The sequence below is a fragment of the Pinus tabuliformis genome, chromosome 9, assembly GCF_031772625.1.
Source record: "Pinus tabuliformis cultivar Carrire ecotype Pingquan chromosome 9, CPIR1, whole genome shotgun sequence".
Classification (NCBI taxonomy): domain Eukaryota; kingdom Viridiplantae; phylum Streptophyta; class Pinopsida; order Pinales; family Pinaceae; genus Pinus; species Pinus tabuliformis.
The window spans coordinates 356,604,726-356,676,814 of NC_142307.1; the positions used below are offsets into that span (position 1 = coordinate 356,604,726).

Here is a 72,089-nt window from a genome sequence, read left to right on the forward strand (position 1 = left end):
TAGTTGTTGCTCCTTAAGAGGAACAACACAAAATTTTAGCACAGAAGATCGTTGTTCCTTAAGAGGAACGGCTACTATTCCTTAAGAGGAATAGCAGCTGTTCCTTAAAAGGAACAACACGAAAAAATAAATCTTCTGCTGCTCCTTAAATGGAATAGCTATTGTTCCTTAAGAGGAACAACAGTAAAAATCTATACAAAAAACCAGTTTATACAAGAAAAAATAAAGAGAAAAATTTATGTACAAAATTTAGAAACAAATGAATTGTTCAGTAAATTAATGCTAAAGGGGGGTATCTTCCTCAGCAATAATCTACATAGTGGAATCTTCCCGTAATTGTTGGTAAAACGATTCCCGAGTAAGCGGTTTGTGATAAAGTTGCACTCGATGACCGTTTGCTTTGAAAGAATGTCCAAAACCATCAATGGTAGTCAATGTAATGGTGCCATTGTAATGCACCTTCTGTATCTCATAAGGTCCAAGCCATCGTGTCTAGAGTTTTCTGGGGAAATCCTGAAACATGGAATCTTATAAGAGTGCCCAATCTCCTTCGTGGAAGATTTTGTTTTTAATAAGTGTGTCATGCCATTTTGCTCTCTGCTGTTGAATTAATGCAGTGCGTTGAAGAGTTGAGAGCCTAACTTCATCTAACTCATTGATTTGCGGTAATATATTAGTTTGGGCCTCGTTTAAGTTCAAACCCACCTTCTGCGTTGTTCTTAATTTTTGAATTTCGAATTCGCTTGGAAAGATGGGTTCTTTTCCAAATACTAATTGATATGGTGAATACCCGGTGGTGTTTCTCCACATTGTTCGGTATGCCCACAAGGCTTCCGGCAATCTTGCAGCCCAGTCATGTCTATGTGATGCAACTGTTTTTGTAAGTATTGCCTCAATTACCTTATTAGTGCTTTCTACTTGGCCATTTCCATACGGGTGGTATGTAGTTGTAATTTTGTGCCGAATGTTGCAATTTTTTAATGTTGCAGTGATTTTATTACCTAAAAATTGTGATCCTCCATTTGTAATTATGTCCCTTGGGAGGCCATATTGCACAAATAATTGGAAAAGAAAATGTATTACAGAATCCTCTGTAGCTCTTGGCAATGCCTCTGCTTCAACCCATTTGGTAACATACTCTATTGCAACCAGTATGTATGTTTTCTGATTTGATGATGGGTTAATAGGACCAATAAAATCGAGTGCCCATCGCTCAAATGGCTTGATTACTAACTATGGGTTCAGAGGAATTTCATCAGATTGTCCAGGGCGTCCCGCCCTCTGGAAACTATCATAGGCTTGAACAAACTTTTTAGCATCTTTAAAAATAGTGGGCCAGTAATAGCCTGTTTGTAAAACCTTGTGACCGGTCCTACGGTCTGCAAAATGTCTGCCACATGGCCCATCATGGCATGCTTTCAGAATGTCAAATATTTCATCTTCTCGGATGCATCTTCTGATGTGCATATCTGCCCCTGTATGAAATAAGTAGCCCCCAATCCACGAGAATCGAGTACTGCGCTGCACTATCTGTTTTCATTCATTAGGCGTTAAATGCTTAGGTAATTTTCCTATTGCTAAGTAATTTGCAACCTCGGCATACCATGGTGTTCTGACAGTAACAGAAAACGAATGTTCATCCGGAAATTGATCTTCGACTGCTGCTGCGTCCGCTGGGTTTAGCATTCGTGAGAGAAAATCAGCTATAGGATTCTCTTTTCCAAGTCGATCCTTAATTATGATGTCAATTCCTGCAAGAGAATCAACCATCTTGTCACTCTTCCATTTGTAACCAATTTATTTGCTAAATATTTTATGGCAGATTGATCTGTATATAAAACTACAGGATACCTAGTTATATAATGTTTAAATTTATTTACAGCATGTATTTCAGCTAAAAATTCTTTTTCAGTCACAATATAGTTTAATTCAGCAGGAGATAGATTCTTGCTAATATAATAAATTGCATATGGCTTTTTATCTTCTTCCTACCTAAGAACTGCTCTAATTGTTGTGTCTAAAGCATCAGATGGAATTTGGAATGGCAAATACCAATTTGGGCACCTTAGCATTGGGGCTGTCGATACAAGCTTTTTCAGATCCTCAAAAGCACGGTCACACTTATCTGTCCAAATGAAATCAACATTCACTGTTAGTGCATATAAAGGTGCGACAATTTGAGAAAAATGCTCTATAAATCTTCTTTAGTAACCAGAAAATCCAAGAAAACTGTGTACCTATGTTTGTGTGGTAGGAGTAGGTATTAACAAAATTATCTGAATTTTAGCCGGATCTACGTGTATTCCAGCTGCTAAGATATAATGACCTAATATTAATCCCTCGGTCATCATCATATGACACTTTTCATGGCTCAAGCAGAGCTTGGTGGCAATACATCTTTGCAGCACCTTTTCCAATGTTTGTAATGCTAGCTCAAAATCATCTCCATAAGGTGTGAAGTCATCCATATATACTTCGAGCCCTTCATTATTAAATCTAAAAAAATGTTGAGGATGGCCCTCTAAAATGTATGTGGCAGGGGAATTTCATAACCCAAAGGGTAAGACTCTGTAAGCAAATGTTCCCCAAGGATAGGTAAAAGTAGTTTTATCTTGGTCTTCAGGAGCAATCTGAATCTGATTGTATCCACTGAAGCCATCTAGGAAAGAAAGAATTTATTTCCTGCTAATGTGTCTAATACCTGATCAATGAATGGAAGGGGGAAGTGGTCTTTCTAGGTTGCTTTGTTTAATTCTCTATAGTCTACACATATGCACCACTTCCGATTCTTCTTTGGCACCACTACGCGTGGAGAGACCCACTTGCTGTCAGATATTGGGTAAATAAAGTTTACATCTAAAAATTTTTGTAATTTAGCTTTCACAATATCCTTAAGATGAGGGTTTAATCTCCATTGGGGTTGGCGAACAGGTCTAGCATCCTTTTCTGTATAAATGTGGTGCGTACACAACTGGGGATCAATTCCTTTCATGTCTGGGTAATCCCATGCAAAAGCTTCCTTATATTTTCTCAGTAGTTGGACCAGCTTTTCTTCTTGTTCAGCAGTTAGATTTTTGTTAATGTTCAAAGTTTTTCCTGGCTCAATTTCTATAGTTTTGTTGTTGTAAACAGAGGTGGTAGGTATTGATTGATCATGAGTGTCTTTTAGTGGATCTTCTTCTACATCATTATCAAATGTTGCCTCAATCATGTGACATTGTAAATGGGATCTGGTTTTTGGTTGGTTAATGAAGCTATTAATGATGTCGACCTCTGTTTGGTCTTTAAATTCGAGGGCATCTTCTATGGTTAGTAGTGATCTAATGTTTTCTGTCAGGTATGATATAGGTTGTTTCTTTGTTTTGATTATTGTTAAAATTGGCTGGGCTGGAGGGTATAAGGCTAAATTCTTGACATTACTCCCTCTTGCTATAGTCATGTTGCCTTGTCGACAGCTAATGTAAGCATCAGCAGTTGCTATCCAAGGCCTACCTAGAATTAAAGGGTGTCCATCTAGTCGGTTTTGGGGATTAATAATTAGAAAGTTTGCAGGGTATTCCCAGGAGTCTACTGTTATAGACATATTTGGGAACTTCAACCCCAATCTTATATGTCGAAAAACTAGGGCTCTTTAACCCCTAAAAGAGTTGTTTCATACCCTAAAAGAACATGGTCATCTGATTACATCATTCCCCAAAAGTTCCACCTAAAAAACCATCTAGAAATGGCCTAAACTGAACCATACTAACTGCTACATTGGCCAGGTGTGATGCATACTGAGTGATACACTGCTTAGGTGCGATGCATACTGTTTGGGCCTTCTATAGGGTGCGATGAGCAAGGATGGATAAATGTCCGGGACAATTTTCTAAGTGGATGCTCATAGAAACTTCTAGAAACTTCCTCTCTGACACTTGCCTCTTTGAAATCACCCAAGGATGAGTAAGAGATCTAAACCTCAGTTATCTCCCCTCTTGTGGAACCAAATGTAACAAGTGGAATGACACTAATCAAACCCCAAAGATGACTCACACCCTTGCACACATCTATAAATGGATCCCTCATCTAAGAGATCCAGAGGTTGGAATATTGTGAATTGCAAGTAGATGTTGATAGTTTGTATTTGAGAAAGAGCATTGTATTGTTGGGTGCTCTTGCTATTTCATGAGGTGAAGAGGGCTTTGGTGCTGGGAGGATGATGCTGGATCAGACAACTAGGTCGTAATTCTCCCTTCTATATAATAAAGTTCTTCAAGTTTTCTTCCATATAACTGTGCAATTGTGAATGTTATTATTCGTGAATGCCATTGTATGTTCATTATATTTCTGATCCCGTAATAATTATGATATAATAGATCAAGATGCTTTGACGATTCTTTGTTACTATGTTCCTACAAGTACCCTCCAAGCGAGATAAGTACGGAGAGGAGTTGCAAGTTCTATCAAGGGGGAGAGAGATCAAGCAAGGAGTTAAGCGGAAGATCCAAGTTGGTTCCTTTGTCTTTCTCTTATCTATTATTCATAGAAGAAATCACGAATTGCTTTAAATTGTTGTTTCTAGGGTAGCTGCCAAACCTAGAGGGCTAGTCGATCGAAAAGACACTAGTTTTCCCAGAAACATCTACAGATACCATTACATCATGTAGTGTGCCTTCTGGTCTGACTACTGATCGATTAGCCAACTCCAATAAGGTTGTGGTTGGATCTAATGATGTAATGCCAAGCTTTTGACAAGTGGTGGTTGTTAAAATATTGATTGCTGCTTCTAAATCGACGAAGGCATTTGGGAAGGAGCATCAAATGATTTGCACTGTAACTATAGGATTCCCTGGGTCCTCATATTTTACAGGTGCTTCTCTTCCTGATAGTAAGTCAGATAGGGTGCCAACTACTTGGACAGTTGGGTTAGTTGTTATTCTCCTCTTTGGCTTTTTTATACATAATTCTTTGATGGTTTTTGCATAAATTGGGATATCTTGGATAGCTTGGAGGAGTGGAATTTTTATACACAAATTTTTTAGTTCTCCCAGAAGATCAAAATTAGGATGTTCTATTGGGTGAGGTATGATTAGTCATTCTGGGAATGGAGGAGAAGAGGTGGTTGCTTGTTCATGATTTTGTTGTCTAACCAAATTCTCTTCCTGTAGTGTTTGTTCTAAAGGTAACGAATTTTCAACTTGAGCATTTTTGTCTTCCTCTATTTCTATTATGCGCCCAGATCTTAATTGAATGTCATTACACTCCCTTAACTCGGTTTCTAGTTCTGGTCCTTCGATTGTTTGAACAGATTGAACCGGTTTATTGTTGGGGTTTGGGTTGGGTTGGGCTGGGAGTTGCAGTCTTAGGTTGGTCTGGGGATTTTGTTGCAATGTATAAGCTGCTGGCAGTGTAGGTTAAGGGAGAGGAATCATTCCAGCTGGCTAATTCATAGATCTTTACCAGTTCGACTTCCAGTTTTGACTCTGCGAGGTGGAAGGTGACCATTGTGTTGGATATGCATTGTTTTTCCAAAATGGTTGAGAGTAAGGAAATTTCATCCAATTGGTTTGATTTGTTTGATTTGGCCATGATGATATGGGAAATGGCTGTTATGACCAGCTAGGGAAAGGTGGTTGATTCTGCCACATTCCAATATATTGTTGAGCATTATATTGAAGAGACTGAAAAGAAGAGGATGGATCAATGGGCATATCTGTTTGTCATGGCTGCCACTGGCGGCACTGATTGAGTAGGTAAACTAGTTCTATTTCTTCTTCTACCTCTTTGTAAACTACTTTCAATCCTGGGAGTGAGGGACAGCTTTCTGTGGAGTGATCTTTCGTGCAGATGGCATAGACTTGGACTGTATCCAGCGGGCACTCTTTGTGGCTATGTTTCTTTCTGCATCTAGGGCAAAATATTGCCAAATTTTGCTATGCTTTTGCTTGCTTTTGTTTAGCTTGCATGATGTTGAATTACGTTGTCAGAGTCCCTAGTATATCAGTTTTGAAATATTCTAGTAGATCGTCGATTTCTGTGCGGGTTATACCTCCACCCGGGACCTTGCTATCCCTTGTGATCATGTCACGTTCTGCTGGTTTTGGTCTTGTGCTACCTCTCGAACTCTTGATACATAAATCAATGATGTCAACAAAATTTTCCTGACATATGTCACCGTTGCCCATAATTTTTAATGTTTCAACCCATTGTTCCTTCATCCCTTTAATTAATGTAGTTTTTAACACATTGTCAAGCAAGGGTAAAGATGCATAAGGAGATCTCTGAAGACTGTATTGAAAGCATTCTACATATTCCTCCAATGTTTCATTAGGTCTTGCTATCATTTGAAATATTTCATCCTTTAATTCTCTGTACCTATAATAATCCTGATATTTCTTTAGAAAAGCACCTTTCATCTGATCCCAGTCATTTATAACACCTCCACCTAACCCCATAAACCATCGTAAAGCCGCTCCTTCTAATGTGGAGGGGAATAGTTTTAGTTTTTAGGGATCGTGGTATAGTCATACCCCCGGCATAATACATCAAATTCAAATAGAAATGCATCTGGATCTTCTGATGTTAGGCCATGGAATGTAGGAATATGCTGGAGAGGAATGGCCTTCATAGGTGCATTAACTGCAGTGTCCACAATGGGATATTGCAGTGTAGAGGTTTGAGGTGTTTGTTGGTTCTGGGCCATTTGATCAAATATGTGCCAATATCCTTCTGGGATTTCTAGGGAGTTATTCCTAGGTTGACTAGAAGGAGTAGGAATGACCTTGACAACACTTCCTTGGTCTGGGATAATGAGTGGTCCTTGCTGAACTATTATCTAGGGGGATCTTGGCTCTTCAGGTTCTTCTGCTTTGTTTTGGATGATCTTGACAGCACTCCCCTTATCTGGGCTGCTGAGTGTCTAAACTATTTTGAGAGGGGATTTTGGCTCTTCTATTTCCCCTGTTTCTCCTCCTCCTTCGTGGAGATTACTAGAGTTCCCTTCTTGAAAAATAATTGGGCGCGAATTCTCAATCTCTTGAAAATCTTGCTCAGTCTCTTTTGTTTTGTTGTGCACCTCAGCAAAGGCTACAAATGGTGAACCTGTGGCCCGAAGGAAGCCAATAGGTTGTCTAGAAGAAACTTTTCTAGGGCCCACTGATGGTTGAAATTCGGCTTACTTAATGATATCATCTATGAAGGTTGATCGACCAAGGGTCATCGGTCTCTTGGCTTTGTCAGGTTTGGGTAGCAATTTTGGAGTATTTTCAAGTTTTTTCTTCTTAGTCATACACACAACTCAAATGTTTATTTCTACCCCAAAAAAAATTAACAAATCTGCTGGAAAGTGGGCGAGGGAGCAGGGTTTTTACATGCTCTGTACGCAGGTTCTTACCTTCCATTTTTAATACCCAATTCTCTCCTAGCAGGCACTCATCAGATGCACACTACTCTTTGAAAGAAAAAAAAAATGGCTACACTCTCCCTGGCAACGGCGCCAAAATGTTGAGGTATAAAAGGTGTCTTTTTAACTCCTATTTATCCTACATTAATTATCAATCCAGGTATGATTTTTTATTTCAAGAGTGTACTTAGTCTAAGGCCGCAATTTAATCCAAGAGTAATGTTTTCTAATTTGCAGTACAATGCTTCAAATTCAAGAGTAAACGGATGCTTGAAATAAAACCTACTTGCAATTAAAAGAAACTCAATGCTCTAAAACTGAATCATTCACTCAGGAATTTAACAATAGTTATCAGTCAAGGATGCAGTAGAAATAACTCTTTCCTTTCTCAACTGATGTAAATGAAATCAAACATAAACAAGATCCTCAATCTGAGAACTCTGACAGTAATAGCCAATGTTCTTTACAGTTGTTGATCTCACACTCCACACTAAAGCAACTGATTAGAAATGACAAGGAATTAAATCAACAATGCTACTAATAGAGAATGGAATAAATTCGCTAACTATAATGATGCTAAAAGGCAAAACCAAATACTTGCAGAAAAGAAATGAACAGCAATGTTATTCAGTAGAAATGAACAGCAATCTGCAATGAACAGCAAAGTCAGTTTACTGGAATGAACAGTGAAGCTTTATAATTGAAATGAACAGCATAACAATATAGTTTGCAAAGGGTAGTAATCTTATTATGATGAAAAGAAACGGCAACGCGATTCGATTACAAAATACACAATAAAACAATTCATAAACTCTGGAAACAAGGAACAGTAAAGAAATGCGATTCAAATAAACAGAAATCAAACCAAACCATCACACGACTACGATTGAAAGTAATGGTACAGATAGCAAGTGGATCCACCAGGGTCGGGCCCTTAGCCGCTAGTGAAGCACCGTCAGACTACTTCAGTATAAAAGAATGGAACAACAACTAACTTATGTATTAATCATATGCAAAAATGTTACAGGTAATCGTACTATGTTTTAACCAACGAGATTCGATGATCAAAGTGGAAATACAACAACAAGTTCTGAATAAAAATAATCGATGATTGACCCCTAATCTTTACAAGCACTATCCCTTTTATAATGGCCAGGCGGTAAAACAAGAAATAACATATAGACTATAAAACAACGATCCCTCAGGATCAAGAGATCCTGAGGGATACGCTCCATCTTCTAACTCCAGTCAACCCTTTGTCTTCTTGCATTGATGCTGCGATTTTTCGTTCTTATCCTTAACTATGCACTCCAATCTTGATCTGCTTGTCTGGATATGGCTTCCTAGTGAAGAAACAGCAGTTACTCTGTTTTGTCTTTTCCTTCAAAATGGGAGTTTTCCATTTATTTTATTTCCTGCATGGAAAAAGACAATAATTAACTAATTTTCAATAATCAATAACTACCTAGTTTTCGCTATAATTCTTTGATATATTACTATCTTAGAATATAGAGTTATGATTAAAGAAAAAGATAAGGAAATAAATGGCAAATTCATACCTTTTCCATAGCTCAACAAAGTTGTTCTTCGAATGCAGCTTCAGGGGAGTAATCATACGGTTGTCCGACCATTTTGTCACCCTAGTGTACAGGTTGATATTTGAATAGGATCCACCCTGCATGACAAAGGAAGCAATGGATACATTGTTAGGCATTGCAGATTGGTATGCCTCACCATCTGGCACTTTCATCTGAATGTTCAGTGTGGAGAAGCCTCTGCATGTTTTGCCAAATTTTGCCTTGGACGTACTTTTCATGCAGGAAGTAGCGTACCATATATCAACAGGATTGACAGCTAGACTGCAGCGGAAGAAGAAAGTACCTTAGCCTACTCTTCGGTTATGGATTGGGTTATATGAGATCTGGAGTATCAAGCGAGAGGATGTCAAAGCAGAATATATGAAGAAGTACCCGTTCGACCTCCAAATCTTCAACCCGTATGACCCACATTGCATTGTGAAGGATCACTACATGATAGTTCAGTTCAACTGGACCAATGGCGCATTTCATTGGGCCGAGGAAGACTCATGGAGGTATTGCTACAATTCTTCCAGACCCAATGGACAGGTCAGCTTTGTCGTAGAGTGGTTAGCAAAGCAGAATGAAGTAGCATCACGAAGAGCACCAACAGTAGGATCAGTATCATCAGCAGAGGCAGCAAAGCCAAGCATACCTGTGCGCGATAAAGGGAAGAGGAGAAAAGCTACAAGTTTTGAGCAGATCCACTTGTAGAAAAATAATCTATGCAAATTCAGGCAAAGAGGCAGCAGCACGACAAGAAAATCGCGCGAAGGTAGAGGGATAGGAAGAGAATGGAAGAAGGAGAGAAGGAGTTGCATGAGCTGAGGGAGAAACTCTGGAAAGAACAAGAGCTGCACTAAGAGGAGAAGGAAGCACAGCAGCAGCAGGCATATCACGTGCAGATAGATGAAGTAGCACCCGTACAAGTAGTTGATTCATCTGAATAGCTGGCATCAGGCGAACAGGGTGAACCATCGTAGGGGCAAGACTTTTCTCATGAGATAGAACAAGCGCTTGAACAGTTGGATGCAGACATGGAGCAGCAGGAGTTGGAACAGGACACCGACCTCATGCCTCACCACAAAGAGGTCGATTCACCCGCTTCTTCGCATCCATATGATGAGAAAGTCTCAAATGGCCAAGGAGGCACTAAGATCCTTGGTGGTTGTTCGGATCTCCTTTGATGAATATCATCATAGAGTTGTGCATTCTCAAAAAGTAACGAATCCAAAGGAACAAACATCCCCTGCACAAGTTGAAGAACAAGTGATCGTGACTGATGTGCACAAGGATCCAGCTACTTTGGCCGATGCAACTAGAGTGTATGCTAAAGCCACCATCTCAAGCGTTTGTTTCCTCATAGCCAAGAATGAGCGAATGGTGAAGGAACTACAGGTGGAAAATTAAGGAGGATACTTTGTGACAATGTCCGCCCGAGATGAATTGAAGAAGGAAATACTAGATGAAGTATTGTTCCTTGATACAATTATTTGAGCATTGTATTCCAAGTTCGGTGTCATGCACCAAGCAGTCGTCCATCTCCACGGATGGCAGTAGCGATGTGAGAGAAGAGCACACATCTTAAAGAGCATACATGTTGATGTTGACAACATGCAAGCATGGACGATGAAGTACAAGGGAGCCTCGCTTCACTTGCCAAAGATGATGAGGGCTAATGCGGTCGAGTAGCAAGCACGTATGCGGAGTTAGATCCAAAACTATGAAGACCTACCGCAACTCATCACTAGCATATAGGCTTCCCATGCATGAGTATTCAAGAGCATGGATGTTATAGTGTGCACTCATGTAATCCCATCACTTGGGACTCTCACCCAAGCTAAGACAAAGAAGCAGGTCCAACAGGAGCTTGACTCCTACTTCGACGAGTTGATGTGCACCGCCACTAGCCCAGACTTTCCTATAAGTGCAGACATCATAAAGGAGGAGAATATCAAATCGCTAGGTATGAAAGTAATGAATATCTTATGAAGAGTTAGATCAAAAGCAAATATGTGTGGTATGGGTTTCTGATGCTTTCCCTGATCTAGACTAAGTATGCACCTGATTGTTTGATGATGGATGAGATATAATGATGGATCGGGATCATAAGACTTGAAATGACTTATCATTATGTGATCCGATAATGGATAGGCTATATCTGAGTGTTAACAAATGGTTTTTCCTTTAAATGCTATGATATGGGTATATCTGAAGTCTAGAATAGCTGCGAAGTTATAAGTTATTATTTGCAAATCTATACATTGGTTCACCTTGGTGAAGGCATGTATACACATTGTTTCGACTCTTCCAATTAACATATGTAGAAGAAATTTTTTTTGTTTAGAGATGACTGATCTATCTAATCAGTGTTGTTGTTTTACTATTGTTTGTCAATGATGTCTTCTTTGGATTTGAAAGTAAAACTGATTGTATAAGGAGATTGAGTTTGGTTGATTTATTGATTAAGTTAGAAGGGTGATCTTTGCTGCTATCTATTTAGAACTCTGTAACATGATAGTATATCTTTAGAATGTCTTTGGGCAGTATAGTTTATGGTTCATAAGTTTTATGATTTAGTATCTTTAGAGGTATACACAGGTTGGGTTACAGAAAGTAGTGTATACATGCAGGTTGGCTTCATTGCAGTAGCGTATGCATTCTGACATGTGATTTTTGAGTTTGCAGTTGGTTCTAGTTGTTGATGTAGTGTTCTGGGTTTAGATATGTGTACTGGTTACAGTAATATGTATGGTCCAGTTAATTGGTTGAATTTTGATTAAGTGTCAATTGATTGATTTTTCAGTGATTGATTGATTCAGTTGTGGTTGATTCAGTTATGTCATAGGTTTCAGTGATTGATTGATTCAGCTGTGGTTGATTCAAAGATTCATGATTGGGTCTTAGTTATATCATAGATTTATGATTACGTTTCAGTAATTGGTTGATATAGATGTATTTGATGGTTGTATTACAGTGGTGATTGATTTTGAGCTTCAATGTTACTGATGGGTCCAGTACGAAAATTTGATGAAAGGTGGCCTACATATTGTGTTGATGTGTACCAGTAGTATCCAGTTTGAAAATTTATGAAACGTGGTTCGTGGAGGAAGAGTGAATGTGGTAGACTTCTGTAGGTCAGCTTCTACGTACTAGTAAACATATCAGCCAGTACAAGAGCTAGGGTGTTGGAGCTCCCTTCTAGTAGCAGTTGGGGAATGAGCAAAGCTAGTAGCCTTCTGTAGGTCGGTGCCTACATATTGGTAAACATATCATCCAGTACAAGATCTAGGAGGTTGTATATCCCTTCCAGTAGAAGTTGGAGAACGTGAGAAGGTTGTAGCCTTCTACAAGTGGGTTGCTACATACTGGTATGAGTCTGCACTAGTACAAGATTGTAAACATCTTTTTAATATTAAAGAAGACAGAGACAACAACAGCAGGTGGTTTTCTCCTGCATTGGGTTTCCACCTTAAATATTGGTGTTCATGTGTGTTGCTTATGTGTGATGGTTTATTTATTACAGCACATTGTCAATGTTTATCTAAAAGTTAATAAATTACTAATGCACAAGCTCAAGACAAACATATGATTGATTAACTGAATTCTAAGTTCAATGGATATACACTTATAGTCTTAAGCACAGTGACGTAGACATGCAGGTTCCATTCAGTAAAGTTGCGTATAGAAATCTGAAAATGAAAAGTAAAAAGTTATTGATTTGTAAATACTGATTCACCCCCCATCCTCTCTGTATTTTTCCTAACAAGTTGTTTGTCCCATAAAATCTAAGATTATCACCAATGTGAAGTGGAAAGAGGAATGAAATACCTTGGTTCCATGCTCAAGCCAAATGATTATCAAAAAAATGTCGACAATTTTTAATCACAAAGGTTGAGTAAAAATTGAATTTAGTGTATTCATTGGTTTTCTAGAGTAGGCTAGTCTTAGTAAAATAAATTTTAAAGGCCATTCTAGTGTACTTCAAGTCCTTATCCGAGATAGCTAGAGTTTTGGAAATAATTAGAAGGTCATGCTACATATTTATTTGGTCAAGTTGTAAAGATAGGAAATATATTCCACTCACTAGTAGAAGATATTTGCAATGCCAAAAGCAAAAGGGAGCTAGGGTATCAAGAATATATTTTTATTCTATAAAGTTTTCACTGCAAAGAGTGCTTGGATATTAATTCAAGGTAATGGATTATTGTCTCATGTGGTCAAGGAGAAACATATTTCCATTAAAACAATGAAATCCTCTATATGGGATTCTATCAAGAGTTTAAATAATGTATCCATCATTTAGAAAGTAATGGTTTTAGCCTTCGCATTAGTGGTAACCCACTAGCTTGTATTGTGCATGGGTAGGGAAACTATTGTAGCATCTAAAACAACACCCAAAATTCTAGCTTTTACGCCTAAATTTTGGCCCCCCCTTTATCTTTTCAAGATTTTAAAGGATATTTCTTGTTGTATCACTTTCCTAGCTATCCCCAAAGGCTAGGGTCTATCATGATTTTATTAAGATATGCATGCTACTCCTCGTCCTTGCCCTCATCTTACATAAATTCATTATGGTCTAAAACTCATAATCAAGCAAATTTACAAAATATTTAGCCTTGCTCTGGTTTTGGTTTCACATGGATTAACTTCTCTTGATCTGCCTCCACTGATATTCATTACGGTTTTTACCTATCTTGTAGGTATGGATGATGAAGTTATGTTAATCTAGCCTTATTGTATTATCAAAAATTATTTGTATATGAGTGTGCAAGTGTAAATAGCAACTTTGAGATTGCAACATCAAATAAGAAAGGGAACCACGATCAAGCGCCAAGGATGCCCAGTGGCATGAGAAAAGGATAAAGGAAGGATGATGGTTGTGAGCTAAAAGGGTATTTGAAGCAAAAGAACATGACATTCATTACATACCCAAAAGAAAAGAGAGAACTTCCTGCTAAGAAGCCATGCAAGATTCACTAATGTGTATGTGCAATTTGAGATACCAGACTTTAGTGTTCCATAAGATTGGGAAAATGAAGTTTTCATTATCATCAATAGCATTTAAGGGATCTTTGTCCCAGGAAATAGTTGTAGCCAAGACTTGGAGGAAACTTTTGCTAGTATATATTGGAGATCCCTGTGAGTATTTTTTTCATCTTGAGTAGTCCACACTCCAAGATTCAGAGGTGGTGAAGTTGTTGTAGGAATATTGTGTTGTCCTACATCTTCTAGAAGGAAGTATATATGTTGTTCATTTTTTAGCTTTCTTCCCACATGAATCTGCTCCATCTTTGTGAGCTAATGGATATGATGGAAGCCTATTATGGTAGTATGAAGGTTATATCAGTACTAATGAAAGCAATAATTGAGAAAGAAAAGGAAAATCTTGATTTTGGGTAAGTTTTATCAAATTTGGCCTCATCCTAGCATGAAGGTAATCTAAATACACTTGAACCATATCCTCATGCTGAAATTCATATTCAACAATCATCAATAAGCCAAAAAATGGTTGAATCCTATTGGGGAACTGAAGAAGCAGCAAAAAATATGATTTTCTCTAGAGATGATGGACAAGAGGATAGGGCTTCCACTAGCATTATATACGCATCAGCCACTAAACTCATCAACTTCATTGGTTGAAAATCCTAGAAACTTGGAATTTGGTGATAAATAAATATATATATATATATATATATATATATATATATATATATATATATATATATATATATTACCAATCCTGCATGTACATTAGTGCAAAGTAAAGAGTCTATGGATTCCTCACTATCTAACCTGGCAGGAAACAATTCTCAAGGAAGAAATACAATTAGCTCCAATGATACTAACAACAAGGGGCAAATTTGTGAAGCTTGCGATCAATTATTTAAAGAGAAAATGAGTAATGTTACTAGTTTAGGCACTAAAAAACCAACTACAAAAATCGCTCCTAAGATTGGGGAAGCAGTCATGTTATGGATGATCAATCCACAAGGATATTCCCAACTAAGGATTCAAGTTCTATTTACTTATAAATTTGTTTTTTAAATGGTTCAAGTATTCAAGCCAAGTTTCAAGTTATTGATACTTTGACAAGAGTGAAATATTAAGTCAATGAGAACCATAAAGACGGAAATAAAACCTTCTCTCTTGCATTTTTTTGTCCTCGAAAAATTTATGGTGAAGAAGATATGGAGAAAGTGCTTTCATAGCATAACCAGGGTACAAGGGTAGCAATGATACATGTGCCCTTTGAATCTATGAGGATTCATTCTATATGGCATTCAGAAGTTTTATGGTTTAGTATATTTAGAGGTATTCGTAGGTTGGATTACAGTGTATACATGCAGGTTGGCTTCATTGAAGTAGCGTATGCATTCTAAAATATGATTTTTGAGGTTGCAGTTGGTTCTGGTTGTTGATGTAGTGTTTTGGGTTCAAATCTATGTACTGGTTACAGTGATCTATCTGTTCCAGTTGATTGGTTGAATTTTGATTAAGTGTCGGTTGATTGAGTTTTCAGTGATTGATTGATTCAGTTGTGGTTGATTCAAAAATTGATGATTGGGTGATTTAGTTATGTTAGAGGTTTCAGTGATTGATTGATTCAATTGTGGTTGATTCAGAGATTGATGATTGGGTTTCAGTGATTGATTGATGCAGATGTATTTGATGGTTGTATTGCAGTGGTGATTGATTTTGAGCTTCAATGTTACTGATGGGTCCAGTATGAAAATTTGATGAAATGTGGCCTACATATTGTGTTGATGTGTACCAGGAGTATCCAGTTTGAAAATTTATGAAACGTGATCCCTGGAGGAAGAGTGAAGGTGGTAGCCTTTTGTAGGCCAACGCTTATCTACTCGTAAACATATTAGCCAGCACAGGAGCTAGGGGGTTGGAGCTCCCTTCCAGTAGTAGTTGGAGAACAAGCGAAGGTAGTAGTCTTCTGTAGGTCAGTGCCTACATACTAGTAAACATATCAGCTAGTACAAGAGCTAGGGGGTTATAGCTCCCTTCCAATAGAAGCTGGAGAACATGAGAAGGTTGTAGCCTTCTACAGGTGGGTGCTTGCGTACTGGTATGATTTTGCACCAATACAAGATTGTAAAGAACTTTTTTATATTAAAGAAGACAGAGACAACAGCAGCAAGTGGTTTTCTTCTGCATTGGGTTTTCACCTTAAATCTTGGTGTTCATGTGTGTTGTTTATGTGTGATGGTTTATTTATTACAACACATGGTTAATGTTTATCTAATGGTTAATAAAGTACTAATGCAAAATTTGAAGACAAACATATGATGGATTAACTGAATTGTAAGTTCATTGGATATACGCTTATAGTCTTAAGAACAATTGTGTACACATGCAGGTTCCATTCAGTAAAGTCACGTATAGAAATCTAAAAATGAAAGGTAAAAAGTTATTGATTTGTAAATACTGATTCACCCCCCCCCCTTTCAATATTTTTCCCAACAATTGGTATCAGAGCAGGTCCTTTGGCAGAAGCTTGATCACTTGAAGGAGATCTGTCGAGACAATGGGAAAGAAGTAAAAGAATAAAGCACCTCAGAAGAAGAAGACATCTCAAAGGAACAGTGAGAGTAGGAGAGACAATTGGCTATTAGGTGGAAGCAAACATTCATATTCAGAATCACTGCATATTGAAGATAAACAAGAAAAAGAAGTATTAGGTACTAATTTTTGGTTTTTTGGTGATACATTTCTCTGTTCATGCAATATTGAAGATAATGAAAGTGATAGTGGAACAACTGAATTTGCTCTTATGGGTGAAAGTGAAAGAAATCTAATAGAGATAGAATTTAAAAGACTCACATACAAAATTAGAGATCAACAAGATCTATTTGACAAAAGGGAGTGTACCTTCAAAGAAGAAGTTACCAGGTTAAAAGCTCAGTTGGAGGAAGGAAACAAAGTAAGGAAGCAGTACAAGGAAAAGGAAGATCAATGTCAAAGGTTGCAGGATGAAGTGACATCATTGAGAAATGAAGTAAATGAAAAGGATACAACAATCAAGAAACTTAAAGATAGATCCAATTACTATGAAAGTCTTGAAGCTGAGGTCGTCTCTCTAAAAGAAGATCTTGAAAATTCAGATAAGAAAATTGAAAAACTACCTCACGCAGATGAAGAAAAAGAAAATGAGATTCTCAAATTAAAACAACAAGTGGAAGAAGGAAGAAAATTTAATAAATCATGAAGAATCAGTATCTAGAAAAGGAAGAGAAATATCAGGTTGAGGTAAATATCCTAAAAGGTAAATTAGAAGAAAAGGATAAACTTTTACGATTTCAAGATAGTACAAAGATTTTGGATAATATTATTAGTAGTCAAAGGTCTCCTGCCATCAAATCTGGTCTTGGTTTTCATGAAACTATTAAAGGTGAATCTAGCTCACAAATTGAAGCAAGGAACTCTAATGAAAAAACTGAAATGCTCAACAAGGAGATAAGAGGTCAATCCCATCAACAACCAAGGAAAGAAAGTCTTCAAAGAAAATCATTTACTGATAACTATGGAAGTGTTAATCAATTCTTTCCTCTGATGAATAATGTTGAATGTTTTATATGTCATAATTTTGGACATGTTGTAGCCAAATATAGAAGTAGAATGATTCAAGCTAATAACAATCTCACAGAAATATCATCAACTTCCAGGTACTTTAAGGGATGTTGTTTTTCTTGCAAAATGTTTGGTCACAAAGCCATTGATTGCTATAGAAGAAATATGAAACATATAAGATGTAATGCTTGTAACAAGTTTGGGAATATAACAAAATAATGGAGGGACAAGTCTATGGATTGTCGTAGACAATATGGTAAGGAATCAAATAAGTAGATTTATATCAGAAAATCTGAAAAAGATGAATCCATCAAGAATCAAGAAAAGGAAGATCAGATAAGGTGTGATCTTGCTCTCTGCTCATTCGAGGACAAAGATGATAGTGGATGTGCTCATCACAAGACTGAAGACAAAAGAAAAATGGATTTTCTGATAAAGAACCATCATGATAATGATATTCTTGGAACTAATGCTTCAGCAAAATTTCTAGGACCAGGTACAGTCAGAACAGACTCAGGAGGAACTGAAAGTATGAAATTTCAGTGTTTTAATTCTCATACGCATATATCATGAAGACAAGTATCATATATATGCTAGTTTGAAACCTCACAGTATCGTATATGTTGTTTTGATGAAGAGCTAGTGGGATAGACTCAGAAAAAGGGTTTGATATGGTTCAGACAATTATCAATTGTCTTTTCCAGTTTGATGTTTGATGACAACAGCCTTTGGATGTTATTTAGAAGTGATTTTGACCCTCATAAGTTGTTTATGACTTGATGTATAACTAGTTGATGATGATACCTTGATGATTCTTACTGATATTTACAATGATCATATCTGACAGTGAACAGTTGGCACAGGTTCAGGGGGAGAATATGCTATGCTTCTAATAATGCATTGTTGGCATTATGTTTACAAGTCTTTGGTACATAATGATTCTTATCAATGATGAGGATGCTTATGTTGATTGAAATGTTTAAATGGTACATCATGCTATGTTGCGATCATGGGTTGCCTATGATGAAATCTCAGATGATACTTATATTGCTTAAGCCACATAGTTGTTATTCAAATCAGATTTGTGGATGACACTTTTGATTATGCATATAGTTATGTTGCTTACATGGTGATATTCATAAGTTCAAGGAGAAGAACAAAGCTTGAGTACACATATTCATTATTTGATGATGTAAAAGTATGTTGTTGTCATCATGCCTTCAAAGATGCATAAATTTCATATGGTGCAGTTATGGATGAGGATTCCTATAGTTCTTGGATCTCACATGGTATATTGGTTAAGGATTATTAATCTTGATGATATCAAGAAATTTTAACTGTGAGATCATGATTTGATTTTCTCATTGATGAGAAGCTAGATACACATTATGTTGGATACATGGATGATTACTTAAGTTGCATATTGGTAAATATTGTTGGTTGGCCAAGAGAATGGTGTTATTGCAGGTTTCATGAAGACATAGCTATTTGAAGACATGGATATTCGGAGACATGGCTTACTTAGTCACATAATGATGATGACTTCTTACTTTATGATGATAGGTTTGATTCTCACATATGTTGATTATCATGGTTGATGCTTATCAAAAGTGGGATTTGGAAAAATCCCTAATGGAGATTCATGGTTGATATATTGAGGGTTCTTGTGGAAAGATCATGCAGTTCTTGCTACGATGATGATGTTATGGTCATAGATGATGACTATGGTAGTTTCACATACATATGATATGATGTGAATGGTTTTGTATTACTGCTTGGAGATATGACATATGCTTAGTTGATTCATGGAAGGCTATGTTAAGGATTTTTCTACTAAGGAAACAGAGCAAGTTGATATTGATAAGATCAAGAGGATGAGTTGATATCTATATGTGGCATACTTTGTCACAGGTTGATGATATTAAAGGTACATTGTCTTATCTTGCAAACTGATGATGGACATATACAGGTTGTTGTTTTGGATGTTGCTGACAGATGCTTATGGTGCAGATCATATATGATGTATCATGGTCTTGTTTAGATCTTTGGTATTTGTTATAAATGTCATGTATATGTTATAGCTCCAAATCTCACTCTTATGGTTTATGATGCTGTACTCATGGCCTAGGGCAACCCCTCCTTCCAGACCTGGTCCTAAAATTTAAAAAACAGTGTTTTATCCCTTATACGCGACATTGCCTTGAGTTAAACGCGTGTATACGTGGGTCTATGTATATCCAACCCGCGTGTATGTATTAAAACACTTAAAAAAATATAAAACTCCTTATTTTCGGGCGGAGATCACGGGTTTTACCTGCTGATCACCTGTTAGTGCCCGTGGCCCAACTGTTCCCAACCAACTCCTAACTAAAAAACTACTTTGGGAGTGGTATAAAAAGACCTCAAAGGGAAGGCCTAAAGGAGGAGAGAAGAGAGAAAAAGGTTATTATGCTGAGGTTTTTCCCTTGACCAAGTCTGAAGTCCCTTGTGCCTTCTACACTTCCCCTATTTTGCACAGGAAACCTTTGTTTCCTTGTGTGTTGATGTTCATCGACCATTTATGACATCATGGAGAGAGTCATGGAAGGAGTTTGTTAGAGGCTTGAGGCTGGAACGGATCTGGAAGGAAGCTTTGCTTGGAGCCTGCTAAAGGTGACTCAAGTGAAAATATTCCTTTTTATGTACTTTATTTGTCTATAATAAAAGAAACACATGTCTTGGTTCCCGAAATGAATCTTCTTTATGTTAATGATATTCATGTTTAGAATTCATATGTAAATGGTTGTTTGGATTTCATAACTAACTGCCTTTCTTTATAACATGAAGATGGTTTCTTTATAAGTTTTTTTCCATGTACTACTATGTTCTTTGAATTGATTGTTTTGCAGGACAAAAGAGAAGAAGGGAACTCCAAGAAGGGTTTGGACCCTAAGGGCCTTCTCAGACGTAGGACCAAAGGTACGTACCCTTATCATAGAATTTGCTTATAATAGCATAATGGTTGTGTGAATGCATGTTTCTTTGAATAGATAACTTTCAGTTTGCTAGGGTTTCAACCCAAAAAGCCCTAGGGGAACATTTCCCTCTATCAGAATTGGCGACTCCACTGGGGACAACACTCTTGTTGTTCCTAGTTTGGGTGTTTTTCAAGCCAATCAGGGCTCAGCTGCCTTGTCTGCTTGCTGTTACTGTCTGGTCTGTTCTTGAACTTTAAGCCTTGCCAGTTTCTTCAGTTTGTTTTTTTTTTTTTTTTTTTTCTTGAAGCTTTTCATATACGCTGTTTTTCTTAGTTACAGAAGCGTATATACGCTTGTTTCTTTGAGTAAACCCGCGTATACGTAGGTTTCCTCAGATACAGTCGCATATACATGCAATCTGTACATCAGTACAGTCACGTATATATTGCAATTTTCAAGATTTATAAATCTTTTTGTCTCTGGAGGTTTGTCTGGTGGTTTGATTTGGTCTGAAACAGTCACTGTCCAGTATCAGTTATTTGTTTTACAGCGAGCATCTTGTTCTGAATTCTCTCTGATTATAAGGAGTATTGGTCTTGTTTTTTGTTGATTGCAAGCGTCATCATTTTTGCTAAAGCACGCAAGATTTCTTGCTAGGAATCTTGGCTGCTCTGATTCATCAGAGTAGGGAGATTGATCACAATCTTTGTGTTAATCTCGCTTTTGGTGACTTTTTGTTTGCTTGAAAAAATCGCTTTTTGTGACCATCCACTTCTTTGTTTCATGAAAGTTGTTGATTCACACTTTCTTGGAATTTGTCTTTTTGATCTTTTTGGTTTTCATTGCCAAAGCTTTCATTGCTGCTTTTGATTGTTAAGAGCGATTTTAAACACATTTATTTTTGTTGGGTTTTCATCCATTGAGTGGTGTCGATTCGCAAAAGTGTTTAATTGCCTATTCTTCAATCACAAGTTTCAATGTTGTTGAGAGCATTTTTTGAAAAGACTTTTTTTTGCTTGTTACTTTTGAAGAAAATCTTTTGAAAATCTTAGTTTTTCTTTCTTGAACTTGCTTTTCATTTGGTTTCCTTTTAGTGAGTGAAAGTGCTTTATGTTTGTCTTAGAACTTGTTTTTAGTGTTTAGACGAAATGAATGGTAGCATCTCATATTCCATCTAGACATTGTAAGTGGCAAGATAAAGTTTGATAAGCAAGCAACTTTCATTTTTGGTTTTTAGAGTAGTTTTAAATCTTGCATCCGCATATATTTGTTGCATTAGGATAGATTTGCATCCCCTTTTAGGCATACATAGCTTTGTTAGCTTTTGTGAGTGTGAAGTGTGAATTAACGAAAAGAAAAGAAAAAATTGTTTTATTAGAAGTACCTCTGAACCCTATAGAAATTGCTCTTCATCGAAAAACAAAAAAGTGCATGTGCATGTAGTTAAGTTTTTATTAATTTCTTTTGCGTCAAAAACACCACTAGTTTCACTTCCATTACCTTGTGACTTAAAGAACAGCCTAATTTAAAATCAAGCGCTAACTAAAATTCACCAGAACTTTTTGTTTTAGTCAGTTACACCAACAAGATTAGGATTTTAGGGCCTTGGATTAGGCGAGTGGAGAGTTAACTCTCCAAGGCCATATAAACGTCAAACGTAGGAGTTTGAATAACGAGAGAAAATCCAATAGTGTTAGGAAGACCAGGAAAGCTCCGGATCTGGGAGTTAAGCACGAGGGTCTGTGAAGATAGGGAAGAGAGACACCCCCTCTCCTACTTGTCCGAACTTACCTCACGACTGTTCCGCCTGGCTTCTGTGACGAGTTGGTATCCATAGTTGCTACTCCTAGGGAATTACACAGGTGGCTGTGGAGGGGAATCCCGTGGCACCTGAGGTTGACGTTGTATCACTCTCGACAGTACTACTGGAGGGCACCCTTGCAAAGCTTGGGGGCTTGCACCGGCGCAGGCTATTGTTAGGAGGTCAACGTAACTTCCTCTGATACCTTTGCTAATAGGACTGGGCCCTCATCATCCCAGACTATCTTCGGAAGGCCCCTTAATTCACTTTCTCGTATTTTGGCGTCCGGCCTTAATCACCCGATGCGGAAATACTTGGAAGTTGTTTGACTGGTTGTATCTTTAGGGACTTTATAATGTGTGCTTTGTGCTCTTAGTTGGCCTAGCTTTCAATTTTTTGAGTCTTTAGTTAGATCATAACAAAAAATTCAAAGTGGTTGACCGATCTCCTAGACGGTCTCGAAGACTTCGTGGTCTTTCGCCACCAAGTTTAGAGCCTTCTCCTAGAACGCACAGAGGCAATACTACCGGTGGGTTTCGTCCCACGCTGGTTGACGCATCGGGGATTGATCCTCCTCTCGAGGGCATTAGCGGCCAAGCAAGGCCTAGCAATTCTAAACAAGAGAGGGACACTCCAGTCCTTTCTCGAGTTCTCTTTCAAGCGGAGAATAACATAGAGGTAGAAGAACTCTCAGAGTCGTTAGCAGCTCCGAATTCTCCACTGCCATCTAGTCATCCAAACGTATTACAATACGTTGGGACTCCGACGCATAGACCGTCAAGTCCAGGTTACGCTACGCGCTTACCATTGATGACCACTACTAGAAGCATGGCTTCTACAAGTGCTACGACTATGCAAACTCCAACATCGGTGCAAGGGGGAGGAACGATTTCCATCTCCTCTGCTTCCTTGTTCGGATCTTTTGCTAGCACATCTTTAGTTGGGTCTACCTCCATTCCGTCCATGAGTGGAAATGCCCAAACCAATGATTTTGGTACTGGATTCTTCCCATTTGGCACCCACTCACAGGGTATTCCATCGGTCCCGTTTAGTGCCGCTACGTCCATGATGGGCGGATCGGCTTCATTCCAGGGTTTTCCTTTTGGAAGTGGTCATATACCACATTCCAACCCGACGGTAGGATCCATGCCTTTTTCTTCTATAGGACAAAGCAGTAATCCTTTCCAAGGTTGGACTAACCCTGGGGTTAGTAGCGCGGGAACTGGGAATCCGTTTATCGGCCAACAAGGGAATAGGCCGTACTCCACGGTTAGTTCGTTTCAAAGTATTCCTCCCCTAGCTTCGGCTTGGAATCCGTATCAGGGGTTATCAACTCCTTACCATCCTTTAGGAGGAAACTTTGCTGGTTATGGAGGCTATACGGCCGGAGTTGGTCAAACTCTGAATTTTGCTGGATCACAAGGCTTGCCTTTTGGTTCAGCTGGTTCTACTAGTTACTTCGGGCAGCCTGGTGCCTCCCAAATTCCAGGACAATCTTTTCAAAACTTTGGGAGTTCTGCCCAGTCTAGGTGGAATCCCCAAGTTCCTCCTAGGCTTCTGTTTCTGGCAACGTTGAACTTGCCAGATCTCACTAAGTTAACAAATGACCCAATCAAGTACAATCCGGCCTGGCCTCCGGTCCCAACCAAACTCCCTTCGGACATTCCAAAATTCGAAGGGAAGAGTGGTGAAGACCCAGGCGACCATGTAACCACATTCCATTTGTGGTGCTCATCTAACTGCCTTATCGATGACTCAATTAGGTTGAGACTCTTTCAGCGCACCTTGACTGGTAATGCGGCCAAATGGTATATAGAATTGCCAGGGGGCAGCTTTACATCTTTCGCTGACTTAGCTAATATTTTCTTAAATCATTTCCAGTTGCCTATCCGCTATGATGCCGGAACTGAACTTCTGGCCACCTTTTGTCAGGATAAAGCAACCCACATTTCTGACCATATTCAGGAATGGAGACGGAGAAAGAGGCTCATTAAAGCCGAAATCCCTCCGGAGTACCGTCTCGAGTGGTTTTTGAAGTCTTTACAACCCGAGATCTCCAAGGATGTCTCCATGTCTGGGGTCTATTCTGAGGAGCAAGCCATTTTTAGGGCCCAGCAATTAGAATTGATCTACTCTCAGTCTGGGATCCTACAAAAGTACTTACCAGATGCTCCTGGATCTAAGGTTGACGTAGCTAAGTCGAATCTAGGTCCGCACGCGGATGGTATCGTTGGGTCAGTAGACACAACTACAGTGAACTTGTTAAATCAATTGCAGCAGTTGTCCTTACAAACTGCTTCTAACAACCAAGTCACATCGTCTAATCCCCCCGCTTCCCAAACTTCTTCAATTAATGCCGTCCAATCTGATAACCCCAAAGGAAATCAAAATTCCAATGGGAAAAAGAAAGGATGAGGTAAGAAAAAGAACCAGGATGGGAAGCCTAATGCAAATAAATCCGGCAACAACGCTGGTGGGGGTAGAAATGAGTCGAGAAAGAAAGTCAAGTTTCCATGCAAGTTGTACAGTGGAGACCATCTAACTCATCTCTGCCCTAAGATTGAAGACGCTCAGTGCTTGTTAGGATAGCAAGGGACTTCTAGTTCTCAAGCTGTGTTAACCAACCCGTTTCCCCAAGGGCAGCAACTTCTTGCTGGCGCGAGTTCAAACCCTGGAACCTCCGCAGGGGGCAACCAGGAAGGGGAAAAATCGTCAAATGTTTTCATGATGGGTTCTAACGTCCATGTGGCTACTCGGTCACATGATTATGGTGAAGCCGAAACTTCCAAGGACAAGACTGTTCCCAGAAGTACAGACCTTCATATTGAGCGACCCCCTATCGAGACTATACCATGGATACAGAAAGGTTCCGCTAAACGTGTGACTATTAATCCTAATAATAGGGACGCCCAGAATTACTCCATTGTGGAGGATTTGGCTCAGAGTCCATGTGCCATGTCCGCTTTAGAGGTTCTCCAGTCGTGTCCGGCTCAGAGAAGTGCTTTACTCTCCGCGATTGGAGCAGTCGATCCAGCTAACTCTTTAGTGCTCACTTTTGACATGTTAAATGTCAAAAAGCGACTCCCTCATCATATGGCTTTCCAAATAAAGTCTACATACCGAAAAATCAATATTTTTCACACCGTTATAGATGAAGGAGCTTCCACATGCGTCATGTCGATGTCATGCTGGAAGGCTATTGGATCGCCTTCGGTTGTTCCTTCACCCACTGTCTTGACTGCATTTGATGGTCATTCTCATAAGCCGCATGGGATTATCCCGGCCTTTCCTATATGTGTTGGGGGGAAGGTCGTCAATATCGAAGTAGAAGTCATAGATGCTAACCTAGACTATAATCTCCTATTAGGAAGGAACTGGGTATATGAAATGGACGTCGTTGTTTCGACTCTATTTCGTGTCATTTGCTTTCCTCATGAGGGGAAAATCGTTAAGGTTGATCAATTGGACTATTGTCCAGTCGATCCTCAAGCAAACTCTGACTCTATTGTCCCTTTAGTGGATAACCCTCGCCCGCCGACTGAGAATTTAGGAGTAGGGATGTATTCCTCATTGATGGGTACATTTGATTTTCCCTCTCCTTTCGCTAAAATCAATGCTATTTCATCATCTAAGGAGTCTCCTCGAGAAGAGTTCTTTCGAACTCGTTATTTTTCAGACCCTTGGACCTTGCCTTCACCTACAACCACATTAGTTGAAGGAGAAGTAAATGGAATGGCATTCCCTATATCTGCAGCTGAGCTTAGATATCAGTCTATCGTAGACTTTGCAGACAACCACTCTACTCCTTTTTTCGAAGAGGAGTTAGATGGGCATGTGGCCCCGGCTTGGAGCCTTGATTCTACCTCTGCCTTGGACTGCTTAGATTCAGTTTTACCTTCTGAAGAAGCAATCCTCGAAGTAATGATGGGTATAGATCGACCTTGGGAAGACTTACACCATCGTTCATACTTTCTTCCTCCATTGCAGGAAGTAGAATCTAGATTCTCCGAGCTCCTCACTAGTGATGTTTGTACGGTGTCAAACCCTTTGGCTCCAGCACACATTCGTGCCGAAGGTAATATGTCGGTAATTTCAAAAACGATACCTATAAACATCTCTAGGGACCCTAATGTCATCGAGAATATCTTCATCGGAATTGAGTGTTCCCCTGAAGAAATTCAAATTTACACCGACCTATTTAAGGAATTTCGTGATGTATTTGCTTGGTCTTATGAAGAAATGCCTGGCATTGATCCTTCTATAGTTCAACATGAGATCAAGACGTATGAAAACGCGAAACCAGTTCGTCAAAGGCTTCGGCCGGTTAACCCTAGGAAAGCAGCAACTATCAAAGCTGAGGTTGAGAAGCTGCTAAGGGCGGGTTTTATATACCCTGTTCCTCTTACTGATTGGGTTTCTAATCCAGTCCTTGTGGATAAAAAGCAAGGAACAATCCGAGTATGCATCGATTTTAGGGACCTAAACAAGGCTTGTCCGAAAGATAATTACCCCACGCCATTCATTGATCAAATTATTGACGAGTGTGCAGGTAATGAAATTTTTTCCTTCATGGATGGTTTTTCGGGTTATAATCAAATTTCTATCCGTCTTGAAGATCAACATAAGACAGCCTTTATATGTCCCTGGGTTACCTTTGCATATAGAAAGATGCCTTTTGGTCTTAAAAATGCTGGAGCCACTTTTCAGCGGGCCATGTCATATGCTTTCCACGACATCAAACATGTCATCAAGGCATACTTGGATGATCTCGCTGCTCGTTCTCGAAAGAGAACTGATCATCCTAGTCATCTTCGATTGGTTTTTGAACGATGTCGTTTTTATAAAATCCGGTTGAATCCCAACAAGTGCGTTTTCGCGGTTACGTCCGGTCAGTTGTTAGGGTTCATCGTGTCCAATGAAGGGATTCGGGTTGATCCCTTCAAGGTTGAGGCAATAGTTCAATTGCCTCCCCTGTCCTCAATTCGACAACTTCAAAGTCTCCAAGGGAAGGCTAATTTCTTAAGACGATTTATAGCAAACTATGCCGAGATCACTAAAGGGTTCATGTGTTTGCTACGGAAAGGAGTTCCATTTGTGTGGGACGACTTTGCATAGCGGTTGTTTGATGCTTTGAAAAAAGCATTAGTCTCTGCCCCGCTTTTGAGTCCACCGGATTATGGTAGAGCCTTCCTTTTATATCTCACGGCAGCAGAATCAACCATTGGTATGGTTCTCGTTCAGGAAGACGATGCTCTCGCCGAGCATGTGATTTATTATTTGAGTCAAGGCTTAATAGGTCCTAAACTTCGCTATTCTTCGGTTGAGAAGTTGGCCTTGGCAGCTGTCCATGCTGTCCATGCTGTCCAACGGCTCCGTCATTATATTCTGCTACGCAAAAATTTTGTCTTAGCGGTGGTCAATCCATTCCAATTTTGCCCTCAGTAGGCGAGTGATTGGGGGCAAATATAATCGATGGATAGTCATTTTGCAAGAATTCGATCTCGAGTTCTTGTCTGCCAAGTCTAAGAAATCCATGGTTTTTGCGGAGCTAATTTCTGAGCTACCTTGTGGAGAGGATACTATTTATAAGGAAAGTTTTCCCGACGAACATTTATTCCTCATCTCTTCACTCGACCCTTGGTATGGTGATATCATTGTCTATCTCCAGACTTCGAAGTTTCCCTCTACTTTCTCCAAGGATGAACGTCGAAAATTACGTCACCTGGCTGAAAACTATGTTATCATTGGTGACACATTATACTGTCGAGGGGTTGATTCAATCCTTCGGCGCTATTTAACCTTAGAGGAAGCAGAGTTAGTGCTCAATGACTGCCACAGTGGAGCTTGTGGTGGTCATCTACCAGGGCTTGCTACAACCCAGCGCATCTTACGTGCCCGCTATTTTTGGCCTTCACTCTTTAAAGACTGTGTGGAAGTGGTCAAACACTGTCACCCTTGTCAAATTTTTACTCGGAAGATGCGCACACATCCAGCTCCTCTTTTTCCCGTTGTCACCATCGGTCCCTTCACTAAGTGGGGTATTGATTTTACGACTTGTAATCCGCCTTCAGCGGTGAATCACAGGTACATTATCGTGGCTGTAGACTACTTTACGAAGTGGGCTGAGGCCATGCCTACTTATAAGAACGATAGTGACATGGCAGCATTGTTTCTTTTCAATCAGGTTATCTCAAGATTCGGTATCCCGAGAGAGATTGTCACTGACCATGGCAGTCATTTCCAGAATCAATTGATGTCTGAATTGGCTCTTAAATTAGGTTTTCGCCAGGAACATTCGTCCCCTTATTATCCTTAGGCCAATGGATAGGTCGAGGCAGTCAATAAAACTCTTAAGACGATACTCCAACGGACGATCGATAAAAATCGGTCCAATTGGCACATTATGTTGTATTCGGCTCTTTGGGCATACCGAACCTCCGTCAAAATGGCTACTGGTTTTACACCTTTTCAGTTGGTTTATGGGATGGAATCTATCTTTCCGGTTGAATGTGAAATTCCATCTCTTAAGTTAGCTGTTGAGCTCCTTCCTGAGACTTCGAGTCTCGAAGAGCGCCTAGTTCACTTGGAACATCTCGATGAGCAGCGTCGAGATGCCGCCACGATGAATGAGGCTCATAAGAAAAGGGTTAAAACGTAGTATGATAAGTCTGTCCGTCCTCGAGTCTTTGCTGAAGGTGACCTTGTCTTGGTCTATGACCAAGATAAAGACACCTTGGGGGTAGGCAAATTTAAGCCAATTTGGTACGGTCCTTTCATTATTAAACGAGTTTTAGAAAAAGGGTCGTATGAGTTAATCGACTTTGAGGGAAACAAGCTGGTGGAGCCCTGAAATGGGCTCTACCTAAAGAAGTACTTTGCTTAGTTTTGGCCAGCAATGGCTTCTTTGTATTTTATGTATGTTTGTACATATATCATCGAGAGTTTTCTGAGATCAGCACTTTTTGATCTGTTGTGGCAGGTGTTGATGGATGACTTGGTCTATTTTGGGTTCGCCGATGGTGCTAGTCGGCACACTCGGAATCTTGCTTCCGCAACTTGGGTACTCTGTTATCCAACTGGTCAATTGATGGCATCAAGAGGCATGTGCATCGTTCCTGCTTCAAACAATATGGCCAAGTATACTGCTGTTATTAATTTATTATCCGAGGCAGTCTCTCATGGGATTAACTCATTGGTAGTGTATCTTGATTCTCAATTGATAGTGTCTCAATTAAATAACATTTATCGAGTACGTGATCCATCTTTATATCGCCAGTATTTAAGGGTGAGGTTGTTGCAAAGATCATTTACTTATATTAATTATTTGCACATTCCAAGATCTCATAATTGGTTAGCTGATTCTATCGCTAATCAGGCATTAGATTGGCACATCAATCATTCATCATAATAAAATCAAGCATCAAAAAGTCAAACTGCATATATATATATATATATATATATATATATATATATATATATATATATATATATATATCGTAAAGCGTCTCGAGTGTACATATGTGTGTCCAAAAATATACAAAATTGGGACTCAAATGCCCATAATCATGTCCGGCATTTCTAATGCCTCGGCTCAGGATGAGCGTCTAAGTATGTAACTATAGCATTGGCCACACACCGAAAAATGCGAACCCAGTCACATGGCATGCCAACCACATGACGCTGCATATCCTCAGGAAGATCCTCTATGACAGCCATCGGTACTTGGCAGCTCAGTCTCGCCAAGTGTCGCTGGACGTTGTTTAGAGTCCGTTCTATATTAGCAGCCGCCTCTTCGGCTCCTCGACCGCGCCGTCCATGCCGCGGGAATCCATCTGGTCGTACTGGCCCAATGTCTGGAACATGATCATCATATCAGTCATTTGAATCTCATCAAAAAATATTTTTCAAAATGCATCATTATATTTGAAAAATCCAAAAAAAATCATAAAATCAAAAAAATCTTACCAATCTCGCCCCATGCTGCATTCGGTGGTAACGCTAGATCAGGATCTCCTCGGAAATCCAGCCCAGCATAGGGGTAGTCATCTACGGCGATGATCTGCTGATCCCACCAGGTGAAGAAGTCATCGTCGAAGGCAGTCCGTGGGACCTCCCCACCCCCCAAACGTTTCATCAGATCAGCCCACCGGCCCATGCGTGGATCACGTGGGGTGCTGATGGAAACTGCTACCCTGGGGCGGAGTGCGGGAACCTTCTCGAAAAAGAAAGTACACAGGATAGTCCCATATCCAAAGTTCTTGGTCTGTCCCCTCCTGATAGAAGTGAGATGGCTCTTCATGTTGGCCTGAAGAGGAGTACACCAGTTGAACATAGTAGTGAGACAGTCAACTGCCACGCTCATGTTTAGCCGTGACGCCTGATGCAGAGAGGATGATCCATTCACTCGAGCCATGGTGAACAGGATTATCCTAAGTGATAAACTCGCCACATGTGTGATGGAAATCTGGCTCCCAACCTTCTTGGGATGTCCCGGGCAGTATATCTGTACATAGTCCTCTATCGAGAGGCTACTCCGTGTCCTGCCCCGGGACTGTACTACCTCTCCCCTTCGGGAAAGGCCCGTGATAAAATAGATGTCCTCCACTTCTACCCTGAGCGGCATCTGATCGATCATAAAGGCTTCCTCATCGACATCCCAATAATCAATGAGCATCTCAAGCAGACGCGTGTTCGCTTTCATATTTGGCAATTTGAAAAATTTAAGCAAACCGCATCCCCGTAGGGCATCTAATGCTTCTGGACTGTTCATAACTTCATTATCTACCGCTGCGTGCTCTCTTTCACGCCACGTGACCGGCATCCTAAGAAAAAATCGATTTAAAACCGTTAGTTTTTGTTTAAAAATGGTTCGCGGCGTATACGCGGGTCCCTGTGCACACAGTCGCGTATAGGGCCCGCGTATACGCGGGTTCAATATTACCAACTCGCGTATACGCCGCGAGGAAATTTTTGACAAAAGTTCAACGGTGAAACATCAATCAAAAATCTTAAAACCAGTCACAATCAATTGCAAGCTAAGTATAAGAGTTACCTGGAGGTTTTTGACGAATTTGAACGGTTAAATCTGGCTGTGGGAAGTTTGCTCCTTTTGCTCCAAATCTTTTGCTCTCAAACTCAAATGGTAAAAATGGTGAGTCCAAAATGCTTTTTATAAGTTTTGAAAATGCAAAATTTTTTCAAAATTTTATTTTGTTTGGCCTCATGTGACTTTTAACTTGGGATCTTGGAATGTCGAGATTGGTCTGCTTTTCAGGACATTTTGGATGATTTTCAGTTTCGAGACGGTTCCATGACTGCTGACCCATCATGGCAGGTATCATTGTCTCACTGGCATATAGGTTAGGGACATCATTTTTCCATTGCATTATGCATACTAGCCTCCATTTGCCGATACATCTGCCATAGGATCGATCCCATCGTGTTATGGTTCGTAAGCCATCTTCACTCGCCGATTCTTTAAATCATGACATGATTGTAGAGCCATCCTTTACATGGGCATCCTAGTTAGCACCTCACTGACATTTTTTGCCCATGCTGCTCCGATTTGAGTAGGCTCGGGAGTCCTCTGTAGTCCCGCCATGACTTATGTGTTGAAGACTCATTCTTCTTAGCTTCTTCGCTTCGTTCTGGCCTTATACCCTAGAGGCTCCTTTGTGTTGAGTTGTACTACTGCATTGCATGTTGACCACTTGCACCTTTTGGCCTAGAGCCGGCTTCACTTGGACTCATGTTTAAGCCAACTTTTGACCATGACGTCTGCAAAATCAACCTTGCATACCTTTGACTTCTGCAGCTTGACACACCTTGACCCGTGGAAGGAACATACCTTTGAGTGTCACTGACCAGTTTTCACCTCCCTGCATTCAGCATAGGAACGCTCCTTTCCCAGGAACTAGATCATCTGTTTCACCAACACTCGTTCTTTCCACTGTACCATAGCATTCTTTTATTCTTTTTCCAGCTTAACAGAAAAAGACAAAAAAAATTAAATATTCCAAAAAAGAGCGGGAACAGGACCGTATTTCCATTTATTGTTGGCAGCTAGAGTCAGTCGTGTCGCCCTTGAACAAAGCACTCAAAACAAAGTCTCCTCCGTATGGGTGGGATTTAGTTTGACTTAGGTACGCCATAACCTTGTTATTGAGTCAGTTCTCCCCCGATTGGTTATCTCTTCCAATCATATGGAGGGTTCGTTCGTGCCTCCTACATGGCGAACTTATACAGAGTCATCATATGCTGCCACATAGTCACATTGAGTCGTGCTTTTGTTCAAGGGAAGTTAGCTTGAGTCGGCCTCTCTGCGGTGTCTCTTGACTCATTTTTCAGTCGGCCATCCTGTTGGGTTGTGTTATATTCTTTCCACGTAGTTAATAGGGGGTTTGAAGGGCACCCGTAACCCCACTTTATGGGGTCCGGGGCAGCACCCCGGAAAATTTTGGTTTTGGACCATATGTTAGGTTGGGCGGACCCACCTATGGTTTTGTGCATGATTTTCGCACATGTTTTTTGGACGCGATAGTTTTCGGTCCATGGTATTGGACGCGATGGTTTTCGGTCCATGGTATTGGATGCTTCGGCATGTATAAATATGTATTGTAACATTGAAAGGAAAATAATGAAAAATCAAGCTTATAGTCCCGGTTTTGGGATCCAGGGAAAAATCTTTGTGCATATGTGTTTTATGGGTTATGCTCTCGCATTGTTAATTTTCTTTGTTTAAGAATTCGTATGCAGGTAATTTCTGTACAGGGTTAAAACCTACCTTTGGTATCATAACTGTTTTGGCTTCAAGGGGACGCCTTTGTTGCTGAGGGGTTTTGCTCGAGCCTGTGGTAGACCCTGTTCAGTGGGAGATCTGCGAGATCGATTCTGGTGGTGAAAGAAGATGGCGAGCAGTGGAAAGATAGAGATTGAGAAGTTCAATGGTCAGAATTTTGAATTGTGGAAACTCAAGATGGAGGATCTGTTGGTGGATAAGGATCAGTGGATCGCGGTAGATCCAGGTACTAAACCATCGGGAGTGACCGATGAAGAATGGAAGAAGTTGGATCAGAAGGCAAAGAGCACAATACGATTGTGTGTCTCAGATTCAGTATTGCTGAATGTATCAGGGGAAGCTACGGCAAAGGCTTTGTGGGTCAAGTTAGGGACTTTGTACCAATCTAAGTCTCTGGTGAATAAACTATTCCTGCGGAAAAAGCTGTATAACCTGAGGATAAAAGATGGAGACTCGGTGACAGAGCATCTGAATGCATTTAATACTGTGGTAAGTCAGTTATTATCTGTTGATATTAAAATTTCAGATGAAGATAAGTGCATCAGTTTGTTGTGTTCTCTACCAGATTCGTGGGATAGTCTGGTTATTGCAATAGGTAGCAATGCAACCGCTTTGCAGTTTGATGAAATAGTCTCAACCTTGCTGACGGAGGAGATGAGACGGAAAAATATGGACAACCAAAATGGTGATGCCTTGTCTGTACGAGGACGGTCCCAGAACAGAAACAAAAATAACTCATCGAGTGGGAGATCTAAATCTAGAGGGAGATCTAAATCTCCAGGAAAACCTACAAAGGTGGTGTGCTGGAAATGCGGAAAGGAAGGGCACTTCAAAAGGGATTGTAAATCTAAAGCTCCTGATAAAGGAAAGGGATCTGATGATGCTCCTTCTGCAGAGGCGAAAACCACCTCAGATGAAGGTGGGGATGTGTACGGCTTCTTCAAGTACACATGTAGATCATGAGGCATGGTTGATTGACTCAGGTGCATCCTTTCACTTCACTCCCCATAGAGAGTGGTTCTGCGAGTATGAGAAATACGATGGTGGTGATGTCTTCTTAGGAGATGATAGGAAGGCTAGAATCATTGGTCGGGGAAAAGTAAAGTTGAAGTTGCAAGGTGGAAGGGTTAGAACACTTCCGGGTGTTCTACATATTCCTGCATTGGCCAGAAATCTGATTTCTGTAAGCAAGTTGGATGATGCAGGTGTAAAGACGGTGTTCGAGAAAGATACCTGCAAGATGGTTCGAGGAGCACTGATATTAATGTGGGGAGTTCGGATTGGAACTCTGTACAAGCTGCAAGGTAGCACTGTTGTTGGTGGGTGCAATAGTTCTATGGTTCCTGAAAATGGAGTAGAGAATCTAGTGGTCCCTGGAGAGAAGACCATGTTGTGGCATCAAAGGCTTGGACATATTGGAGAGAAGGGCCTTCAAATACTTCATGGTAAAGGTATGGTAGAAGGTATGAATAATGGCTCTCTAGATTTTGATTTCTGTGAAAATTGTGTATATGGGAAGCAGAATCGGGTGAGTTTCCCCTCTGGTGGTAAGAGGACGAAACAGATATTAGAGCTTGTGCACAGTGATCTGTTTGGACCTGTGAAGGTTCCATCACTGGGTAAGTCTATGTACTATGTATCATTCATAGATGACTTCTCAAGGAATACATGGATATATTTTCTTAAGAAGAAATCTGAAGTCTTTGACGGGTTTAAAGAATTTAAGGCTCTGGTGGAAAATCAGACAGAGAAGAAGATAAAGGTGCTGAGGATAGATAATGGTGGAGAATTTTGCAGCAAGGAATTTGAAGAATTTTGTAAGAAGTGTGGTATAGCACGACAGAAGACTACTCCATATACATCTCAGCAAAATGGAGTCGCAGAAAGAATGAACAAGACATTGATGGAAAGGGCAAGAAGCATGCTCAGTGGTGCCGGGTTAGGACAGGAATTCTGGACAGAGGTGATGGATACTGCATGTTACCTGATCAACAGATCACCTTCATCAGCGTTGGAGGATAAGACTCCACAAGAAGTATGGACTGGTAATAAACCCTCTCTTTCACATCTAAGGGTATTTGGATGTGATGCATATGTACATGTTCCAAAGGAGAAACGAACCAAGTTGGATAGTAAATCTGAAAAGTGCATCTTTATTGGATATAAGGATGGTTTAAAGGGTTATAAGCTTTGGAACCCAGTCACACGGAAGGTTGTGCACAGCCGAGATGTGTTGTTCAGAGAGGTAAAAGATGTTATTCAACATGAAGTCCAACCAAAGGAACCTAAGAAGATAGAGTTTGAGCCAAAGGAGGAAGAATCAGACTCTGCAGCAGAGGAGGAATCAGAAGATGAAGAGCCACAAACTCCGGCTGTGAGAAGATCAGTTCGAGAAAGAAGGCAGCTAGAAAGGTATAGTCCATCTGCTTTCAGTTCAAATTTTGCTTTGTCTGTTACTGATAATGATCCCATAACTGTGAAGGAAGCAGTGGATTCAGAGGATGGAAAACTCTGGAAAGAGGCCATGGTCGATGAAATGGCATCTTTGCACAAAAATGAGGCTTGGGATCTGGTGGAGTTGCCGGCTGGAAGGAAACCCATTGGCAGCAAATGGGTGTTCAAGAAGAAGACAAATGCAGAAGGAAAGGTGGAGAAATACAAAGCTCGGTTGGCAGCAAAAGGTTATTCCCAGGTGCCGGGAATTGATTTTGGTGATATTTTTTCTCCTGTTGCCAAGGTAACTTCTATTAGATTACTTTTATCTGTTGCTGCTGCTTTTGATTTTGAGGTAGAATAGATGGATGTGAAGACAGCATTTCTTCACGGGGATTTGGAAGAGGAAATCTACATGAAGCAACCTGAAGGCTTTGCAGTGAAGGGTAAGAAAGAACTAGTATGCAAGTTAAAGAAGTCTCTGTATGGGTTATAACATTCACCAAGGATGTGGTATCAGAAATTTGATACATTTATATGGGGACTTGGCTTCACCAGAAGCAAATCAGATCATTGTGTGTATTTTAAATTAATTGGTGACCGTATTATTTATCTGGTCTTGTATGTGGATGATATGTTGCTAGTTGGAAATGACAAAGAAATTATCCAGGATTTGAAGACCCAATTGTCCTCCAAATTCGACATGAAAGATCTTGGTGCTGCAAACTATATTTTGGGCATGGAAATTAAAAGAGATCAGTCAAAGAGGAAGCTCTGGTTAAACCAGAGGAAGTATGTCGAGATAATACTCCAGAGGTTTAATATGCAGGATAGTAAACCGGTGAAGGTTCCTATTCCTGTAGGTGTGAGGTTATCTGCTGAATAGTGTCCCAAGACACAAGAAGAGGAAGAGGACATGTCCCGTATTCCATATGCAAGTGCAGTGGGTAGCCTGATGTATGCAATGGTTTGTACTAGACCAGACATTGCACATGCAGTGGGAGTATTGAGCAGGTTTATGTCAAAACCTGGGAAAGAGCACTGGACAGCAGTGAAGCGGGTTTTTAGGTATTTGCGTGGCACTAGTGATTATGGTTTGTGCTACCAAGGAAGACCAGGATTGGACAGAGTGTTGGATATTCATGGCTTTGTTGATGCAGATTGGGCTGGAGATCTGGATCAGAGAAGATCTACAAGTGGGTATGTGTTTAACCTATTTGGAGGTGCAGTCAGTTGGATGAGTAAGAAACAATCTGTAGTGGCACTATCAACTACAGAGGCAGAACACATGGCAGCCACTCATGCAAGCAAGGAGGCAGTTTGGTTGTAGAGATTGTGTTCAAGTATGGGGTTAGTACAGGGAGCTATAAAAATAGACTGTGACAGCCAAAGTGCAATTTTCTTGGCAAAGAACCCTGCTTATCATTCAAAGACAAAGCACATTGATGTTCAGTATCACTTTGTGAGGGATATGATAGAAGACAGAAAGGTGTTGTTGGTAAAGGTGGACACTTTGAAGAATACTGCAGATGCATTGACAAAATCTGTGAGCTCTGAGAAGTTCTCTTGGTGTAGAGAAGCAATGGGGATCTCAGGGCTGAAAAAATGACTAAGCTCTCCTGTGGCCCCCTGTGGAAAGAAAACAACAAGTGGGAGATTGTTGGGTTGTGTTATATTCTTTCCACGTAGTTAATAGGGGGTTTGAAGGGCACCCGTAACCCCACTTTATGGGGTCCGGGGTAGCGCCCCGGAAAATTTTGGTTTTGGACCATATGTTAGGTTGGGCGGACCCACCTATGGTTTTGTGCATGATTTTCGCACATGTTTTTTGGACACGATGGTTTTCGGTCCATGGTATTGGATGCGATGGTTTTCAGTCCATGGTATTGGATGCTTTGGCATGTATAAATATGTATTGTAACATTGAAAGGAAAATAATGAAAAATCAAGCTAGTAGTCCCGGTTTTGGGATCCAGGGAAAAATCTCTGTGCATATGTGTTTTATGGGTTATGCTCTCACATTGTTTATTTTCTTTGTTTAAGAATTCGTATGCAGGTAATTTCTGTACAGGGTTAAAACCTACCTGGCCATCCTTGGTTGTCAGTGTCATGTCTATCATCACATCAGTTATATTGGTCCTTTACTCGTGCCGATTTGAGAAGGTCCCCATTGACTTCTTGCTGGCGGGTCTTGTCCTTATCGACGACGACATCTTGCTCTGAGGATAGGCCTAGAGCTGCACCTTGGCCCTATTTTCATTATTGATAGGTTACCTTGTGCTCAGCATCGATCAGTATCATGGGTCTTTGACTGAGTGGTTTCCCTTGTGTTCGACATTAGCTTACATTATCACACATTGGGATTCATGCAGTACCTTGGTTTCCATTTGACCCTATTGGTCAATACCTCGCCTCTGTGTCAGCTTTCATTATTGGTTGGTTCAGAGGGTTTCTGCCGTGCGCTAGCCACATCTTGTGTACGCCGGAAACGTACTTCGGTTGGGTTACTACATCTTTTTCGTCCGATTCCTTCCACATTATTGGCCTACGGGTTACACTCGCACTAGATTGATGAAGGATGCCTTAATGCCTTCCTTCTAGCGGATCTTTCCCTATCGACTCTGACTCATTGCTCTGGGGCAAAGATCTAGAGTCCATTTGGCAGTACCTTGGGGTTGCAGTCATTAGTGGCAGATCCTTCGCTATTGATAGTGGGAAATCATCATTGTCTCCTAATCGATAGATTCTTACAGGTGTTCGACTCCAGCTCATATATTCACACTTGTTAGATTGTACTGGGTACCTTGACGCTCATTATCATTATTGGTGAGTAGTCTCGCGTTTGTTAACAGTATACATCAATGACCGGTAATCAAACGATTTCTCACATGGTTGAATTCAGATCATTTATTCCCATGGTGTAGAAATGTACCACGGCGGTCGGTGAAGACCTCAGGTTGTATCAGCATTCATTGGTTCACTTGACAGTTGCTCCTGTCGCTGCTAGTTGATACCACTCCACTTTATATGTTGCAGTCAGTCATGGCGACATTCTATATGCTGGCACCTGAGTTTGCAGTGTAGTACCATCCTATTCCATCATGTTCAGTTGGTACCTTTTGGGATCAGTCTTTGATATCAGTGATCCGTTGCATCTTTCAGCATCATTGACAGTCTTATATGTGATATTCAGACATGTACTTGTTCATCATGATCAGATGATCCATTATGTATCTTTCAATCCTTTATACTTGTATACTTAGTGGATCCTCTTGTACTTGATATGCAGAGATGATTTACTTTTTCTGAGTATGGGTATGCCCGCCTTAGACAGTGTTTCTTTCTGATCTCCTTTGGTGGCTTGGCAGGCTGAATTCTGGTGAAGTCCTCCTCGGTTTTTGACAGACTTCCTTTCCATGTACTTGCATAATACATTTCGGCCGTCATGTGCCCCTTCTAACCTCATATATTAGAGGGCATCTGTTATAGCTCCAAATCTCACTCTTATGGTTTGCGATGCTGTACTCATGGCCTAGGGAAACCCCTCCTTCCAGACCTGGTCCTAAAATTTAAAAAACAGTGTTGTATCCCTTATACGCGACATTGCCCTGAGTTAAACGCGTGTATACGCGGGTCTGTGTATATCCAACCCACGTGTATGTATTAAAACAATTAAAAAATAATAAAACTCCTTATTTTCGGGCGGAGATCGCGGGTTTTACCTGCTGATCACCTGTTAGTGCCCGTGGCCCAACTGTTCCCAACCAACTCCTAACTAAAAAACTACTTTGGGAGTGGTATAAAAAGACCTCAAAGGGAAGGCCTAAAGGAGGAGAGAAGAGAGAGAAAGGTTATTATGCTGAGATTTTTCCCTTGACCAGGTCTGAAGTCCCTTGTGCCTTCTGCACTTCCCCCATTTTGTACAGGAAACCTTTGTTTCCTTGTGTGTTGATGTTCATCCACCATTTATGACATCATGGAGAGAGTCATGGAAGGAGTTTGTTAGAGGCTTGAGGCTGGAACGGATCCGGAAGGAAGCTTTGCTTGGAGCCTGCTGAAGGTGACTCAGGTGAAAATATTCCTTTTTATGTACTTTATTTGTCTATAATAAAAGAAACACATGTCTTGGTTCCCGAAATGAATCTTCTTTATGTTAATGATATTCATGTTTAGAATTCATATGTAAATGGTTGTTTGGATTTCATAACTAACTACCTTTCTTTATAACATGAAGATGGTTTCTTTATAAGTTTTTTTCCATGTACTGCTGTGTTCTTTGAATTGGTTGTTTTGCAGGACAAAAGAGAAGAAGGGAACTCCAAGAAGGGTTTGGACCCTAAGGGCCTTCTCAAACGTAGGACCAAAGGTACGTACCCTTATCATAGAATTTGCTTATAATAGCATAATGGCTGTGTGAATGCATGTTTCTTTGAATAGATAACTTTCAGTCTACTATGGTTTCAACCCAAAAAGCCCTAGGGGAACATTTCCCTCTATCAGTATATCATTTGATGTAAAGGTCATGTAAAGACCTATGATGTAATAAATGTCATATTCAATCATGTATGGACTTTTGAGATCATGTCGAATTTGTATCCCCACTTGGTTGGGAGATTGATGTATGTATGAGTCGTTAGTGATAGGAAGGTTATACTCACATATTTGAGCTATAGAGTCATGTTATTCTTTCAAAAATATTTCTGCAGACTCTGCATATGCTCAGGGGGAGCATGAATGGTATAGTGCATCTCAGCATGTACTAAGGGGGAATTTGATTACAGAATTCAGCATGTTCCTAAAGGAAGCATGATCAGTGTGCATATATAGCAGTTTAGATATGGAAGTCTTCATTTAACATTGGTCAACCCTTTGCCCTTGATGTCAAAGGGGGAGAGTAGCTTGGTGTTTGGAGACTATCTTGATGTTTTGAAAATCTTTGTGCTTGTCTTGATGTTATTTACAGGTTGTGGTGACCAACCACAAAAGTGGTTGCCATCAAGTCCAAATGGGGTGATTTTTGTCATTATGATGCATGTGTTGTCCTTGATGGAAACTAACTTGTATATAGTAACTAGATGAATTTACAGGACAGATCAGAGGTGACAGAATGATGGAATAGAATAATGGTCAAAGTTTTGATACAGGAAGATTGTTAGTGTGTGTTTTCCTTGATAAGAGTTGTCAATAAATAGGATGTGACAAAATGCAGGGCAGTTCAAAGGAATCAGTTCGTAAGTGATGTATGATGGAAACTCACTTGTAACAGGTCAATTTAGGGGTAACCGAGTAATGGCACAGAAGAACAGGATGATGGAACAAAGGATTACAGATCAGAATCAAGCAATTGAAGAAAAAGAATGTTTTAAGGCGTATTAAGTTGTATATGTTGTTTTTCCTAGTCCAAGTAGTGTATACAAGCGGGTACACAGAACAAAAGGAGCATATACATATGCACGCACTTTCACAAGAGGAAAAGTGCAGATGGGATGGAAAATTAAGGTTATAGAATACCAAGGATCCTTACCATGGTATTATCCCACAATATTGAGCGAAATAATGGTTACTTGATCCCGTCTAATAATACCATAGGTTCTAAGTGTTGTTTTGGTATGAGGTATTGAAAAAGGCTCTAAGTATATAAAGGAGGAGAAGGTCAAAGGGCTAGGTATGAAAGTAATGAATATCTTATGAAAAGTTAGATCAAAAGCAAATATGCACATTATGGGTTTCTGATGCTTTGCTTGATCCCTGATTGTTTGATGATGGATGAGATCTAATGATGGATCGGGATCATAAGACCTGAAATGACTTATCATTATGTGATCTAATAATGGATAGGCTAGATCTGAGTGCTAACAAATGTTTTATCCTTTAAATTCTATGATATGGGTATATCTAAAGTCTGGAATAGCTGTGAAGTTATAAGTTATTATTTGTAGATCTATACGTTGGTTCGCCTTGGTGAAGACATGTATACACGCTGGTTCGACTCTTCCAAGTAGCATATGCAGAAGAAAAGTTTGTTGTTTAGAGATGACTGATCTATCTAATCAGTGTTGTTGTTTTACTGTTGTTTGTCAATGATGTCTTCTTTGGATCTGAAAGTAAAATTGATTGTATAAGGAGATTGAGTCTGGTTGATTGATTGATTGAGTTAGAAGGGTGATCTTTGCTGCTATCTATTTAGAAATCTATAATATGACTGTAGATCTTCATAATATCTTTGGGTAGTATAGTTTATGGTTCATAAGTTTTATGATTTAGTATCTTTAGAGGTATACGCAAGTTGGGTTACAAAAAGTAGCGTATACATGTAGGTTGGCATCATTTAAGTAGCGTATGCATTCAAACATATGAGTTTTGAGGTTGTAGATGGTTCTAGTTGTCGATGCAGTGTTCTGGGTTCAGATCTTTGTACTGGTTACAATGATCTATTTGTTCCAGTTGATTGGTTTAATTTTGATTAAGTGTCAGTTGATTGATTTTTCAGTGATTGATTGATTCAATTGTGGTTGATTCAATTATTTCAGAGGTTTTAGTGGTTGATTGATTCAGTTGTGGTTGATTCAAAGCTTGATGATTGGGTTTCATTTATATCAAAGATTGATGATTGGTTTTCAGTGATTGATTGATACAGGTGTATTTGATGGTTGTATTGCAATGGTGATTGATTTTGAGCTTCAATGTTACTGATGGGACCAGTATGAAAATTTGATTAAACGTGGCCTACATATTTTGTTGATGTGTACCAGTAGTATCCAGTCTGAAAATTTATGAAACGTGGTCCCTAGATTAAGGGTGAAGGTGGTATACTTCTGTAGATCAGCACCTACGTACTGGTAAACATATCAACCAGTACAAGAGCTAGGGGGTTGGAGCTCCCTTCCAGTATTAGTTGGAGAACGAGCGAAGGCAATAGCCTTCTGTAGGTCAGTGCCTACGTACTGGTAAACATATTAGCCAATACAAGAGCTAGGGGGTTGTATCTCCCTTCCAGTAAAAGCTGGAGAATGTGAGAAGGTTGTAGCCTTCTACAGGTGGGTGCATGCATACTGGTATGAGTCTGCACTAGTACAAGATTGTAAACAACTTTTTTATATTAAAGAAGACAGAGACAACAACAACAAGTGGTTTTCTCCTGCATTGGGTTTCCACCTTAAATCTTGGTGTTCATGTGTGTTTCTTATGTGTGATGGTTTATTTATTACAGCACATGGTTAATGTTTATCTAATGGTTAATAAATTACTAATGCACTAGCTGAAGACAAACATATGATGGATTAACTGAATTGTAAGTTCATTGGATATACACTTATAGTCTTAAGAACAGTCGCATACACATGCAGGTTCCATTCAGTAAAGTTGCGTATAGAAATCTGAAAATGAAAGGTAAAAAGTTATTGATTTGTAAATACTGATTCACCCCCACCCCCTCTCAGTATTTTTCCCAACAGGTTGTTTGTCCCATCAATGCTAAGATTATCACCAATGTGACGTAGAAAGAGGAATGAAATACCTAGGTTCCATGCTCATGCCAAATGATTATCAAAAAAATGTTAACAATTTTTAATCACAAAAGTTGAGTAAAAATTGAATTTAGTGTATTCATTGGTTTTCTAGAGTAGGCTAGTCTTAGTAAAAGAAATGTTAAAGGCCATTATAGTGTACTTCAAGTCCTTATCTAAGATATCTAGAGTTTTGGAAACAATTAAAATGTCATGCTACATATTTATTTGGTCAAGTTGTAAAGATGGGAAATATATTCCACTCACTAGTAGAAGATATTTGCAATGCCAAAAGAAAAAGGGAGTTAGGGTCTCAAGAATATATTTTTATTCTATAAGGTTTTCACTACAAAGAGTGATTGGATATTAATTCAAGGTAATGGATTATTGTCTCATGTGCTCAAAGAGAAATGTATTTCCCTTGAAACAATGAAAGCCTATATATGGGACTCTATCAAGAGTTTAAATAATGTATCCATCATTTAGAAAGTAATGGTTTTAGCCTTCCCATTCGTGGTAGCCCACTAGCTTGTATTGTGCATGGGTAGGGAAACTATTTTAGCTTCTAAAACAACACCCAAAATTCTAGCTTTTATGCCTAAATTTTGGCTCCCCCTTTACCTTTTCAAGATTTTAAAGGATATTTCTTGTTGTATCACTTTCCTATCTATCGCTAAAGGCCAAGGTATATCATGATTTCATTTAGCTATGCATGCTACTCCTCATCCTTGCCCTCATCTTACATAAATTCATTATGGTCTACAACTCATGCAATCAAGCAAATTTTACAAAATATTTAGCCTTGCTCTGGTTTTGGTTTCACATGAATTAAATTCTCTTGATCTACCTCCACTAATATTCATTATGGTTTTTACCGATCTTGTAGGTATGGATGATGAAGTTATGTTAATCTAGCCTTATTTTATTAGCCAAATTATTTGTATATGAGTGTGCAAGTGTAAATAGAAACTTTGATATTGCAAGATCAAATAAGAAAGGGTGCCACGATCAAGCGCCAAGGATTCCCAGTGGCATGAGAAAAGGATAAAGGGAAGATGATGGTTGTGAGCTAAAAGGGTATTTGAAGCAAAATAACATGACATTCATTACATACCAAAAATAAAAGAGAGACCTTCCTGCTAAGAAGCCATGAAAGATTCACTAATGTGTACGTGAAATTTGAAATACCAGACTTTAGTGTTCCATAAGATTGGGAAAATGAAGTTTTCATTATCATCAATAGCATTTAAGGGATCTTTGTCCTAGGAAATAGTTGTATCCTACATGTATATTAGTGAAAACTTAAGATTCTATGGATTCCTCACTATCTAACTTGGCAGGAAACAATTCTCAAGGAAGAAATACAGTTAGCTCCAGTGATACTAACAACAAGGGGAAAATTCTTGAAGCTTGTGATCAGTTATTTAAAGAGAAAACGAGTAATGTTACTAGTTTAGGCACTAAAAAACCAACTACAAAAATCGCTCCTAACATAGAGACAAGAGATTGGGGAAGCAATCATGTTATGGATGATCAATCGCCAAGGATATTCCCAACTAAGGATTCAAGTTCTATTTACTTATAAATTTGTTTTTTAAATGGTTCAAGTATTCAAGCCAAGTTTCATCTTATTAATACTCTAAGAAGAGTGAAATATTATTTCAATGAGAACCATAAAGATGGAAATAAAACCTTCTCTCTTGCATTTTTTATCCTCAAAAAATTTATGGTGAAGAAGATATGGAGAATGTTCTTTCATAGCGTAACCAGGGTACAAGGGTAGCAATGATATGTGTTCCCTTTTAATCTATGAGGATTCCTTTTGTATGGCGTTCACCATATCAAGCTAACAATATGGGATCTCTTAGCTCTTTCAGAATAGAGAAACTGGTCTTATACCTATTGCAAGAATATTGTCAAACTTCAATCCATTCTCATATTTTTGTGGGACTTCCACAACTCAAGATTCCATGTCAAGAGACTCTGTATGGTAGTATGGTCCAAATACTTCTCTACAAAGTGCATTTAAATATGTTATTCAAAATAGAATCTACATTTCAAGATCTAATACTCCTCATAAAGATCAAAATTCAAGCTACTAGCATATGGAATATCCATCCTTCAGGTTGCAAATTGCGACGACAAGTTACAGTGATTTGGCACTGCTATCTGTAATCACAACCTGTGACTTCCCTAGACCTAGTGCGTGCGATAAAAATTAGGTCATATTTCTGACTTGCAACCCCTCCCACACGTGCCTTCACTTTATAAAACACATCGCTCTCTCATTCTAGTTCGTTCTACCTCTAACGTTGAACAAGCAAACCTCTCCTCCAATTGTCATTAGCGAATGCCACCTTGTGGATTTTGCTTGCCAAGTGTTAAAATCATTTTCTTTATACTAGCTCTGTGTTCGACCATCAGACATTCATCTTTGGCCTGTGCAGTGAAGTTATACCCTAAAGGAACCATAATTTATCTTGCGTCTACAAAATTCAATGTCTATGGTTCTCCACACCCATACCCTAGCCGGTCTTTTCTTAATATGGATTTTTTCCCGAAGAATGTGATGAATCCATTTTAATTTTCCACCCAAATTGATCCCATTACCTCAAACCCATGACTCATTTGCATATATATTCATTTGTGGAAAGAACACATTAGTTGACGGTCTAAATTTTGTTTGAAAAGTAGTTGCAATCGTTTTTCATTTGATTTTATTGAGCGTTAGCCGATGCCATTGTGGGTTTAAGCCTCGAATTGTGTTCATCCCCATTATTTGTTTTGTGGCATACATCACTCGATATACCCATAAAATGACCATATAAATCCTTTTGCTTCACTCACAATATTGTCAATGGGAATACCCTGTCCATTCATCTTAGATTGAGCTTAGGGTAGGAGGTTCCCTTTTATATATTTTGCACAGTCACAATGAGTGAATTTTTCAACTTGGTTTCCAGTCGCATGTTCCTTCTCCAGTGAAACTATGTTTCCTAATGGAAACTCGCGCTAGTGTGTTGAATTGTGATGAGCCTTTGGTCACGGATTGCAATCTTGGTATTTATTTAATAATGCAATTTTCTCTATGAACCGAAGTTGCAATTAGGCCTATGCCTCAGATCCCATTTATGCCCTTGTAGTTGCAAATGGAACTCGTTGCTTTCACCAATACTGTGGTCCAAAACTGTGACTGCACTGTCAAAGAAAATTGTGATTGGACTATATTTTCCATTCATCTAAGTCACAAAATGTAGGTTCAACACGCAATGGCACTACAATTTTGAAACATGACCTATGAAGTGTGACTTGCATTTAACTGAGATCTATATCTTGAAGTATAGGGCACATATTGAAATGCTAACTACAAGGTCCTCATTGAGGGTATTGCTCCATTTTGTGCACCTACCTCACTTTAGTGAGGCTATTGTAAAGAAACTCAGTCACAAAAGATGCGCACCTTTTAGGATCAAAGTAAAAAGACTCCCAATGACTGTATGAATTTTCTATTTCAATCATGTTTTACTTATATAAAGGTCAATGATGTGAAGGTAGTTCTTAACATGATTTCTTCCATAACAATTGATGTTACATGTGAAGAAGGTATTCAAAAAAGTGACATTGTTACAGTGCGAGCTTGGATTTCATTGGAAAATGGAAATGGTCTTATTGTTGCTCTACCTCAGGCACTTTACTTCTTGTTCCATAAAGAAGGAAATTATTGGTTATTGCTTGTTGGTCTTGTCTCTAATAATGTGTGGTTTTCCCCTCGATCGGGATGTGATGCGAGAGGAAATCCGGAGTTGGATCGTGGACACGCTTGAAGGACAAGTGGACAGGGTAAGTGGGCAGCCCATCCAAGGACCCCACACGAGAGCGGTAGGAGGAACTGGGATAGAAAGGTAGGTGTTGATTACCTCGGGAAAACAAAAGGGTGGGTCATTAAGTAATCAAGGAGGAAAGGTTGTGAAGGGAGGAATTGCATGCATGCAAGGTTGGAGGAGGAAACGGGTAGCAGGTGACGAGACTAGAAGCTGGGGGGAGAACTCGACATGCGGGAGAAGGGATTGTCGCCTCCACCTAGAAAACGCCTTCAACAACTCGGAAGGATACTGGTATGTAATTCAAGCCTACCTTAGTATCTATATGGTGTCATTACCGCAAGAATGGAGGCTGGTCTAGCATCGAATGGTGGTGGTTTCGAATGTTTCAAAAGAAATTTGGCTCAGTCTTCTGTTGTTGATGTCTGGTTTTTTACTTTCTGCAATGTATGGTAGACTGTTGGGGAATAAGGGGATCCATGGAGGGTTAGGAGTGTTTTTTGGCCCCTGGGTAGTGAAATTTGCAACGACCATCGTTGAAACCCAAAGATTGGGATATAGAAGGGGTTGAGGCTCCCCTGAGGACCTGCAGTCATCTGGCAATATCCAAAACCAGCAAGGGATGCGAGGGGGGTATGGGATTTGCAATGCACACTTGTTTATCCAGTACTGCTTAGTCTGGTTCTTGGGAAACCTCCAGACCCAGGGGGGAAGGAAAGGGGTGTTGGGGTACCACAAATTTGGAAAGCTCGACCAATCGGCCACAGCTTGGCTCCTGGGTAAACCAGAGGAGCAGAGGGGCAATAATTGGGAGTTGGTGGACTAAAACCCCGTGCGAGTGGTAATTCTACCATTGCAAGTACAATCTAGTGTAATTGACGAGATGGCTAGGTAGAGGGTCGTAAGATTGACCCGGGGGGGGAGATTTGGGTATGTTCTTCATCATTCTCACAGCTAATCTAGTTCAAGTCGGGATGCAGGGTAGCTTCAATAACCAAAGGGGTAGGAGGGAGGAACCGAGGGCTCCAGACCTCAGTGGGCTTGCAATTTCAGTTAGAACAGAGCCAAACTCCTACATTCCTTGTCTTGATTTCCCCAAACCTTGCTTGTCCGTCAACCTGGGTGTCGGGGTTTCTAAGCCTGGAACCCAGTGGGCCGACTACTCCAAGGAAGGAATTAAGTGGTTGAGAGAAGAGTATCACTTACTGTTGCGCATAGTGAGGATGAAGGAAAGATGGGAAGGGACTGGGGGGAATTCGGGTCATCTTCCTCAAATCCGAATTTGAGATTCTGTAATGGTGCTTTACATGGAATGGCTGAAGGCCAAGAATGAAATATGGTCTGGTTATAATGTTTGTACTTATGCTACTCTTACAGGTTTATTTAATTTTCCTCCCCTTCTGACTCTGACACTCTGATACCAAGAGCAGGAAAGAATTAGAGAGGGGTAGTGGCTGGAAGAAATTCAGAAGGAAAACAAAATGGTGAAATAGGAAGCAGGGCCAGGAAGAAAAGGGGGTCGTCGTGCTTGCAAACTGTTGAGTCTTGAAAATGTCATTCATTTCCATTACACTTTCACTGTTATGTCCATTATATCACCTCCATTTCACCTCCATTTCACTACTATGTCACCACATTCATCTCAGTTTCATTATCATTGGGCCACCTTTATGTTTTTCCAATCTTTATTATTTCTAAGCCTTTTAAGTGAATTTGTGGTTAAACATTAGAAAATAATGTGCATATGCTTATACCTAACAAATGGGTTGAGATTGTTGACATGTGTAGGTTGAAAGGAGGCTTCTAGAAGACCCTTATGTGGCACCCCAAGGCCAAATTCGAATTTGAGTGGAAAGAATCATGGGATCATGAAGATATGTGTCACATCTCCTAATTGTATTGTAACTCTAAGAAGACATGTGTCTTATCAGTTCCTATTTTGATTAGGACTCTAGAGGTAGAGCGAGAGATTCATGGATTCTCATTAATGAGATGGCTCTCATCTTTTTGTATAAATAGGAGATCTCTCTCCTTCATTAGTTAGTCCTCTTTAGCTTAGAGTTTGGAGTTCTTAAGTCTTTTTAGCTTGTGAGTTTGTAGTTCTTCCTTGATGGCTTTTGAAAGCTTTGGAGAGCTTTGTTGTACTTTGTAATTTTGAAGAATTTGAATAAAGCTTTGGTGTTCTCAACATGGAAGGAGATGTGAAGTAGATGTCATGGAGCACATTAGAATGTAAGGTAGAGTAGATTTCATTTTGTAATTTTTCTTTGATTTCATTATGTCATTTAATTGCTTTCAAGTTTGATAGATTAGATTTTTCATTCATGCAATTTTAATTCATGCAAGTGTGTTCAACCGGTTGATTGTAGATTAGTGATGCACATAGCCTTTTAATGACTAATGATTATTTTCTGAGTTCTAATTCCATCATTGTTATTTCTTTCAGTTTTGTTTTGCTCATTTCCTTTCATGCAATTTAGATATCAGATTACTCAACTTGTTCATGATTGCTTCCCATAAGGTAGATTGAGCTGAAGGGTAAAGGATCAGAAGAGTTGAAGTAGTGTGATTAGTTTCCTTTATGCAATTTAGATATCATATTGCTTAACTTGTTCATGATTGCTTCCCATAAGGTAGATTGAGCTGAAGGGTAAAGGATCAGAAGAGTTGAAGTAGTGTGATTAGTTTCCTTTATGCAATTTAGATATCATATTGCTTAACTTGTTCATGATTGCTTCCCATAAGGTAGATTGAGCTGAAGGGTAAAGGATCAGAAGAGTTGAAGTAGTGTGATTAGTTTCCTTTATGCAATTTAGATATCATATTGCTTAACTTGTTCATGATTGCTTCCCATAAGGTAGATTGAGCTGAAGGGTAAAGAATCAGAAGAGTTGAAGTAGTGTGATGAATTAGTTGCTTTGCTTTCAGTCTTTGATTTTCTTTAAGTTCAGTTTTTACTTTCTTTTTTTTCATACAGCAGCAAGGATACTGGGTCTCATAGTCACTAGCTCATTGTTTGGTTGTTGCATTTTATTTTAATTGAAGTAGTTGCACATTTACACTTTTGTTTAAGTAGCTGCATATTTACACTTTTGCATTAGACACTTTAGGAAACCAACAAGAACAAAACCCCAAAAATAACATAAACTATAAAACAACGAAGTAAGAGAAAGGTTAACTAAGAACATATGGTGCACCACACTTCATCAGTTTACGATACCCGGATTGATAATTTATGTAGAGAAATTTAAGACGTTAAATTGACTAGACATTTTGGCGCCGTTGCCGGGGAAGTGTAATTAAGAGACCTTATTTCTTACATCTGAATTTTTTTTTTAATAATTATTGAGTATGCTCTCCTCCTGCGCTTCGTGTGATCTGGAGGATCAGAAAAAGGATTGTTAAGTAAAAAAAAATTAATAATTCTTGAGTATGCTCTTCTCCTGCACTTTGTGTGATCTGGAGGATCAGAAAAATGATTGTTATGTAAAAAAAAGAAAAAAAAAAAAAAATAAGACAAAATAAACTTCATCATTTCAATTGATTCAAAAAAAAAAATGAAACTCAACTGCTTTGATAGGTTCAAATTGTCCAAAATTGTCTGGTTATGGTTTGTAATGGTCTTCAAAACACTGTATCCTGTTCTAATAAGGTTTTGCAACTTAGCTGTGGAAAGTGCCCTGATTCCGCAGCTAGTTGAGAATTCCACAGCTGTTTCAAGGTTTAGCAGGTTACAAGCATCCAATGGAGAAATCGACCACATGGGCATCTCCAGAATCGTCCCGACATGGATCCTATCCTAGTCACCCAGCTCAGATCAATGAAAAACCAGCCTAAGACCTCGGTCAAAGCCCTGTTTTTAACATGTTTTTTTTTAAGTATTTGCTGCCTGAAATTGAAAATCATTAATCTTTTTTATAAAATTTTACAATTTTAGAGAAGAAGAAAAGAGAAAAACAATCCTAGCTTCCACTGTGGGCTTAACAAGAAATATGCATCCCTGTCCAAGCATTGGCCCTGAAATAAACCTGCAAGAACATTTGTTTAAAAAAAAAAAAAAAAATAGAAGCACATTAAGCTCTTTGTTAAGGGGAACGAATTGGGCCATGATGATGACCAGTGGTAGGAAGCTCGGCTGGCTAGCTGGCTGCTGCTTATGGGGGTTTAGTTGGGTGAACAGATAGATAGACAAATGATAATTTTTTTTTTATGAGGGAAACAGCAGAAGCTTAACGTGCAAGTACTTGGACTCTTTTGAGGATTCATTCTTCTTTTCATTGCTGTGAAAAGGTGAAAATTGTGGAGGACAACTTGACATGACACTTCGTACCTTATCAGAGGTAAGAACCACAAATCCCATCGTTTGTAGATGCAACAAAAGCTCGATCACTGAATAAGTGTCATGCTTCAAAGGGGTATTAAGTGCCTCTGCCATGTCTTCCAAAGAATGAAATGTGGCCTTATGTGTTGCCCACCATGTATGAGAATGCATCCAACCGCTAATTCGAAAATCTACAGGCCGAATGCAGAACAGTATAAAAAAAAAAATGTTAACTCAGGAAAAACGCAAAATAGCAGAAAAATGTCAAATTTCAAATGCTCGATTTGCCCAAACAAAGATGAATTTGAAAAAACTAAAACATGGGTTTTTTCACCAGCTATATTAATTAGATAACCCAGAAACCGTTTAAAGAAATTTGTGGCGGTTTGGGAGAAATACTTGGTTCTTTGGAGCCTCTTTTTTGCCGCCGCGTGAAGAAAAACGGAATTTGAGTAAATTAACTGATAGTTTGATGTGTGATTCAATTCCGCGTGCCTGAGGAAGAGAAATCCAAATAGGAATCAACTATGTGCTGTTATTCAAGCTTAATTACAGTCTTATGCTTATTCCGAGTTTAAATTCAAGACTGACTACACTTCCACTTATCAGTCGTACTCTTGAGACGTGACCTATTATGTTACAGCTCTTCTTAGCCATAATTTCCACAGCCGTCTATTGAGACATGTACACAGTCATCCGATCCGAAAGGATCCCGCCGTTACTCTACTCGTTTATCACTCCACTTATACCATACTCCTCGCATGCATTCGTATTTTCTTGTGAACTTGTTTACTACTGCTCATCCTCTATTCCCTCGGTAACTCAGGTACTTCCTTTCCCTGTTCTCCATTTCCGATTGCAGTCACTACAGTCTATCCTAAATCCTGTAATCAAGCCATTTTTTTCTAAACCCGCAGACAAATTTTAAACGGAGTAAAGGATGGGTCGGTTATTAAGGGCAGAACCGGAAGGGCTTAAGTCTATGAAAGGGCCAAATAGTTATGATCATGGTTATAGGTTGTTTATCAAACTATAAGTCCATCAATAAAACTGTTTTGCTCCATTCACAGAGTTCCTACATGCAGACAATGAAAAAAAAAAAATTTCAAAATTGATGATTGACTGTTTTAGCTTAACTTTCTGCAGCTGGCTCAACTTTCCGCAACTGTTTTGTTAAACTCTAGGTTGCAGGTGTCATCAAGCAAAACAAGGCACATGGGTAGTTGGGGGAATGTCAGTACATGGATGATGTCCTATTCATTCGGTCAAATTTGATGAAAACGACCCCGGTCAAAGGGAAGTCAAGTTGAGTGTTATCACAAAGTCGCCACACTGAGTCGCCACACTAAGTCGCTGCATGTCAAGAAAAAATAATAATTTTTGAATCAATGAAATGAATAAGTTATTTGCTCACTTTTCTGAAGGTATTGATTAATTTTGGATTGATGATGAAAGATGAATGGCTAACTTTGTATCCAAGATTTTTAGCTACAGAACCGTGCACATTCCGCAGCTAAAGTCCAATTCCGCAGCTGTTCTCTAATTCCGTAGCCAGAAAAACCTCATTGTTCAAATCAGCCTAACTTTTTCATACAAAATCAGATTTTGATGATTTAAGTACCATTGGAAAGATCTCAACAAGATCTACACAATGAGAAATCCATCATTTGGGTTTGAAATGGCAAATAATGAAATAAATTGCTGAAAAGAAGCAACATCAACTTGAGGCACTAATTCCAAATCAGGTATAAATTCTTTTGATTTTTCCTTTGAGAACTTGTTTCATTAATACAAATTCTTAGTTTTGTGTGTAAATATCATAACTAGAGAGATTGGCCATCTCTCTCCTTTGATAATCTTACATTCCATTGCAGAAGAAGTATTAGTTTTTTTGCAGGTTCCAGGAGGAAGGACAAATGACTACAAGAGAATGGTGTCTCTCTAAGAGACCAATTTATTTCATAAGAGGATGATCAGCAACAAAGAGGAAATATGTTGATGCAAAATCAGATCCAAACACTTGAAAAACTTTCAGATACTATTGTCTCCATCACATCCATCCATCACATCCATACTTCATAATAAACCATTCACCTCATTCCACTCCATACTTTCCATTTACATTCACATACACTTTCCATCTCTTTTTGTCCATTCATAACCCACAAATAAAAGCAAGAGGCTCATTCATATGCTTATTGCCCATTGTCATTTCTACTCTCCATTGCCATCTTCCATTTTCATCTTCCATTTCCTGTCATTTTCATTCTGCAAATAAGCCCTATTTCAATGCAAATTATTGAGTCCATAGTCCTTTGAGTCTAAGTTCTTTGTAAAAACACCTTGAGGCTTGCATGCCTTAATGGCAAGTTCTCATGCTGACAAACAATGGGAATACATTAATGTCCCTTGTTCGTTAGATCTTCTAAGTGACTCGACATCAGCAAATTCATTCGTACCTAGCAAGATGTGTTTGGGCATCTTGACTCTCATTGTCATCAATGGTGAGAGTTCTCGTGTTGACTAGTGGCATCCATTAATGGCCACTAAGCCAACAATTTCCTACTATGTTCGACATCAGAACATATTTTCACATAGTAGGAATTGTGCCAATGAGTTTTGAAGACGTGAAGACTATTATTTTCAGCATTTTGGAAGCAGATTCAGCAAGTTTTAGTAGAAGCAATAAAAAGTCATCTTATCTCTCTATCCATGACTCCTCTTGTTCAGCTACTTGAAGAAGAATATGACCAGAATTTTTCAGCCACCACACATACAACTCATCCATTCCAAAAGGTAAGTGAAGGTACGTCATTTTCTAACTTTTGACCATAGAATTCCATAAAAAGCTAGAATGATAATTGTTGGAAAAACATTTCTCTTCCTCATTTCATAAAATTGCCAATACCATCAATTGGGGGGGGAATACATTCATATTCATATCTTGCCATGTCCATATCATATTCAAGAGCTCACATACTTCCAACATATATTAATTATTACATTGCTATTATGAGCATACAATGGCTTTTGAAAAAGTGCTTAAAAGATAAATTGGATACAAACAAAATCATGGTTGTCACACAAGAACAAACCATCAATCCAATAAAGATATACTTTGCAACAATAATCAAAATATCATTATGCAAAGTTCAAAGATCAAAATAGAAGGCAACAAAAAAAAAAAAATGGTTTTAACACAAGAACCAACCATGTTGCAATTCAAGTAAAACACTTTGCAGAAATATGAAGTTATCAAATGATATCATGCAAAGTTAAGCCAAAGCTCAAGGATCAAAAGAGTTAATGTAATATATATTGCATGAGGACATGCAATAGCTTCAGTTGGAGGGTATGTTGAGTCTTGAAAATGGCATTCATTTCCATTACACTTTCACTATTATGTCCATTATATCACCTCCATTTCACTACTATGTCACCACATTCATCCCAGTTTCATTATCATTGGGCCACCTTTATGTTTTTCCAATCTTTATTATTTCTAAGCCCTTTAAGTGAATTTGTGGTTAAACATTAGAAAATAATGTGCATATGCTTATACCTAACAAATGGGTTGAGATTGTTGACATGTGTAGGTTGAAAGGAGTCTTTTAGAAGACCCTTATGTGGCACCCCAAGGCCAAATTCGAATTTGAGTGGAAAGAATCATGGGATCATGAGGATATGTGTCACATCTCCTAATTGTATTGTAACTCTAAGAAGACATGTGTCTTATCAGTTCCTATTTTGATTAGGACTCTAGAGGTAGAGGGAGAGATTCATGGATTCTCATTAATGAGATGGCTCTCATCTTTTTGTATAAATAGTAGATCTCTCTCCTTCATTAGTTAGTCTTCTTTAGCTTAGAGTTTGGAGTTCTTAAGTCTTTTTAGCTTGTGAGTTTGTAGTTCTTCCTTGATGGCTTTTGAAAGCTTTGGAGAGCTTTGTTGTACTTTGTAATTTTGAAGAATTTGAATAAAGCTTTGGTGTTCTCAACATGGAAGGAGATGTGAAGTAGATGTCATGGAGCACATTAGAATGTAAGGTAGAGTAGATTTCATTTTGTAATTTTACTTTGATTTCATTATGTCATTTAATTGCTTTCAAGTTTGATAGATTAGATTTTTCATTCATGCAATTTTAATTCATGCAAGTGTGTTCAACCGGTTGATTGTAGATTAGTGATGCACATAGCCTTTTAATGACTAATGACATGATAGAATCATCTTGTCCTCCTGCTAATTTATTTTCTGAGTTCTAATTCCAGCATTGTTATTTCTTTCAATTTTGTTTTGCTCATTTCCTTTCATGCAATTTAGATATCAGATTACTCAACTTGTTCATGATTGCTTCCCATAAGGTAGATTGAGCTGAAGGGTAAAGGATCAGAAGAGTTGAAGTAGTGTGATTAGTTTCCTTTATGCAATTTAGATATCATATTGCTTAACTTGTTCATGATTGCTTCCCATAAGGTAGATTGAGCTGAAGGGTAAAGGATCAGAAGAGTTGAAGTAGTGTGATTAGTTTCCTTTATGCAATTTAGATATCATATTGCTTAACTTGTTCATGATTGCTTCCCATAAGGTAGATTGAGATGAAGGGTAAAGGATCAGAAGAGTTGAAGTAGTGTGATTAGTTTCCTTTATGCAATTTAGATATCATATTGCTTAACTTGTTCATGATTGCTTCCCATAAGATAGATTGAGCTGAAGGGTAAAGGATCAGAAGAGTTGAAGTAGTGTGATGAATTAGTTGCTTTGCTTTCAGTCTTTGATTTGCTTTAAGTTCAGTTTTTACTTTCTTTTTTTTCATACAGCAGCAAGGATACTGGGTCTCATAGTCACTAGCTCATTGTTTGGTTGTTGCATTCTATTTTAATTGAAGTAGCTGCACATTTACACTTTTGTTTAAGTAGCTGCATATTTACACTTTTGCATTAGACACTTTAGGAAACCAACAAGAACAAAACCCCAAAAATAACATAAACTATAAAACAACGAAGTAAGAGAAAGGTTAACTAAGCACATATGGTGCACCACACTTCATCAGTTTATGGTACCTGGATTGATAATTTATGTAGAGAAATTTAAGACGTTAAATTGACTAGACACAAACATCAAAAAATAAAAAGAAATCTTCGATGGCTTCGACCATCAAGACCCAGTGAAAGAGGGGCAGGAAAACATGTAGAACCTCATGAATGCATACCATGGAGGAAGTCCAACATAAGTTAAAGCCATAATTTCAACATGGGAGGCAGAGCTAAATGCCAAGGTAGTGATAGAACCGCTTTGAATGAAGGAATGGGATCCCCTGCTCATAGATCCGAGACACACCCGAGGCTAGACAACGTTTTTTGACAGACAATCCAGCTTTACTAGGTAATGAAGAACCTACTAGTCATGGCCATGAAAACAAACAGAGACCTAGGAGAACCATCTCAAGCACAACAAGAGGAGCAAAGCCTAAAGGACATCCAAAGAGAGATTTAGGTTGTGCAGGTACAGCAATATCACCAGAATGTCCATTTTGGACGAGTTGAGAAACAAATTCAAAGCTTGTTGTAGAATGAAGTGCCCAGGTCGAGTGCTAAGGACCCAGCCCCTATTGAGTCATCTGATGACTGAAGTAGAGTAGCAGAAAGCAATGTTTTTTTTATGATGATCTAGTCAAATAACATTTACTTTGATAATAGAAGGATTAAACTTATAGTAGATACAGTAGCATATTTAGCATGGATGGATATTCTCAAATTGTTTAAATTTTGGATGGCATATGATGTTGATCGGTGGCCAACAGACCTGGTTTACCTCAGGCAGGTTGAGGCCACCAGACATATTTTTTGTTACCTTCCTATATATGTTTAATAGAAAAAGGAAGTATTGCCAAGCTTACAAAAAAAAAAAAAAATGTGTGGTTTTCAAAAAAGATTTGTTTTATGGATGAGGCTACTACAGTTACCATTCCTTCTAAAGCTATTCAATAATCTTTGGAAGGTTATTGTGCACTTATTAAGGAGATAAATCTATAAGTTAAGGATGTTGTTAATAAAGTGAAGAGTGGCTCAAGGTTGTTCATGGTTGAATTCCAATCACGAGTTGAAAGAACACACAATCTCACATCATATTTCTTATTTATTTCTTGGATAGGTTGTGACAAGAAGGTTATTGTAAAGTTTAAGGTATAAAAGCATAGAACAGATGGCACAAGGGCCATGATTGCTAAAGAGGGACCTATCTAAGAAGATGGAATTAAAGAGGAAGAAAATGAAGAAGATGAAGGAACTTATTATGATTTCGAAAGTAAATATAGTGATGATAAGGAACATGAACCTGACGAAAAATCTATGATTGACAAGCATGCAAATGGGAAATCGCATGTTTGAAACAAAATTTTAGGAACCAATAGTCGCTCAACATGTCAACAAAGAATCTGGCACACATTTGATTTTATATCATGCCTATGGCTACATTGAAAACTTCATCTTGTGGCATGTATGGGAAAAGTGTTCAAATATACTCATCAATTGGGCCTAAACCATTGGCTGAGTTCAAGAAGTGTAGGTTCGGTGCTTCATCGTAGAAGATAGATATATTTATTTATACTCAAAATGATCCTTCACGAACCACAAACATTGACAATATTGTGGTGCAGAAAAGGATTGTATAGCGGTCCAAATTATTATCTTTATTTCAGTGAATTCGTTGTTTCTAGTCTTATTCTTTGACTCCAAATGTATTTGACCAATGTAATTTGCTTGAAGTTAAAAAGGACGACATCAAGTGATGGACCTAGATTCTCATGCATGATGGCGTCAATGTAACATGTGCAATAAATTTGTACCTCTGAAGATTGAAGGATGCTTAGCTATGGTGACCTTCTATAAAAGAGTGTCCTTAATGAGAATGGGAATGTGGGCCCAAAATCTTGCCACAACTACAAAAATGACAATATGTTGGAACCAAGATCACTACTAAGAGTGGGGGTGGGGTGGGTGAATCAGTAGTGATAACAATTCCACAATGTACAATTTTTTCACCAATATATTAATCCATTCATTACTTAACAAATAAGCAACATATCTGAACATGTAACTTCAACTAAAATCAACACATGAGATCATAACATATTAAATAAACATGCACAATGAGACAAAAATCATCACATCACATAGGAACAAAAGATATCTGGTGTAAAACCCCCTTCGGTTCAAAAACCACCCTTGATGTTGTTGAGTTGCTCAATATATTTTATTATCTGTCAAGAAAATCATTACATAGAGAGTATAGTATAGCAAATATCTGAAAGGAACTCTGATCTCCATCTCATGACTCTACAAACACCCATATGATCAGCAAGCCTTTCCCAACACTCATTGGACTTATGAAGAAATTTGTTCTCAATACTTATTTAATTAGAGCACCCAACCCCTTTCATGCATTTTCAAACTAGAACCCCAGAGTTGCTCAACATGAACATGACAACATCAATATAATCATAGCACATTATCAATACAAAACATCAATCACTGAATCAAACTCAAATCATAGCCATCTATCACATTCATACATCATTCTCAATGCACACAGCCTCAATACATTTTCTCAAAATAAACTAGATGCAAAAACTCAATAATGCAATATATAACTACCATATAAAAACATGAGACACTACTACAGCAAATCTATCACAATCATATCAGCAACATATATAAACTCAAATAAAAATTATGCCCCTGCAATCACAAATGCATTAGCAAACTCCTTTGTAGCCCTGTCACTTTTCTTCTGCATAAGAATAGTCTTCAGCCATGCATACTTCTATCTCTGCTACAACTATACCTCCATGCACATTCTACTTTAGCAAATTCACACTCCTCACCAATGGCTCTCCAAAACACTATGACAATTTTCTCACACAAGAGAACCAACCAAATGAGAAACATTTCTCCACCTATTTGTAATTTCTGAAGATGAATAAATCAATTAATTCCAATTATGTAGTGGAGCTTTGTTCATATGCTAGAATTGGTTTAGTTCAATGCTTCTTGACTCAATCTAGCCACTAAATTCATTTAAAAATGAATATTTTCTTTTAATCATCTTCTATAAGCTCAATAACCCTTTTCTGACCTTTACATGATGATTCTCAAACAAGGAAAGCAGGAAAAATAAATAAACACCTGATGAGCATGAGGAATGTGGAGAAATTTTAGTTCTAATTCTTGGTCGCATGCACAATCCTATGAGAAATAGACTTCAATCGCTCCCACAACACAACAAGCCAGTGACTAGGACTTTCAATCACTCCCACAACACTTTCATGCAAGCGACTGGGGCAGAGGATGACAAAAAACAACTTTCCTTTGCTCAAAACCTGCTCAAACTTGCTCCACTAGTTGATCATCATCAGTAAGTCCTCAAGAAACCATTTTAACCTCTACAACACTTTAGAAAACCACTACCACATCATCACAAGTCAATCTAGGTTGACTTGAATGTCATCCATCAATTGCACTAACACTTAAGCCATCAAACTACTCCACAATTATTCCAACACTTTCATAACCTTCAAATCATTAATGATAGGCCCTACAAGACCCTACAACTGATCATATTATCCAATACCATCCACACAGATGCACCAAGTACCATAAACATGACTTGATAGTCTCCAACATTGCCAACTAGGTGTAGAAGCTCTACAACCTGCCAAGGCATCAACATACAAGACAAATACTTGCACCAACATCTGCAACCACTGAACTAAGGTTTTCAACCCATATACAAACCAAGTACTTCTACTTCACATGATATCAACAACTCATGCCATCAGGTTGACATTGAGGCCAACCATTCACACTCTATCAAAACATCAATGCCACATCACAACATCAATGCCAACACAATACACATATTCCTAGGATCTAGAGGTGCACATGTTGAGTAATGAGATAGTTGAATAGACCAAATGGAATTAAATTTGCAATATCTAGCATAAAGAGGATCAAATAAAGATAGGCAAGGTCAATTTTAGGAATACCTAAGCTGGAAAAAAGAGCATCACACTGCTAGCACATTCTCCAAAGTCAAAAGTCAACTCGAAAATGAATGCTCAATCTTATGTGAGTGGAGATCTCAGCAAAATTGGCCTAGATCTAAGGGTGACTCTGATCTCCTTCACTCACTAGTACACCACATGAGGGTGCTCACATTTGATGCCTTTTTTATTTGGTCAAAAGCTAAAAATGGCATAAATGGACCCTTGTCACATATCTCTCAAGGTAGTACTATCATAGAAAGGTGGCATGTGGCATGAATAAATGATCCAAGGATAGCTTGAAGGAAGATCCTTAAACATTAAAGGTGGTAGCAGGAAAATAGACATTCAACATAGAAAATTAACATTGCAACCCTACTCATCAGGTCATGCAAGTCTCCATGACTTTGTAACAAAATTGGCAACAAGTACTCTAGGGTTTCCAATAACCATCTCTATTCTCCTCATAACTTATCATAATGTAAATATTTCTTATCATAATTCCAACAATTATGCATAGATCGATTGGGCATGTAATATTCATTATACATTAGAGAGTTATCACGAAGTTCAAGAGTCATGAGGGTAGGTGAAAGGTCATTGTAGGTGAACTACCACCTCATCTATATAAATATACCCTCATGCCTCATTTATCTGGGAATTTAAGAAATGGATCTAGGCACTCATATCTTAGCAGCTACTTGGGTGAGTTGTAGTGAGGTTAGGCTTTTTCTTTGGAAGATGGCATGAGCATCCCATATTCCAATATTAGGATTTTATGGACTTGTCGAATATGTACTTGGATTTGTGGCATGGATAATGAGAATTTCTTCACTTTCGACATAGATTCTCATGAATATTAATGGTGGTTGTATTGGCTATCATGCATTTCTATTTTGTTTGTATGTGTTCTTTCATGTGGGCTATATGTTAATGAATTAATTTGTGGCTTATGGGTTGCATGTCTACTTGGAATCTTTACTTTCTTATTTCATGCAATGTTGGCAACTTATTGTGAACTGATTTGAAATTAACCTCTAGCACCTTCCTATTCATGTATGTTTGAGATGGTTTTAGCTCACTAACTCTTTCTTGAGGCATGCTTCGTCTTATTGTTTTCTTGTTACATTCATGTAATCCCTTTTGTAGGATATCAATCGTGAGCTGAACTCATCCCATTCTTTGGGAATTTCATTTGTGCCTTCGCTCTAACATCTCCACATATGATATCTAGGAGAAAAACTCACATGGATGCAGCCACGCCCACATACTAGATGGGGCTCCTCTCTCATACGATGTGATGTCTATTTGGGACTTCACACTAGTGAGACCCCTTAACTATTGGTGGGACATTTTTCCCCATCAAGATACTTTGGCACTAGAAGGAGGGCTAGATGACAAGCTGAGCTTGTGGAGACTTTATTCAAACTTTCTATCTTGAAATCGCTCCTTCCAAAATCCTTATTCCATGTTATTTTCTGAAAAGGTAAATCTTTCGATCCCTAGGAATTTGTTCAATCTCTTGTCAAATCATAAGTTTAATAGTGAAGGGAAAATATTTCCATCTGAGCATACCCTTCGATTTTTTGATATTTGTACCTCTAATGATGTTCAGCATTACGGTGTCCTATGCAGACTTTTCCTTTTCACCTTTCAATGTCATGTCAAGTTATGCTGTAAAAACCTTGTCGTATGATTTTGTTCATTCTTTTGAATAGTTCATTGACGAGTTTTTGTTCAATTTTCAAGAGTCTAAATCTGAGAATTTATTTAAGGAAATTGATGAACTCATAATGAGACCAAATGAATCTATAGAGGGTTTTTCTAATAGATTTATCAACATATGTTATAAAATTCCTGAAAAAATAGGAATTTGTATCATCTAATGAGAGAGTTTCCTCATCTAGTTTGCCTTTCTGAGAGGGAATCTAAAGTTGAATTGAATGTTGACAATCAGTCATCAGAAGATTCTAATATTATGCTCCCTAATTTCATTTATGCCAACATTTGCTTTAATTTCAAGTAAAATAAGACCTCAGATTGTGGAAGAGGAAATGTTTCCCCCTGATTTCCCTTATCCTCCTTCGTCTTCGTTGACAAATTAAATTGATTCTTTCCCTAATATGAAAATGTTTGGTGTTGATGACGCAGATAATGAGGAAATTTTTCTTGAAAAGGAGCAGAGTTGTCTTGATTCATAATCTCAGTTTAAAATTGTTAAAGTCGAGCAAGCCCATTCTGATAATCACATTGGTAAGATATCCTTTGATAGTGATGTTGATGAATCTCAAACTCATCATACTTTTCTTTCATCTTTCCATGATATGCTATTGCCTTCACCTCCCTATCAGGACAAAGGCTATGTATTGGGTGACAACGAATGTTCAACTGATTCCCTAGAGCATAAAATTCATGTTGATCCCTTTATCTCTTAGGCTAATACTAATGTGTAGGATTTAAGTTTTGGATTATATTTAGTTGGAATTGATGTTTCTCCACTCGATTATTTTCATATTCCTTCATCCTTAACACATTACACAAGGTACCCTAATTTATTTGATGATTTTTATACACCAATGATTGCTCTAAACCCTTTATATTTTTATCGTGTTGGTTTTGATTACAATTAGGTACAGGATGGTGATGTCTCACAATAAGAAGTTGAAAATATTTAATTCCTTATTCATGATCTTTTTAATATGCAATCTTTAATAGGTGAAGAGAAATATTCTAAATCTCAAAAATTTCAAGAAATTCCTCCCATCGATTCATCTTCATTCATAATCCTTGAAGAGTCTCATGTTCCAAATCTAAGTGAATTAGTAGCTTTAACAATTGTCATCCTATTGACAACATATTCACTAATACGTCAGATGATAGTTGTTCATATTCATTTGTTGATCTCACCAAGCCACTGAAATTTGACGATTCACCTTTGGAAATTTTAGGCACTTGTTAGGAAGTTGAGGCACTTCAGCTTCTGCTGATGGTTGTGTTAGGTTCTCTCAATACTTATGAGATCCCTAAACTAGGTCAAATTCCTCACAAGATTCTCCTTTCAACACCATCTCACTAGATGAACGCTCATTTTTTAAATATTTTGATCTGAGTGATGTTTCCTCAAGAGAATATTTTCATCTTTTATCATCCACTATGCACCACTCCTTATACCATGATTTTTTTATTGAAGAGAATACACTTGCCATTGTTTCAAATCCTTCAACTTCTCACCTAGATGGTGCAGATTGTGATCTTGTACAAGTTGGTGCTATCTTTCTCTTATTTCATCTAAATGGAAATCCATTGTATGTGGGGGAATAAGTCAAATGACTCATCTATTTCATGAAACTCATCTGGTTGATTCATCTCCATCTTTCAAATCAGAATAATCTTATATGTTGAACAGCCAACTTGCTAATGTTGGAACGTATGATCAAACCAACGATATAGTCAAATATCATTTTGATGTCATAACTTATGGTGATTGTATGCATTCATATTTTGATCATAGTCGATATTCGATGATCTACCATTTAAGGGTCTCAAGGTTTTTCAAGACAGTGAAACACTTCAAATCTCATTGATGGTTATTTCAGGTCCTCACTTCCTTGACAAGATCGATGAACAATATCATATTAGGGTTTCCACACTAGGTTCTTCTCATATCACAGTTACACCATGTAAATGGTCATTTTTGAGATATTTTTAGGGTTTTCAGGTTGGCCATTTTGAATATCATGATAGAATTGCTAAATGGTTGCAAGAATCTTATCAGGTGAATTCCTCTACAAGCAGGCAACATCTCATCGCTTTTTCACTTGATTTAGGGTTAAGAATGAATGAGTCCATACCATGGATAAATGTTAAAGGTTTTCAAGATTATCATTATTTTATGAGGATAAAGTTTGGGTCTGGTTGGAACAATCTTTTCTAGCACACTTTTTCCAACAAATGTGACCTTCTCGCTCTTATGCATGTTTTAGAGGCAAGTATCTCTGTTTATGCATAATACTTCATATTGTTTCTAATTGTTGACTTGTTTGTTTTTGCGGGTCAGGAATAGCTACGGTGGCTGCATTGGAAGTCTGACTTCACATGACTTGATCTCCTCTCCGGTTAAATCAGGGTTTTTGGTTTAGACTAGTTAGGGTTTTCTTGTTAGGTTTTTAGGTTTAGACTAGTTAAGGTTTAGATATGATTTTGTTGTATTTCTTTCATTGCAGATAGTTTTATTTGTTTCATAAAATTATGCACTTATTTAGCACTCATATTCCTACATTGCATTTAGGAATTTTTTGCATAAGCATGGAATGGCTCTCTTAGTTGCAGTTAGTTGATTTTCCTTGAATTGCACAACATTGTTTTTCTAGTACTACGCATAGCTTTTCTCACTTCATTGCATCATACATTCATTTTTCACTTAGCATTATCTTATCCTTGTATTGAATTATCTTCTTGTTTACCCAAAATTGCCTGTGTTCTCTATTCTACATGGCACTGCATTAGTTTCCACACTTTCCTTTAAGCCTTATTCTCTGCATGTTCCCTGCAAACCTTTGATATCGTGATGAACTTCCCTTATGCTTCTTTGCACATGTTGAAACCCTAGAAGAGATTCTTTTGGTCACTTTTCCCTAGCGTTGAAACCTTAATCAAATGGTTGTGTGTGGTTGTGACGGTTGCTCCAAAAGGAAGCCTCTCATAGATCAAGTTATTATAACCATGTCCCGAACATACTTCCTATGATCTTGTTCCATTAATGAGGAAAATATGAATAGGTTCTCGTGGGGGGCCCTAATCATTTCATATGACCTATATCTATAACCCAAACCCTATATCTATGACCTATGTCTATCATGGTCCTGAATATTTCATGGTATGTTTTCACTATCCACTTGTTAGTTGAAGATATGATGTGAGATGTGGCATGAGGGTGAACATATGTGAGGAAAAATTCTTTAGTTTTTGAAAACAAGGAACAACCTCTTTTCCCATAAAATAAATCAGGATCCCTCATCTGCTCTAGTACAATGAACACATAATAAATTATGACAATGTGCATGCAAAAGGAAATTAATCAAATAAAGGATAAAGGATTGGTATGGATTCCTTCGTAGAGAGATGATGCAAGCAACTTCATTGGGGTATTGAACAGACCTGCTAGCAGCCAAGCAATGCTTGTGATTTCTTAAGTGACTTTGTCACTGAACAAGTATGTTGGCAACAGAGCAACACCGAAAAATCACTTTAAATATCTAAATACAATAATCCCTCCATCATGATCTCTACATCATCGTCAAAGGCTTTCATGCATCACAGGACCTAACTAAGGAAACAAAGGGAGGTCATATCCATAAATGGTCAGGTAACTCAAAGTGGTACCTGCAGTGTCTAGCTCAATAGTTCCTTGCATTATTAACAAGACTCTACTTGTTGAAGGGACATAGGTAAAGATGTTGGATTCTACCAGTGGTTCGCCAATTGTTGTGGATGCTACAACAAAACCTAAAATTCTAGCATGTATGCCTAAATTTTGAGTCCCCCTTTCTCTTTTCAAATTGTTCATGGATCTTTCTTATTAAATCACTTGCCTAGCGTTGACGGTGCTTGACCCACCAACATTTAGGGGATCTCCCCAATATGAAGTCCCAATTAGACCTCACATCGTTTTGTGTAGGAGTCCCATCCAGTATAAAGGCCCAGTTTCCAAATCCTTAAATATTTTCCTTGGCTCTAGCTGTCAGCACAAGAGAGTGATGCAATGGTGTCTTCGAAAAGCAAGGGAGGTGTGCCTGGTCAGTTTTGAAACTGTGTCAAGCTTCTTCTACTGCAAAGGGGGGAGAAAAGTGAGCCTCTAAGTGAGAGGTAATAGTACCACCTAGGAAGAGACACACATGAACTAGAAGGATACGTCTAACATCTAGCAGAATAGTCCACAACAGATGTGACGGTCGTTACAACCAACAAACAAGAAAAGATATGTCTAATGTTTTTTAAGAAGCCTGCGGATAAATCACATAAGCATTGTTTGAGGGTCAATGTTTCGAACCTACCAATGAGGTTCATCGTCAGGACCAAGATGAAAAAAATTGATCTACCAATACGATTAAATAGCAAAGGGATGCATCAAGTTCCAAAACTAGTTGTTAGATAATAATATTATTTTATTTTTGTAATAATGGCTAGTCAAGGAATTTTTACTCATTAAACCAAAAGGGAGAAAATTTATTAAAAAGAATTCATTATAACAAACTAGGGAATAGGTTAGAAAATAATATATATATATATATATTATTACTTATTGAAATTTAAAAAAAAATGTCCTTATATTTAATCATAAATAATAATAAAAAATTAATCTTGATCTTTAATGTTTTTTATACTTTTAAATCTTATTTTTAATCTTTTTAATTTTTAATATTTTGTTTTTTTAATCTTTAATCACTAAAAAATGATATTAATAATATATTATTTTTTAATCTTAAAAAAAAAAAAAATCATAAGGAAAGAGCGGGAATCTAACTCTTGCTCAATTTCCAACCATCATCTCTATTGAGATTATGAGCTTGTTTCTCAATTTTAATGGCCTCTCTTAACTTCATATGGTGGAAATTATCATTCCTAGCAAGAACACGAGAATATTCTATACAGACGTGGTGTTTCATTTTCTCCGCATGCTCAGCAATCGCTGAGGAGCGGAAACGATTATATCGGATGTCTATTGCATCCTCTTGAATCCTCACGCTAATGGAGCAATCGGTTTCCCCAATGTAGGGAATCCCACAAGATAAATGGATTGAGTAAACCCCTTTCATGTCCTTGGGATTAATAGGGTCTTTAACCTATCTAAGAAGCTCCTAATATTCCTTCAAGCTCCTTCAGACTATTAGGAGATCCCTTATATTAGTTAAAGACCTTGTTAATCCCAAGGACATGAAAGGGGTTTACTCAATCCCTTGCTCATGTGGGATTCCCTATATTGGGGAAATCAGTCACTCCATTAACCTGAGGATTCAAGAGCATGCAGCAGACATCCGGCATAATCATTCCTGCTCCTTAGTGATTGTTGAGCATGCAGAGAAAATGAAACACCATGTATGTATAGAAGATTCGTGTGTCCTTGCTAGGATTGATAATTTCCACCATAGGAAGTTAAGAGAGGACATTAGAATTGAGAAACATGCTCATAATCTCAATTGAGATGATGGTTAGAAATTGAGCAAGAGTTGGATTCCTGCTATTTCGTTATGATTTTTTTTTAAGATTAAAAAATAATATGAAATTTTGATTGTTAATATCATTTTTTAGTGATTAAAGATTAAAAAAATTAAAAATTAAAAATTAAAAATATTAAAAAGTATAAAAAAAAAACATTAAAGATCAAGATTAAAAAAAAAATATGATTAAATATAAGAATAAAAAAAAATCAATAAGTAAAGTAATATATATATATATATATATATATATATATATTTCTAACTTATTCCCTAGTTTGTTATAATTAATTAATTATTAATTATTTTTAATAAAATTTCTCCCTTTTGGCTTAATGAGTAAAAATTTCTTGACTAGTCGTTAGTACAAAAATAAAATAACATTATTATCTAACAGCTAGTTTTGGAACTTGATGCATCTCTTTGTTATTTAATCATATTGGTAGATCAGTTTTTTTCATCTTGGTCTTGACAATGAACCTCATTGGTAGGTTCGAAACGTTGACCCTCAAACAATGCTTATGTAATTTATCCACAAGCTTCTTCAAAAATTATTATGGATCACAAAATTATTAGATCGAATATATTTATAATATCCCGCGGAATAGTCCACAAGGATGGGACAGAAATGACAACCATTACAACACTTTCTCAATAAGATAAGCACTAAAATAATCGAAATAGTTCAACTATCTTAGTACATGTGAAAGCAAACATGAAATACAGATGTCCACATAATAGTCTTAAAAACATTCATAGTCCATGCATGAAGAACGTGTTGGCCTTAAAAAGCTTCTATTATTAAGCAAAAGTTCCAAGACACATGTTTAAAATCTACATCACTAGCCCCAGTAGCGGGACATTGGAGTCACTTCTTGCTTCTCAAAGAACTAGTTGATCTCTTTAATGCCTTGTGGGAGGAGCCAAGGTGAAAAAGTTATTTTCTCATACAAAGAGGGGGTATATATAACCAAGGGGTGATGCTTCCCCCTTGTGACTCTTTGACTACCCTCATGACTATTCAACTTCCTATGAATTTTTAACTTACATGACTCTTCATATTCATGTGTGTCCTCTAGAATTCCACTTTACAATGCATTTGAATACAATACATATGGTCCAAAATAGTGATGTGGAATATGACCACTCATAACATGACACTCTGACATGGACTTCTTTGTGATGTGAAAATGTCAAGTCATTGTTGTTGTTGAGTGTTGGATGTCTTCTTGAATATGCTTCATCTTCTCCTATGCATGGCTAGGTAATGCAGAGTCTTGAATGATCTTTAATCTTGGATAGTAGTTGCAAAATTTTGTCCCTTTGCTTCCTCTCGATTGATCCACTTGTAATTTCAGCTACAAGAGATTATTTAGAAATGCTTCCCTCCTTCTTCTCCTTCTTCATCATCTCGCCATGACTTAATAGTGTACCTGTTCCTGCAATTCACTCATGACGAGATGACATCAATCTGAAAACCCCTTGTCTAAGATGATGCATTCCTATCCATGAAATGAGCCCAAGACAAGTCACGGACTAGGGAAAAGGGCCTAGTGATTGCGCATTATGCAGTTCTAGTAGACATGGGGAGAGCTTGGTCTCTAAGATTGTTCAATGCGCAGCTCAGGGAGGCTTGAAGAACAGAATTGCGCAATTTCTGGAGGCAGTGAGCTCCAACTAAGGGATGGGACACTAGAGGAAGCATCTGCATAGTTTTGGAGGCCAAGGGTGGTTGGGCTTCTATGCATTGTGTAATTATAGCAGGGAAGGAAAAGTTTTGAGCGTTGAAGGTGTGAAAAGTGGAGTTCAAGGCAGACTGGGAGACAAAATTTTACAATTCTGGAGGTCAAGATTGGGAGCTGGACTCAGGAATTGTGCAGAGCATCATCCCTGGAGGACAGGGACTGCGTACTATGTAGCTCCAAGCAACAGGGTCACATCCTAGAGGGATAATACTGTGCGGTGCGCAGTTTAGTCAGGGCCCAGTGAAGCTAAGTTGCCCGATCTGGAAGATTTTCTGAAAAATGGCTAAGTGCGGAATGGGTGATGAACTGTGATGAACCTTTATTGTGATCATACAATTAACATAATTTTATGACATGACAACATAGATAATTGGAACACATAAAAAAATCATTTCCCTCTGTGTGACTTCCTTATGACAAGATATGTCAAGTGTGACACTTAAGATAGACTTTAGGACGATCGTGACGACACTTGTGTGACAGTGCTCAAGACTTTGTGTATCAATGTGACATATATTTACACGGTTGGGACAACTCATATACACAAAGACTGACTGTCGAGACCATCAAAAAAGGCTTACTAACATTGTTCGATAGTCAAACATGCCAAAAGACAATCGTTAACCCAACATGCAAAAAGGACCAAAAAACTATGAGAAATCTCATCAAATGAGCTCTAGTGTTTGAAACAACAATGAAAAATACCAAGTAAGGCTATAAAATTTGAGTGTAAGCCAAAAATTTTGAGGGTGTTGCAGTAGCTACAACACTTGATGACACATTGGTTGAACTTCAGCTTCTTTATCTTAGTTAATTTCTTTTGTGTAGGACCGTGGTTCTTCAGGGAGTATTGATTCATCGTGCAGATTACTTTGGCTATCCACTTACCCCATGAACAGAAATGGTCCCCTCTACATCTTCTCAGTTGAACACAACATAAGATTCAACATAATCACAATGTTTCAAGTTGGGAAGGGTAATGTAGCTCGCGAGCTTAAGATTTTTAGAGTATAATTTTTCATCTCTGGTGTTTCTTTGCTGCCAACAGGCCTGGAAAGTACCCTGGCGGATTCATGCAGGAACACAAACTTTGATTCGCTGCCAGCGAGCCTAGATAGTACCCCGGCGAAGTTGCTTTCTTCACCTCTCTGCACAAGAAGCCTTTCTCTTCTTTTGCCTTTATTTATTTATTTAAAGGGAAATATGCATTATCACTTATTTATTTTGGGGTGGAAGAGGGATCCTGAATTTTTGAGAGAAGAATAGGTTGTTCCTTCATAGAAGCATATAGAGACCTTTGATTTAGGTTTGTTCATTTACATTTTTTCCCCTTCTATGTTTATACTAATTGGATAAGCTTGAGAACACCAAAGCATAAAAACTGAGTATAGGCATGAGGTTTCTGGACTAGACATGGGTTCATGGTTGGACCAAAGCTCTCCTTACAGATAGATTGTATTTTCTGTTGGAACATGTTTGACCAAAAGATGTAACCAACACAAGGAAGATGGAATGAAGACTAGCAAAATGTTTAATTGTCACAAGACTCTTTATAGTTTAGCCACATACATACTTAGAAGTCACGATATAATCATGCACAACACTTATTCACATAATAGAAACAAACACAAAATCCAAACAAACAAACAAACAACAGACAACAACAAAAATAAAATACTATGTACACAGAGTAGAGCACAGCCCCGGATTTTCACTGAAAGTATTGTTTCAAGTCTTGGCCATTGACAGGGAGAGAGTCAATCTTCCCTTCAAGTGATTGGATATGATATGTGTGTTGGCCAAGCTTTTCGTGTATCATGAATGGACCAATCCATAAGGACTCAAACTTAGTGTGTTGTTGTAGCGGTTACAACCACCCTCCAAAATTTTTCCTTAGCTTCATTTTGGAGCCTCCCTACCAACCTTCACAGCAGCATGTCTTGCTTTGTCAAGTACACATTTCTTGCAAAAAGACAGCCTATCGATCAAACCTTGATGCATTTCCATCACAGGTTGTTCATCCGGACTTGGTCCAACAGCAAGATGAGCATCTCCTTCAATAATTTGCGCAAATCTGGAGGGCAACTAGCCTTCCCTCCAGAAATTGCGCAATCCTGAATGGCAGCCTGCTGGGCCCCAGAATTGTGCAATTTTGTTGAACAAGATTCACCCAGAAAATTGCGCAATCCTTCCTAGCTGGAACACTCAGCCCAGAATTTGCTCAAATCTGGGCAGAAATCAGCTGCTCTGCCTAGAAATTGTGCAAATATTCTTAGCAACCAGCGCAGCTCCCAGCCATAAATGCACATTTTCTCCCAAGAGTTGAGAATCCTCTTACATGTCCAGCTGAGTTGATCAGTTCCCTTCAGGACCGAGAAAAACAGACTTGCATGCATGGGTTGTTTCTCCCAAGACAGCATGTAAAGGCATCCCTCGTTTTAGGGACCTATGTTTGGTAGTTGGAGGTTACATGCAAGCTTCATTTCATAAACCTCCCACCAAGTGTCGCTTTCCCTAGATTTGCGGCATACGCATCACAACCTCGATTTTATCAAAACTCATCAACTGGACACTATAGATCTCATTCCTCACATCAACCTTGTTGCTCTGACATCCCACATCGCATCTAGGAGATGTCATCACATTCAGCTCAGTTGTCTTGGGGTAAGCCCACTTTCCATGTCTTGTGTTGCATTTCTGGCGCTTTTTGTGTTTTGCTTCGTATGAATGTTGTCTTCTTGATTTCAGTGAGTGCTCACTATCGCTTTGATACATACTAGCTTGTACAAGCATCGTTTTAGTTTTCATTAACATCTCACTTTTGTCGCATGCATGAAATTGTTTTTCACGAACGGTTGCCAATTCGATGACTAGCCTCACTCACATGCATGTTGTTCTATTTTATGAATATGTC

At 38.5% G+C, this 72,089-nt stretch overlaps 2 pseudogenes; both read left to right on the plus strand.

The window, feature by feature from the left end:
* Positions 1-13,994: 13,994 nt before the first annotated feature.
* Positions 13,995-45,137, plus strand: LOC149148670 (plant UBX domain-containing protein 11-like; annotated as a pseudogene).
* Positions 45,138-57,115: 11,978 nt separating this feature from the next.
* On the plus strand, positions 57,116-57,652 carry LOC149148671 (dnaJ protein ERDJ2-like; annotated as a pseudogene).
* Positions 57,653-72,089: the final 14,437 nt, after the last annotated feature.